This window comes from Watersipora subatra, chromosome 6, assembly GCF_963576615.1.
Source record: "Watersipora subatra chromosome 6, tzWatSuba1.1, whole genome shotgun sequence".
Lineage (NCBI taxonomy): Eukaryota > Metazoa > Bryozoa > Gymnolaemata > Cheilostomatida > Watersiporidae > Watersipora > Watersipora subatra.
Genome location: NC_088713.1, coordinates 8,762,084 through 8,834,172, shown reverse-complemented (window position 1 = coordinate 8,834,172; position 72,089 = coordinate 8,762,084). Strand labels below are relative to the sequence as shown.

The following is a 72,089-nucleotide window of genomic DNA, read 5'->3' as shown; positions in this document are numbered from 1 at the left end:
TCTGTGTACTGTGTTTATTTCTATGTACCGTGTTTATTTTTGTGTAATTCATATGGTACTGGTTGCAGTGCCTACTACAGCTTTATACTGATTGCATTAGTTTTGTTGGTCATGTGAGTTTCCACAAGCATTTTTCTTCATGCATGGGCATGCATTTTCTTCTGGTATGGCTTCATATATAATACAAGCTGAAGTGTTAAGCGTGAAACCAAGAAAGACTGGCAAGTGTATTAAGTATGTGAACAATTTATTCCATAGTATAGCCAGTTGGACAGTGCAGTGCATTGGATAAATGCTTGTCTGCAGAACCGGAGCTGGAGGACTAATTTGAAATCCTGTGCGCATCAGATTTTTCATTTCTAAAACTTTATAGCTACTATAACTGGACATGCGGACAGACGGAATACAGACAAATGCTGAGGTTTATGTACGTAAATATAGACTAGCCGAATGCTCGGCGTTGCACGGGTATTAAAAACAGTTTATAAACTGTGGCGGGTAATGTAGTTGCCTGCCACTTGTCATTAGCCTGGCACATTGCCAATGGCTAATTTGAATAAGCTAGTATTGCTAAACTTAGTAATAAGAGCTGTTAGAGCAAGCATAAAATGGTGTTGTGCCGTAACGCATAGCGGTATGCTATTTTCATCCACTTACTGACATATATCGGCCAATGAATTTTTCGATAATGCGTGGCCCGATGGTTTAGCATTTTGTCTGTGGAATGAGAGGTTCCGAGATAAACTCGTCTGCAATACGAGTTCTTCATTCCAAGATTTAATAGCTATAGCTGGACAGGCAGACATCCAAACAGATGACAAACTTTGAGATTGCTATATATAGATAATGAAAAACACATTGTTGACTTACAGATTCAAACATGGCGATTTTTAGGCTGGTTTACACTAGATCAGGGGCACTCAACAGGCGGCCCTGGGGCCGGATGCGGCCCTCAGCCTGATTTTATGCGGCCCCCCAGAGACTACCAATTTAAAATTTTTATACTGAATTTTCTGCCCGAGTTCAGGCCCTAACTTAGCAGAAATGTAGGCCAATTGTAACCACACTTTCTGACCATGTTAACAGCTATGCTATGACTCTTGGAAATCCCCTTCCCTTGCATCACTTTTTTTTCCTGTCTGATATTACTGCACATGTGGGTAAAATCCCCAGTTTTTAGGGAATTTCCCTAACTGACCTGCTAACTGTTAGTTTATAAATCGGTTCATTCATTTAAACACAAGCATGGCAAGGAAAAGGGGGATAGACAAAGAGGGCAGAGAATTTAATAACGATGGGAAATTAAGCTATTTTGTGAAACACCACTCTGTAAATCAGGCTGTCTGCGTAATTTGCAACCAAATTATAGCAGTTCTCAAAGAATATAATATTCGACGGCATTATACTACTCGCCATGCACAACAGTATGACCAGCGCAGTGGCCGAGAGAGAGCAGAGAAGTATGAAACACTGTCAAAAAATCTCGCATCACAGCAGCGCTTGTTCACCCGCTACACTGAAATCAGTGAAAAGGCTACAAAGTGTAGTTTGGTGATAGCTAACAAAATTGGCCAGAGGCAGCTGCCATTTCAACATGGAGAGTCCGCAAAAGAGATAAGTTTATCTCTATTTCATCAATATGCTGAATATTATCGGTTCTTGTTTGGGTACCATTTATATGTGTATTATATTTGCATGCATTTTATGTTTTATTTAAATTTTATCAGCATATTCAACAGCACATGAAAGTATTGCTATTGACTATTGTATTGTAAGTACTGTCAGCATTTGTGGAAGAGTTTTGCCCCGACAAGAAAGAAGCACTGGAGAGCTTCTCTTTATCAAGACACACAGTAATTAGAAGGATTGAAACATTGAGTAAGGACATTGAGCGCAAACTCAAAGAGGTTGCAAGCAATTTTATCTACTTTAGCATTGCGCTTGATGAGAGTACAGATAATTCAGACATAGCACAACTTGCCATCATGGTCAGAGGTATTGATGATCAGTTCAGCATCACAGAGGATTTTCTCACAATGAGCAGCCTTCACGGCACCACAACTGGTCAAGACATATTCGACAACCTGCTCAAAGAACTTAAAGATTTCAATCTACCACTTGAGAAGTTATCAGGGATATACACTGATGGTGCGCCGGCAATGACTGGAGAACACACAGGCTTAATTGGCTTGCTGTTGAAGTCCAGAGTGTGGAATGTCCCTCCTATCGTGAACCACTGCATCATTCACCAGGAAAATTTAGGAGCACAGCACATTAAGATGGGACATGTCATGGAATTGGTTGTATCCGCAGTAAACTACATAAGGGCTCGAGCTTTGAGCCACCGCCAGTTCAAAGAGATGCTGAAGGAGATTGAAGCAGAATTTCAAGACGTGACATATTATTGTAAAGTGAGATGGCTCAGTAGTGCAAAAACACTTTGTCGGTTTCTCAGTCTTTTAGATCCCATCGATACTTTCATGAGAGGCAAAAGACGTAACCATGAAGAATTCAGAAATGGGGCATGGATAAATGATCTTGCTTTCCTGGCAGACATTACGAAGCATATGGCGGATCTCAACCGCAAACTACAGGGAAAGCAGCAGCATGTATCATCTATGTGGAGCCATATAACAGCTTTCCGGTGTAAATTAAATCTGTGGGTCGGTCAACTTCAAAATGGAAACTGCACACATTTTAAGAGCCTGCTGGAGCGACAACAGAGTGTTGAAAATCATGTCAGTGCAGAGCCATATGCAAAGCTCCTGACTGGCCTTGCTGCTGAATTTGGCAGAAGGTTTGCTCAATTTGATGGCACTTGCATGCATATCAACATCTTTGAAGACCCATTCTCAGTCGACGCGGAAGAAGCACCTGCTCCTCTACAAATGGAACTGATTGATATTCAAGCTGATAAAAGGCTGAGCCAGCATCACAACAGCCATGAACTTGTAGAATTTTACCGTGATTTTCTTCCAAAACAAAAATTTCCAGGCCTATACAAACATGCTTTACTCATGGGCAGTTTGTTTGGCTCGACTTATCTATGCGAGCAGTTCTTCAGCCGTATGAAGCATACCAAAAATAAATACAGGACAACTATCACTGATGAACACTTGACCCAGCAACTAAGACTGGCTTCCTCAGCTACCCAGCCTGACATTGATAGAATAGTCAGAGAAAAGCAATGCCAAGTATCACACTGAAATATCTAATTACATGTTTTAGTGTTTGTAACTGTCCATGAAATGTTCAATTTATGTACCTGTACATGTATATCTCATTTACTTTAGTTGTACAATTTATTTTACTAACCTAAATAAAGTTGACTGTAAATAGCACTGTAAATCTTAATTAATCAGTTCACGGAACTCTGTGTACAAACAAGGAGTATAGCAACTTTGACCTAACTTATGTAGATGTAATCTCGGCCTCCTGCCTACAGATAATTTTTCATATTGGCCCTCACTATGAAAAGGTTGAGCACCCCTGCACTAGATCATCATGTCTCGGTGATTATGCCAAAATACTTCGATGATCGTCTGTGATAACAATGTCCACACTATTATAAACACACGTTGTTGTTTACTTCGCTTTTCTTTTTAATTTTTCTCAAATGAACCTTTTTAAACCAGGTTCTCGAATCAAATACTAGTCCGGCAGCTTTTATCACTAACAGAAATATATAAATAAAGCTATTCACGACAGCGAATTATTGCTAAGATGGTACACATTGTACAGGCTGATGTCGATACTCAGCAAACTGGTAGATAAGTTTGACAGCTGCAAACCTTTCTGACATATGCCCATTTCTTTGTCGGTGCCATCGGTTCACGGCACACATAGTCTATGATAAACACCAAAAGGACAACAATAATACAGTGTGAATTAGCCTTTAGATGCAAAAATGCTGGGTGTCGTAATAAGCAGGCATGTTGTAACAGAATTATGCTGGCATCTAGACCAGTAGCAATGTAAAATATGTAACATGCCTCCATATAGCATCAGTAAACCTCTTACAAACTCATATATTATATTGTATTAATACCGCTAGCCAAACATGTTGGTCTACTATAGTAACTTCTATATTTATCTGGCTCCAACTAGAGTTAGTACTTATGTGGGCACTTGACTTTTTAGCAGTAACAATATGTCCAAATCAAACAAACATAAACAAAACATCAATAAAACACATTGATACTAATCACCTAAACAAATTGAATTGATTTCATTCAATTCAATTCACTCAAAGAATCACCTAACCTAAAATTGAAATAAAATATCATTTTCTTTCCATTTTTCTTATTTTATAAATTTTTAATATTATTATTAGACAGGTTGAACAATAACTTGTTTCAGGTTTTCCGAAATTATGGTTTAAATTTTGTATATATAATCAAATGAGTTATACAGGTAAATAAATCGTATTTTTTAGACATATTTTTACTTTGTTGACAGTATGTGCGTAAGTCCAGTGCAATAAACAGTAGCTGATTTTGCAAGATTATCACTTTTCCTCCTTATTCTTGCTACTTTTTAGTACTTTTGTTGTTTTGCTGTAATTATTGCTATTATTTTTACTGGTACATTGGTAGCTCGGTGAACCCATGTAATAAATATGTGCAAAATTATTCTTAGATGTAAAAAGGTGATTGAGTGGTGCAGTTGGCATATGACTATCAAGCATTGATTCCTGTGCGGTGTAATCTTTGTCATAACCCTCCTAGCATCCTAGCATGTCTTTGAACAAACGAAGGAACACGACTCTTATTGTAGTAAATATTATCAACCCCATTACGACAATTGGTAATTTTTGACTGCCATTTTACTTACATCCCATATTTGTGTACAACATATATCCGTATATCGCCATCTATATTTGTGAGTAATTTCGATTGGTTGGTTTTTCCCAGAGTGCAATTTTATGGCAGGTAATTATTTCTTATTGATGTTCACCTATGTACAGCAGCAAAATTTTGCTATTTTGTTATGACTGAAAAATCATCAGAGCAAACTGATGATTTAAATTTATGATCATAAATTTAATAAAAACGCTCCAAGTCTTGTAAGACATAACACACAAAAATTACAAAAAGCCCAGTTGAAAATCAACATTTGGAGTCAACCGTTGCGTAGGTTGACCGTCTTGAGAAAAGTAAATGTTTAATATATCAAATACAAAAAAAACTGCTATACAAAAAATATATATAAAAACCGTGAAATATTACTGTTAAAAATACAAGAACTGTGTTGTCCTATGTATTCTTGTCGTGTACAATCCGTGAATGTGAGATAGGCCTAATAACGAAAGCGGAAGTTGTTTACGCCGTTGCCTAGAAGGTGCCATATCGACATAAATTTATTAACAACTCCGAAGAAACTGATGATACGGAATTTTATTGGCAGTTTGTGAGCGCGCCTACTAAATCGTTTGCCGGTGAATCACTCAAGGCACAAGCCAGCGATAACTCCACCATCCTTATCACGCACGCGATAAAATCGTCTAGTGTGTTTGGACCTTTAGGCTATGATACCCAAGCAATAAGCGATCGTTATGAAATTCATTACATTAGTTAAAATACTCACGTTTAAACCGTTGGAGGTCATTAACTTAACGAGCATTAACATAAACTTTCCCTGAAATAATTATCTATGTTGTATGGGCCTTTATTAAATCTACTTGCAGATGAACTTGCACAAGAAGATTTTAGTAGGTTTTATCAGAAAGTATTTGTATTTTCCTATCATTTGTGATTGTTTTTGATGTTTGAGGTGATTTGACTGCCAGGATGTTTCAAGATTAAAATTGACAAAACTTGATCACAGTTAAAACCCTCAGATTAAAGCAAAGTGCGATTATGATGTCTACAATTGCAGAGAGCGACAGAATAGAGATGAGGAATTCTTCAACTTGGACGCATTAACTGATATCAATGATAGCAACTAGTGACATCATTGTGCACATATTTTCCTTCTGAGTGTTTCAAACGCAATCAAATTTTGCCAATTTAATTTTAAAACATCCTGGCAGTCGGATCACCTCAAACATCAAAAAATATTGCAAATTATAAAAAAATATCAATACTTCCGAATTAACTCTGTTAAAACCTTGTGCGAGTTCATTTTTTAAAACTTTCTAAGAAACTGGCGAAAAATGTATTACCAATAAAATCTTTTTAAAATCTTAACAAAACAGTTGATTTTCTACCAACTTTCACTTACCTTCAAAACTCCAATCTGAGTTTGTGGTAGGAGTGTTTATCTCAGCAGTGTTTGTCCTATTTCTTATTCCGGTGGTTGTAGTTGTAGTCAGAGGTAAATTACTTGTTGGTGTTGTTGAATTGTGAATGCTTATTGGTCTCAAAGTAGTTGCCCAACGAATTTCGTGTAGTTTAGTATTCATATCCATTGTCATGGAGTTTTCTGCTGTTGTCACAAGTGTCGAAAATGTAGTTACTATATCTTTGGTCGGCTGAGCATTTGTCTTGCTAATATCAGAAGCTGCTGGTAAATATTGCATTGTAGACGTTTTTTCTGAAGAGAGGGAGGCGGAGGTATTCAGTTTGGGGGTCTCCTGGTAAGCGGGCCCATAGACCGAGAGTCTCCAAGTACCACCACAAATTTCAGAATTATTTCCTTTACATTCCTGACTACATTCAGATTCGTTACCAACTCCAAATTTTTGGTAGTTGTCTCCACAATAGCAATAAGTTCCTTCCAGCCCAGCATAATTAAAGCCTACAAAATTCTGTTGGGGATTAAGGTCATGTATGAACCTAAATTTTCGGATTAGAATTATATAATGGATTTAAACATTTCTGATCTAAAATATTAAATTTTGTATATAAAGTTAGCTTGGTCAAAAATAAAATGTGGCTTAAATTTTAAAACTAAATTTGTTTTAAAGTTTCACTTTGATATAGAATATTTGCATAAATAATCAGCTTGGTCAGATGACAAATAGTGCTTAAATTGTAAAACTAATTTTTTTCAATTTGATTTTAATATGGAATATTTGCATGCAAAATTATCTTGGTTACATATAAAACAGTACTCAAACTCTAAAACTTTTCTAATGTGGTTTCGAAAGTTTCAATAATCTACTATTTATAAAAGTAATTTGTGGATGCCTATAGTTATGAAGCAATATTCAAAATTTTTCAAAAACATTTTAAACATTCGATCATGATGCTTGTTGGCCATGGATATTTGTTAGCTCACCAGATCTGCGTGAAATTTTAATCGTTTAAAACTATTAATATTTAAGGCTTATCAAATTTAGAATACACAGCTGTTAAATTTTAAAACATTAAAAATAGTATATAGTCATTATCTCATCGCTTGATATATATTCATTTTATATATTTTATTCGTAATATATAACATTTTCAACAAAGTTGGGGTAACAATGTTCAAAAATATTTATACTTGTAATCCTATTGATTGAAAAATTAAAAACAGAGAACGCTCAAAAACTAGCTATCACTTTTTAATTCAATAGTATTCTTCATTTATTTAAATTATAATAAATAAAAGATGTATAAAGTGTCTTTAAAAATGCATAGTGATTTTATATTACTAAAAACAAGTTGAAAATTATTCATAACTCTGCAAAACACAATTGTGAAAACAAATAATGTAAAATGATATTTGTAGCTTTCACTTAAATTATGTAAAGAATAGCAATGTAAAGGAATAGTATGCTGACAGTCCTATGTACTGTGAAAAATCATCATACATAATGTAATAACTATGTACACAATTATTCCTAGATGTGGAAAGGTGGTTGAGAGGCTCAGTGGTAGCACGCTTGGCTTTAGATATGTACATAGATTTGATTCTCATGTGATGCAACCTTTTTGTCTCATTTGCTTCTATCCTGACTTCAGGTTGAATGTGACTCTTATTGTGTAAAGACTAGATGAATTCTCGGCGTTGACCAGGTAATAAAAAAGTTTTTGCACAAAAAACTTATTTTTATTTAACGTACATGTATACAACATTTACCTTTTAAAACTTCATAACACGAGAAAAGTGTTTTGTGCAGTTGCAATAAATTGAGAGAAAAAATAAGTCACCAGTAAAGGAATTTAAATGTAAATTAATTAGCAAGTAATGACTAAATATGATCTGTTTTGCTACGATTACAATGAAAAATGGTTTGATACTGATACAACTGAACTGAGAAAAAAAATTATGAATATGTTAAGCTAATACTAACAATGACTACGTAGAAGTGTGTATAAAAAAGGATACTGTTGCAGCTGACTCCATCAATCAAAATTTTGTGCAACTGTACTGATACAAGCGTAAAAATGAGATGACAGAATTAAATGTCTCATTGAAGCAGTGAAGCGCATAAGGGCACTTTGTTTGACCAAATGGAGAAAAAATTCCTACTAAGTCTCCTACGGCAATACCTAGTCAAAATAACGCAGCATACAACCATATAATATATGGTTGTGATAATTTGTGGTTGTCGTAATATAATATATTATTGCGTGAACACTTTTTAGTTTTTACAATTTTCGGTGATTGACCTTAGGATTTGTTGAGTTGGAAAGTAAATTTGACCAAGAAATTGAAGGCATGTAAATTAAAACAACAAATTTGAAAAAGACAAATTGAAAATAAATAACGAGTAAATGACTTTTAAAAAACTTTCAAAAGAAAATTAAACGCAAAAAGTAATATTAATTAATAATGAAGAGTACATACTTAAATTGTAACCTGCAATCACAGTTAGAAGAGAAAGTGTTGCTACAACTCTGTTATGCCAAACCGATGCAATGCAGGAAAACAGTGCCAAATCAATAGATTTTAGTTAAGGATAGGTATAAGATATATAAGGACAGTTTAGTGTAGTAGTTAGCACGCTTGTCCGCAGAACTGAAGGTTCTGAGTTCAAATCTAGTATGAATTGGACTTTTTTTCTAAAACTTTATAACTCTAATTGGACATACGACTGACAAATGGCAGACAGAAAACAGACAAACACTATATAAATAATTAAATTAGCATGTCAGTCCCCTCTTATATACTGACACTATTAATCCATGAGTAAAAATAAATTCCTACTGCTCAAGTTGGTCTTGAGACACATGCCTTGAAGTGTGGTGTCTTGCTGGTGGTTGGACGATACTGTGGTGCAGCACAGAGATATAAATCACATCAGATATTTCAGTTAGACTTTTTATCCGGAAACTTTTAAAATAAAAAAATTGTTTAGTTGGTGTTTCGCAGATCAGCTCAACTCTCTAAATTTTTTTAACTCTATGTTTTAATATTCTTTGATAAGTTTGACTCTAAATATATTTGATACAAAAATAAATCTCATTTTGTAGTTTAATCTTATTTAAACAAAATCATTAAACCTTGCTGATATATTCAATCTCACATTATATATTGTAAAAAATTTAAATAAATTAATGAACTTGTTAGCGAAATGATTTTTAATTATACTTTTTACTGCAGTATCAGCAGAAAAACTAATTATATAAAATAATATTTATTACTACCTGATACTTCTCTTTGGGAGTTGTATCTGGTGTTTTATAAAGATTAGGAGCGCAATTTATGTGTTCAAATAGTTTTAAATATTATATATATTATAAAAAGCAAAGAGAAAAGTCATAAAAAGTAAAGAAATAAAACATTAAAACATAGTCTCTAATAATAAATCTTACTTGTGTGTCTGTCTGTTAGTCTGCGTAAATGCTAAGAATTTCCACATTTTTTCAAGGTCAATAAATCAAAATTAGTGTCAGAACAAATCAAACCGTAATTGAGGTTAACTTTTATGAAACATGCTGAGTTTTTAGGTAAGATAAAGCGTGTGTTAATAAATAACATAATTGTAAAAATTTCAGAAACATTCGTGTGATTGTGAATCAATCATGCGGAGTTGTGCTACCACAAAACATTAGCATAAAAAACTGGTAGTTTTACAACCAGCTGTACAGGCTTGTAAGGTGATCTAGCTCATAAGCCTGATATGTAAATATAAGTCTGTCTGTTAGTCTGTATAAGGGATATGCATTTCCACATTTTTGGCTGATTATGTCTAAACTTCACACGCATATCCTTCGTGCTTTTTGGTCATCATAAACATTTGATTAACGTATTGTATATTATATGTTAATCAAATACAAAGAATTTTTGATTAAAACATCAAAGACCTACTTTTTCATAAGTTAAGAGCAATTGCCCAGACACATTCAAGGATTGTGGTCATAAAAGGCAGTTTAGCAAGTTGCGTTGAAAATTTACACGAGTGCTGCAGGTTATCTAATTGGAAAATCTAAAATGCATCTTTGCATGCATTATTGTCTTCAGTGAGCGCGCTCATGGATCTTTGTTGTAAAAACAATTTGTATTGAAATGAAAGAAATCTTTAAAATCGCTAAATGATATAAATAATAATTATTATGAGTATCATTATTTATTTGGTTATTATTAATAACTAAATTATTAATAATTATTAATTAATTAAAAAATTTTATTAATAAATTACTTAATTACTATTATTAATAATTAAATTATTAATAATAATTATAATTTATTATGTCTATTATAAATAATTTATGTATAAAAATTAAAAAATACTTGTAACCTACTTTTGCTAAATTTAAAATCGGTTCACAACTCAGATTTTAAAACTGGCTAAAGCTTGAATTTGACCAATAGCCAGAACAAAGATATGTGGGCTGTAGAAAGATGAGCTACCTTTCTGGTTACAAGTGTCCACACAACTCTTGACGGTGTTGCTTCCAGCCGGTCCTTGGCTCCATTCCAATGCGCGTTCATCCGTATCTTTCCAGCATCCAAGATAAATCCACTGCGTCACCACACCTACCGGTTTAATAGTCATAAAATATATATCAGCAACCAGTTATCTTTGGATTTTGGGCAAAGTTGAGCAGCTGCACCAATAAGAGAGCTCGAACCACTAAAGTAAGCATCCACAGTTTCACTCGGGCTATTTTAGGTTCCCAACACCAAGGTGTATGCAATCAGGGTATAAGTGAGAAATTGTATTAAATGTGTTACAATTATATTGCAGTTGTCTTGCAAATGTATTTCAAATCATTGCAATCGTATTTCAACTTTATTGCAATAGTATTGCAGTACAGTTTGTAATACAGTTAACACTGCCGGTATACAATTGAAATTCTAATACAGTAGGCGCTCCTACAACGCAAATAATCTGTTCTAGGAGACTATAAAGATTTTACGGTTATAAGAATGGTAAAATACATGTAAATTGCCTCATTTGTTCCAAGATTTTTTTAAACTCACTCTTTTGACCATACAAAGAGAAAAGTTTGACTTAACCTTTTTACTTTGCTGGCTGTACCATAACTGCAGTATTATTGGTTTGTATCGACCAACTTTTCTCCTTTTTCTGATCAATCTCACTGATTTTATAGACCATGATTAAGATAGTTTTACAATAATTATGTTAATGGAAAGCGTACACCATCGACATTTATTTACAACGATTTGTTTTTTTCTTCTAAACAGCAAAGTTTATTCAGCAAAGTAAAACTAATAACCAATATTTTATACATCTACAATAAAGCAAAACAACAAAATAATTTCACTACAAAAAAGCGATACTTTTTTGTCATCATTTTGTACCCAGGGGTCAAGGTTAGTATAAAAGATAACTTTTGACAATACTCCAACTCATAACATTCAGATTTGTGTACCGACACTGTAAGACCTACACCAATCGATCGCCTTTTGGTACTTATGAACAGTTGCCCAGCTACCTATTCTATGTTTTATTGGTACATCTGACAATCTATCACGATGAGCTAGAAGGTCATGGAAGTTGTACTTTATATACAGCTATAATAGATATAACGCTATACGCTGTTCTTTCTTTTGCAAGTGAAGTGAGATAGATTAACATTTAAATCAAATTTGAAAACTGGTCCAACTGCACACTTTACGTTATATGGAATTATTTACGTTGTACGAAGCAAAAACTTTACATAGATGTTTTACGTTATCTGAAATTTATATTACAGGAGGTATATGTTATAAGAGACTAATCTGTATTGCAATAATATGCAATTGCAATACTTTATATATAATATATATATATAGATTAGAGAAAACAACAAAACAGTGTAGTAGTCATAGCGCTTCACAATAAAGATGGCCGACTAACTGCACAGGAGCCTTCTTCAGCCAGTCCAATATAAGGTACATTGCCTAGCAAAAACTTACTACTTCCTGTTTAAAGATTAGGTTTGTGCATAAATTATTTACACCTCTGGTATTTTTAGACTATCTGATAGATTTGGAAGAGGCTCTGAGGATATGCAAAACCTACAATGATTTTGCATTAGGTGGCTATACCTTGAATAGGAGATGGTCTCACAAAGTCATCTTTGGCTATATTTGTTAGAATTGTTTTATAAAAACTTATCAGCAAAGTTTATCATAACATGCAGCCATTATAAATGTGTATACAGTATATATCATACTCTATATACCCTAGGACACTTATGTATTCGCCTCATCTAACTTTCGCATTTTCGCGGAGTCATCCTCTCGCGAAAATTTCATGCGCGAAACTAAACTATCATAACAAACGAGCGAAAACGCAAAATTAAATAGCTTTGTTCATTGATAGTCCAAGAAACAAATGGCAGCGAGCGATCAAATTGCATTTTTGATCTCGCCCACACCATTCTACCTGCGGTTCACAATTACAAACTAGTCCCAAATTGAATTTTTTTTTAACGGTTAATTGAACCTGAGAAATATAATTATGTTTGTTCCGCTGCATTTATTTTCACATCACTATTTTTTCGCACTCATCAGAACTGCGAAATTAAGTTGCAGCAAAATTTTACTCTGTATACTACTCACGAAACTAAATACTAGCAAAATATAAGTTTCTTAGGGTATATAAATCTTTGTGTTCATCTGTTTGTCTTTCCATTCATTTTTCCAGCTATACAGTCATACTTCAACTTAGAGCTTAATGCGTTCCGAGAATGAGCTCGTATGTCAATTTACTCGCATGTTGGTGCAATTTATTTATAAATAGAACAATTAAATATATATTTATTGGTTTCCAAACTCTGAAAAGTGCAAATAAAACACTCAAAACAAGATATTGTAGCAGAAAGAACATGTTGGTTATTTTCCTAACTTACCACTTGCTTTCAAAAAGCAACAAATAAAAATAATGCAAGGAAATGTGTTAAATTAAAATGTAAAAATACATACAATAGCGGCTAACGCTAGCATTTGCCAGAGAGAGATATATAAGTTATCCTTCATTACAACAGTTGACTGATAAATTTGGATTTTATCAAAGCCTTAAAAGACAAACTTGGAAGCAAATCTAAAAGCAAACTTTCATTTTTAACTTAACGTAATTAAAATTTCTTCGGCTTTCATAGTTGAAGTTTCTCGCTAGTTAGCTAATTTTTCCTTTGTTTCGCTTTCACGACTAGCTGGCCGTTTTAAGATAAACCTATCTAAGGACGTTTGCCTTTGTCGCCCTTTCCACATGTTGCGATTAGGACGAACCTTTGTGTCGTCACAAAGGTTTAATGCACGACCACTAGCCAACTTGTCCGAATATTTTTATAGTTTTGATAGATAGCAACGGCCTTTTCAAATAGCGTAGTTTCAGTTACACTGTCACCGGCCAATTGTTTATCTTTTATCCAATGTCTGAGCGGTCTCTCCATCAGCGGTGGCGAAGATCGCTGCGCCGTTTAGAAACTACGGTTAGTCCTTTTGCGAGCTAAATGACCTGAATACAATCCTTCTGTTTGATAATTGTGGATGTATTTTTGTCATAATTATTGCTGAGCTAGCTCAATCATGCATACACATTTCGCATATTTCTCAATAATTTTCCGTTTAATATCAATTGTTATAATTTGCTTTTTTTGCATTATTTTTCATTTTACTGGCAAACTTTCGGTCTACGCACAGTACTTTTAATTCACATAATTCTGCACTGAAAAGCACGCACAAAAACGTGGTACAAAAGTATAACCTGTCCAGGCGAAAAATACAGATTGATGCTGTTGTCATAAAACACCTCCGGCATACTTGGCAACTGACTCACGTGCTCGTATCTCAAAAATGGCTCGTATGTTAGTGCTAAAACTTGCTTAAAAGCTGGCTCGTATCTCAAGTTTCTCGTACGTTGGAACACTCGTAAGTTGAAGTATTACTGTAACAGCAAACTTTTATTAATTGGAAAACTGGATATGAACTCCAAACTTCTAGTCTTGTAAACGAGCATTTATCTAATCCACTATACTGTTATACGCTATATATACTATAGAATCAATTGTGCACATACTTGCTATGGCTGCCAAACTTTCATGGCTTCACGCTTAACATTTCAGCTTGCGGAATTTTGAAGAAAAACTCTTAAACTATTGCAAGACTATTGCAATCAGTATAGAGCTGTAGTAAGCACTGCAGCCATTACAGTATGAACTACACAGAAATAAACAGAGTATACCAAAATAAACATACACCTTAATTTAGAAGCTAAAATGATACACATTGTATATGTTGGTTAAAAGTAAATTTTCTGTGCAAAACATTCTTATTACCCGTGCATAGCCGGGCATTCCCTTAGTAGTTTTATATTTAACAGATAAGTAGTCAGACCTGCTGCTAACAGCACTCTACGCTCTACAAAGTGTAGAGTATTATAAATAACTCGAGAGTTAGAAGAGGTTAGTGGAACTTATCCTATTCTAGGTTGATGATTTATCAAGAGTTCAAAACAAATGTTCTGTGTTGTGCTTCTTCATTTTCTTATGTCGAACTAAATTTCTAGGAGCAAATGCTTGTGCTCAGCCAATTTTTAAGCTTAAGTGGTTAACATTACAAAGGAAAGTTCTGAACCGTTTTTACATTTGTGTATTTGTTAGCGTATTTCGAGCAAAAAACATTTAATTGATATAACAAAACCTTTCATCAAAGCTTGGCAAAGTTTTACAGCTGAGGCATAATAATTGTTGAAAACAGAATTTTTTTGCATTTTCAAAAGAAACAAAATCTAATAGATATAACACTTGATTGATTAATTTAACATTGATTGATTGATTTTATAGCATTGTTTTAATGTATTATAGTATTTTAAATAGCTACAGTATAATGTTAGCTCGTATAAAATACTATACTATATATGTAGCTATAGTAATGCATTGATCATTTTATTGCTATAAAGCTTGGACACAAGCTTTATAGCTCGGCCAAACTATAAAGCTTAGCAAAGCTTATAGCTGAGACATCATAAATGCTGAAAACAGAATTCTACTGCTAAATAATATAATGTTATTGCATAGCGATCATTCAACTTCTACATACAAAGCACAAACGTTTTTAAAATTAACTTGAAATTATGAAGTTCTTCAAACATTCAGATTAATAAACAAATGTGTCTGTACCTGATGTGAGTAAAAACACCCCAACCAGAATCCTTAGCATTGTAGTCGATGGCAACACAATGGAAGTGTCAACAGCTCTTCGTGTGTCATTATGATTAGCCTGTTATAGTGAGCCATAGGCTCTCTATTCAACCAATCAACGCTCACTTTTTAGCAATTATCAACATTGCCTTTCTTGGTGCACGAGTCACAAATAGCCTTTGTTCCCTAACAAATTTATTTCTAAACAGTGGAAGAGAGGTTTGGATACATATAAATTGTTTTAATGCAAAATATAATGTTTATTATAATACGAGCCATGACCAACAGTTCACCTGCCTAGAGCTTTAGGAAAAAATTGCCAATACCTCGAATATGCCGTTTTGCAAACAGGCACACAATCAGGTTCCAAATAGAAGAATATCTGTACGTATAGCTATTACACAGAATGATCTTGCAAGGGTCTGCCAGCATACTATTATAATTTTTACAATAATAAGAGAAGTGACCATCTATCTAAAGCCATGCTAAGAGTGTTAAGAAAAAAGATTGCCCTGCATGGGAATTGAACTCAGTGTCAAGCCAGCACATTGCTGCTAAACCCTTTGGTTACCATGCCAATCTATGGAAAACTTATGTTTGTACTGACTACTCATGGCGATCTCTCACATTGCACGAGGCTGGCAAGTGTACTAATATAAGATAATATGATATAATTTGTTATATTGTGCTATAATAAAATATAATGTGATAAACCAAAATACAGACGGTTCCCAACCTACGAACGAGTTACATTCCGAACAATTGTTTGTAAGGTGAATTTGTTCGTAAGTTCTTCAGTGCTATATTTTGTATTATAATTTATGTTTTAGGCCTATATAAGTATATTGAAGGTTTATATAAGTATGTTTAAGGCTTGTATAAGTAACCTGTATTGGTTTGTACTGAAAAAAAATTTAATAAAATGAAGATAATACTTTGGTGGACGCCAAGCCATGACACTGCATTCTTATTTATTGTATGTCTTGTCCTTTTTATTATATTGTTGTTTTAATCATTATGCTATCACTTATCGTTGTTGTCTTATTTTTTGTATATGTTGTCCTTTTATTATATCGTTGTTTCACTTGTTATGCTATTGTTATATCTGATATCCCGTCATAACACTATCACTTATCGTCACTTATATTGTTGCCATACCAAAGCACGAGCGGTCCTATTTATTCACCTTTTTAGCCGGTGTTCTTACCGTATGCCGTTAGCTGGAACGGTTGATATTATTGTATATAAAGGAGTGCGCTCACTTAGTTGAGCAGAGCAGATAGCCGTACGCTCCTCGGCTAGTGAAATTTCTTTCGCTAATAAAAAGCTGAATGAAACCACACGCACTCTCTTCTCTTTATTTAGTAGTCTAGATCGTGCCAAGTAAAGGCCGGCAAATCCCTTTACAATACATACAGTAAAAATAAAAAATTTCTTTGCGCACCGGAGATAAGTTCACGCACTTATGCACGGCGACGAACTTGGCAGAGAAAGGTGGATGCTGGGTGGTGTTTCTGAGTAGTGCCTACGCGCAGACCTGTTCATATGTACCGTTGTTTGTAACGCGAATGTTCGTAAGTAAGGAACTGTCTGTATAGCATAATAAAAACCACTACAATTTAACTTAATATAATATTATAAAATACAATATAGTGTCATATGGTATAAAATGATTTAACATAATATGGTATGATAAATATAATACAGTATACTATAGCATAAATTAATTATAAGACAATACCATATAATATAATAAAAAACATAATACTCAGATTTATGTTAAGCGTGAGGATTATTTTAAAAAGTACTAAAAGGAATATGCAATAGTAACATACTAATTAAAATAATCTTATCATTAATATAAAGGATATTAGCAGCAGCAATATTGTTATTTTTAGTATTTACGCAATAATAGTTAAATATTATAATAGTAATAATATAATAATAGTAATAATAATATTGTAATAATATAATATAATAGTAAAAATTACTATTCTCAATAATGGTTATTTATTTTTAGTTTACATGCTTGAGATGAAAAGGTTACCACTATGAGCAAGCAGCCTGATAATATTTAAAATCATTTTATTTATTAATTTAAATGGAAATAATCAAAAAAGAATTAATAAATCTGACTACATGATTAATAAAACTTAAACTAGAGGAGACTATAACGCTGTAGAGATGGTTCTAACTCTCATAAGGCATTCATAATGATTCAGCTCATAAAATGTGTTACAGTTAAGATAAGATATTGATACTCTACCATGATAATTCCCTTGAGGGAGCATTCCTGAAGTTCTACCAGTACATGTTTCTCTACCAGCATCCTTCCTACTGATTACATAACAGATTACCATCTGTAATGATGCCCTCTCTGAATCATCAATGTATTGGAACTTTGGCTAGACAATCTCATAGGCCAACTTACACTTTAAAGTTAGACAGAGGGCTGGAAAATTTTAGAAGATGGTAACTTATAATAATCAACCTTAAAAACCTCGTTATTATGATAATATGGTGAAATAGGTGATAATATTAATAAAAATTAAAATAGGTAAAATGACGTTTTCTTTATATTAGGGAAAATAGCTAATTCGTTGGCATCGCAATGAGCTGTCAAATATGCATTATATTTTTTTGTATATTGCAAAAAGGTTGCTTAGTGTAGTGTGTTTTCACATTTCCTATGAGTATGTTGGAAGGGAAGTCATACAGAATATAAAAAATACGTATCAAAGAGTGGGACATGCGATACACAATTGCTTAGATCTATGCATATTGATAAACATATTGATACACCACTTTTAATATTTACTCTATTGATTGTGCATTTTATAAAACAATCTAAGGTGTACCAGGAATGTCAGGTACTGACAAACTTCCACATTTGAAGTTTATTTTGTTGGTATGCTCAAACAATCCTATGTTAGAGCAAATACATTTTTAATAAATTTTAATATTTGTAATATTTTAATATACTCTTTAATGCATTTGATTGGTCCAACTTGAAATATACCAGTAAGCTTTTAGAAAACACTATGATTACTTAAAACATTAAAACAAAAAGAGTATACACACTTATGTGCTTATTAAATGTAAAAATTATCATTTATGCAAAATAGAAATTAATAACGAAAGGTTAAAAAGAATTTTATGATGTTACTTTGTAGTTGTTACATACAGTTGCTACTGTATATTAGAAACGTACTAACAGAAATGGAGGATTGGAAGTCAGTAGATTCAGTATTAGATACAGTGCAACTTACTCTAACTAAAAAGGCTTCTTACAAAATTAAAATAGCATTAACAAAAAGATATCATTTAAGAATAAAACCAATATTGAGTTAGCAAATTAATTCTAAAAACAATGTAACAGCAACAAAGAATAGAAATAAGTTGTATCATTTAAAAAAGTAATTAACTTTCTTACCGAACACATTTTTGCTAAAGTGCAGTAGTGTTTCACGTATCTTGCGTTTTTATGTTAATAAAACCTTGTTAATTCTCATGATTATAACATATTAAATATGTGATTAAATATTGAATATTAAATATATGGTAGATTTCTTATATAAACAACAGTTTACTTTAGTCATATGTTTTTCTAATATCATGTTCTACAGCCTTGAATTACAATAATATAATATAATTTAGGCCTACATAATATTATAAATATTTTGTTTTAATTTTAATATAATTTATATAATATTATAATATAATATTATAATATAATATTATAATATAATATAATAATAATTTTATTAAATATAATATAATTTTTCTAATACTATACACAGTTGAATTATAATTTTACCGACGCTCACCTCAAAGTCAAAAGTATTGCTTCAAAACCTAAAAGATGGAATGTTGCAATCATTCTGTATGCAGTGCTATACTGTTTGTCATGTGTGCTGGAGTCTACCATGTTCTTAGTCTATTATGATTATACTGAGAATGATGCTAACTCTTGTTGACAGAGTGGTACTTCTTATTGTTAGGGGTTATGTTCTCTCAACTGGCTGTACAAAGCATGCGCTTAATTGTGGTTGGTTGACTGGTCTCTATACGCCCTTAGTACAAGTATACGTCCCTATACATCCCAAGTACATAATTTTGTCAATTGTACTTTTTATAGGGTCAGATTAGAGGTTTCAGGTTATCATTGTCGTGTTTTTGTGAATTTTCAAATCATTTAAAACTGAAACATTAAGTCAGATTTGTGTATTTTACTGATTGGTATCTAATTATTTAGCTTTTCTAACTTTCAACAAACACAGTTTATTGCCATCCCCTAATGGCCATATGCTTCCAGCTATTTCTAATTAGCCTAGTAAAACAGAACTCAGCTTTGATAAAAATTGAATGAACTATCACCCAACTCACTATTACTAAATTTCCATGCTTTGAAGAGATTCAGAGTATCTGCTACTCCAATCATAGAAACGGTAACATCTGAACAGATTTAATGCAATCTCACTTTGCAAAGTTTGTACGCAGGCATTAGCAGTGAGACTACTATTCAGTGTCACAGAAGCGCTCTCTGCGGATAGATTCAAATTGATAATACTCAGTAAAGCTCTTCTCAGTTGAGGTTAAAAAAATTCAGCTGATTTCATCACACTACCTCCCGAGTGTAGTCTAATTACTAATAGCAATGATAGATTGCTCATATCACAATGAAGAGGTGGTTAGCTTTTCATTGTATTACCCACATTATATTATTATATTATTCATTAAGTAACTGACTTATTGATTGTACAAATTTCCACTACACAGGTGCCAATCTCTTTTCAGGCGTCACTCTTCTAGCATGAAAAAGTTTTATTTACTAAAAACAATTGTCATTTATGCGACCTTTGAAGTAATAATTGGTAATTGTGGGATATTATGTAAATATCTGAGGCTTCCTAGGGATTAGCTGGTAACAAGGGCCTGGCTTTTATAGAGAGCCAGGGCTTTGAAAAGCTAGCTTTTGAAAAGCTTTCTGTGAAAAGCTGCTTTTCACAGAAAAGCCGAGGGACTAACAGGTCTCGCTATATAATCAGGCATTAAACAGATGCTTGGCAGAAGGCTCAGTGGAAAGCAAGTGAGCTGATCATCTGTATTACCATGCTTCTACTGACAAGCTGTTTGCGCTGTGGAGGTCGGACCTGTGAGTCCATCGGGTAGCAGTGAGGCTGCTGATTGGTTTGCTTACGGGTTGGCAGTAAGGACTGCCATGAGATTGGTGACAGCATTCTGCTGTGGTTGTGTATTGCCGTGGTGGTGAAGACTGGTGGTAGAGGGGAGGTCGGTGTCATCGTAGCAGCTTGGTGTTGCACAGCAATACCCTCGTTATATTGCTAACAGTGATAATGGCAAATAAGAAACTTTGTTGCTGTTGCATAATATAGAAATAATAATATTATTAATATCAAAGAAAATTATGATTAGGTATCCTGGCTGAGTTAGTGCAACAAGTGTAAAAAGCATGAATGGAAAAATGACCGTGACCTATCTTAAGTTCTGTTTTAAGGAGAACATTGCTAGTCTTGAAAAATCGAAAGCGCAACTCCGAATTGTTGAAACAGCAGGGTGGAAAATTTTTGGCAGAGGTAAGTTTCAAAATCATTCAAAACATGGATACCCTGTGTATATAAGCAGCTGTCATGCCTTGTTTCAAAAAGAGAGAAAAAGGAGCAACAAGGGAAAGGATCCTAGTGAGAAATTGAAGAACTAGTGAACGGTTAAGTGAAGAGCTACACTGTCGCCAGGAACATTAATTACAACATCTGGCAGCTTTTTCATGTATATATATATATATGTATATATATATATTTAAATAGTTGAAGTCTACAACCTGAGGGTTGCACGAGCAAAAAACTGCTATTAGCTGAAGAAAAGTAAACTATTTAATTTTTTAATTACAGATATATATATATCTTTAAAATTCTAGCATTTACAAATGTAACTGTTTGAGTTTTTATTATTTGTAAGCTCCTTTCAGCATTACACTTGATTGTATTGAATTGTATTTAACTGTTCTGTCTTGTCATGCTTATAGAGCTTGTGTAAATAAAGAGACATACTCATCACCCGTCACCTCACTAATATCGATTACAGTTGTGTATGAGAGCTATTACTCATTTGGTATAAGACAACTTGTATGCAGAACCCACTTGCAGGTGGCTAGTCAGCGCTGATTTTAACAACAAGCTCTTCGAACTCAAGTGAGGTTAGCTTCTGCATAACTATTTTGTAACTTTTCTTTAGATTTTGTTACCTACTATTTTAATCAACTAGTTTGGATCTCTGTTAGCCTCAGAACCATACATCAATATGTGTAAGGAAATGCTTAAAGCACTATTTAACAAATGGAATTGCAAAATGTAACTGAAATCAGACGATCTGTTTGGTGCTTAGTACAAAAAATTTTATAAGAGAAACAAAGCTGCTAAATGTACTTAAAAGTAAAACTGGCCAATTAAAAGAAAATCTGTTTCTTCAAAATAAAAACTAATCTTTTAAAAAATAAACCTGTTTTTTTGAAGTAAAAATAGTAGTTTGAAAGTGAAACTGGTCACTTGAAAGTGACATCGGTCGCTTGAAAAAGAAACTGGTCCCTTGAAGGTGAAACCAGCCACTTCAAAGTGAAACCAGTCGCTTGAAGGTAAAGCCAGTTACTTGAAAGTGAAATTTATCGCTTAAAAGCAAAACTTGATTGCTTAAAAATAAATCTAAATTGAAATGTTTTAAAACAATTTTATCACAATTCTAATAGCTAAATGTTTGTCTTCTTTAAAAAACTGCTTTTTCTATTTGACATTTGAACTTAGTTGAAGATACTTAGCAACAAGCTTAAAAGGTAAAAGTTAGAGAATAGTTAATATGTTTAAATTAAACCAAACAAAAACTTTTAAACTAAAAAGCATAACATACACAAACATACACACGTGCACACATATACACGCACATGAGCGTACACACACTCACACATTGTTAACTGTATTTTATGACTGCCTACTCAATACTATTCAGTGACTGTATTTGCTTTCTAGTAATGAATAAATTATGAGACTAAAGGGCTAAAATAATCAGTCTCGTGTGAAACAACTATATAAATGAATAGCCTAATAACCAGGCGCTTTGTGTCTCAATACAACAGTAAAGATAAGCTACTCTTTCCAACACTTAATAGTTTTTTGTTTTTGGTTATTTTATTATTATTTCTTTTGGCTTTAAATGTGGAAGAGAGTTATTTCATTATCTAATAATTAGCCAATCACAACGCAGGCTGTTGAATCTTACAAGAATGTGCAACTTATATAGGCTGCTCCCGCACTTCATTGATGACATGCATTGCAGGTGCTCTCAGTTGCTGTACATCATTTATTATCTTAATAGTTTAGCACCCATAATTTATAAAAAATATACATGTATTTTAGAGAGCAACTGTTTAAATTTATATACAGTATTTACAAAATTATATAAATAAAATTGATGAAAAAATTCTCTCCAAATAGTTAATAGAACGCAAGATAGATTGGAATTGAACGCATTTGAACACTAAGTCTTTGGTCTGCACAATGAAGCTTGCTGGTTTTTATCCTGTTTTCAGCTTGAGAAATAATATTAATGGAACTAAAATAATTTTAAAAAGTTTTAAAACATAAATAATAGCATTTAATGGCATCTTAACCTTTTCGCCGATGACGTTTTCTTCTACGATATCGACGTATAGACTGATATAGACGCCTCTGTTCATATACATGACTTAAGTCCCGCTGACAGACAACTCCAGACAGGTTGAACAAGTCACTCAGTGTTTGTAACACTCCACTGTTTGCCATATTCTGTTGGTACTTGCAGTTGTTTGTTATGGTGGATGAGATATCATCAGCTTTACTATTGACCTCTTCGCTGTCGGCATCGCTCAAATAGCTGTCTATTGATCTAAAAAAATGTGGAGGTCACAGTAACAAACTTGGTAATAGATTAGAAGAAATTAAGTATGTCGGAATTCACTACAGATGTGATGTCATAATATAAGTTTATACATATAAATTTCAAACTCCATCATTCGGTGTGTCTAGCTATAGCCATTAAAATCTTGGAATGAAAGATTCGCTTCATGATGGATTTGATCTTGGAACCTCCTGTTCACTAGGCGATAACCTAACCAATTAAGTTACACGAGATGCAATAAATTCAATAGATGATATGATATAAGATACATTTAAGATGAAAAGTTGCAATGTTATGATTTAAAGTTGCTTGTAGTAAAGTATAACAAAAAATTAATGTAAAAATATAATGTAGTATAACATGGTACAAAAAACCATGCATTAATATAATATTATATTATATCATATTACATAATGAAATATTATATAATACTAGTACGCTAGTCATCCCGTATGTTGTGAAAAATCGTTAGATGTAATAACTATGTTCACAATTATTTTTGGACATTAAACGATGTTCGGTTGGTGAAGAAGGTAATCTGAAAATCTATAATAAGCTAAGAAGCTAAACATCTGAGTTTGATTCCTTTTGATGCAATGTTTTGCTTAACACTCCTAGAATAGCTTTGGACAGACAGACAGACAAACAGTGTTTTTGATATAGTAAAGAGTATATCAGATGACTCAGCACAACCTAATGTAAAATGGTATATAGTGTAATATAATACAATGAAATACGGCTCTAATACACTACAGTATTTTACAATAAATGCATAACGCAAGTTAATATAATATAATATAATATGGGGCAGTATGGCAACAATTATACTATATGCTATAACATGACACGATGTAAAATAATGAAATATGATAAAATATATTATAATACAGTTTAATGAAATATAGTATAGTAATATATATAATAAGCATGGTATAATATGACATAATACAGTACAGTATAATGTTTTATAAGGTAATATAACATTATGTAACATGACATATATCACAATATAATATAGTCTTTTGCTATGTAATACAATACTTCAGTATACTAAATTGTAATATAAGGCAATATAATACACCATAGTAAACTAAATTTCATACGGATGGATTTAGTACTTTATACGTAGTGTTATAGTCATATAATATGTAGCAGACAAAACTTTTCATAATGAAAATTTGATGAAATAATTCGATAGTAATATTGCATCGTAGTAGATCATTTTACACGCTTTGCCTTATAATATGTTTTGATTCTTTGTCATAGTTGCACATAAGAATACATTAATATCGTATAATTTATGGTGGTATATAATTAGTGATTGTCTCATACCAAAACCTTTGAAATCTTTACTTTAAATGCTATTAAAACTAAAGTACATTTACATACCTATACAATACCCACATCTTTAATACATAACATCTATAATATAATATATTAACATAGTTATAATATAATGTATATTTTAAATTATATAACATATTTATATTTGTAGCAGCTTTATAGCATAACTAGAATTAGGCCTGGTGTTAAAATTCTTTCATTTTGAACAAAAATTTGAAAACTGTCTTTAATATGCATTCTAAAGTTTCTAATCAGATGAGTGTTTAAAAGGCTGGTTTTCAGAAGCCAGACAGTTTTGAAACCAAATGCCTTGACAATCTGGCAAAAAGTATAAAGCATATAAATGGGAAGCTTGGACAAAATCGGCCAAAAATGTGGACACACAGATTAACAGACAGACATAATGGTAAAGTGAGATCTATTAATGAAAATGTAATACATTAAAATAGGGCAATGAACACGCTACTCACATGTCTGTGTGACAGAACAAGGTATCCAGATGACAGACTCCAACAGTATCGGCATATCTTTCATATAAATCATCGATGTTCACTACCGATGCCTCATGATCTGTAATTCAAACAGAGTTGTTACATTCCTTTCTCGTTAGCACCTCAACTTGATATTTTTAGCAACATTTTATTTAAAAAAAATTTTGCATTTTTTTGTTGCATTCATTCTCACTTAACACGGAATAGACAGCATTCAGTTCAACCTTATTGTGTTTTTTTAACTGGTTTTGGAAAAAGATATTTTTTCCGTGTATCAAACCTTATTTTGTTTAGTTTTCAAAACAGCCAAACTAAGTGTGTTTTTGGTCAAAATAATACTTTCATTTTTTTATCGCTTTTTAGCAGAACCAGTTATTATGTTTTCTCAAAAACAAGAGTCCTCTTTTCGTACATAAATATGTCGAAAGCTCTAGTTTTGCTTTATGAAGGCTCACAAAACTAATCTAGACAATAAAGCAGCAAGTAGTTAGATAGATACCTAAATATAAGGAAGAGACTCCATTGTTTCCTTCTTGTAAATGGAGTTGCCTTCCCATTAGTATGTACGTAGCTCCAGCCCTGAAAAGTTCACAGCTTGGCTTTGCTTTGTAATAAGTCCGAAGCCATGGTCCTTGAAAAAAGCAAAATAAATTTAAGATTGTTGTGCATAAGAACTTATACTACTGATTAGATTCATTGTTACAAATAATAATAACCTAACATTTTAATGACATAGTTTTATGGCTAACATCATTGAACAATACAAAGGCACTAATAAGGATGCATTTTGATTATAAACGTTTACCCTCAAAGGCAGCAATATAAAAAGAGCATAACTATCGCTAAACAATCTGTTTGTTTACCTTTAAGAATATTTATAAATCTACATATATATGCTACTTCAGTGATATGTGACTGACACAATAATTGCACCATTGATGATCCTATTGAGCAAACTCAATTCAATGATTTTAGAATATTCCAAATGTGTTTGTTATAAAATAGGTGTTTGGCTATCATAGCCTTAAAACATTAAAATAGTGTAAAAATCTTGATCAATGACTTTTAATGGTTCTTCACAACACATGACCATATCTAATGTTAACCCACCTTAACTAGTCCAACAAGATGCAAACTATTGTAACAAATTAAAGATTAACTTTCACAAATTTTCAGTTAATTTTATCAAAAAATATCAACATTTTTTTATCATTTGTGATTTTTCGTAATTTTTTAGATGATTTGACTGCCAGGATGTTTCAAAATTAAAATTTACCAAGCTTAACCGTGGTGAAAACTCTCAGAAGAAAAATATGTTGTGTGCAGAATAGCGTTACTATTTGCTATCATTAATTTCGGCTGTTGCATTCAAGTTGCAGTATTACGCGTCTCTATTCTATTGGTCTCTATGCAATTATATATCTCATAATCCCACTTTCACTTGATCTGAGCGTTTTAACTGTGATCCAGTTTTGTCAATTTTAATCATCAACATCCTGACAGTCGGATCAAGTCAAACAACAAAAAAGGTGCCCAAGAATAGAAAAATACCAACTAAATACCAACTAAATACCAGTTTATGGCTGCAACAGTAATAGCAGGTTTTCATAGCTAAAAGCTTTCTGCAGACGGAGAAATAAAAACATTCCTTACCTGGTCGTGAAGAAGAGTTGCTGGAATCGAGGATGGTAACAAGTTGGGAATAAATCCCGTCTTGTTGGAGAGTGCTGTGACCTTCAGCTCTCACCCGTAACACATATCTTGAAGAAAGGTACGTCCTTGTGAGGTGCTGCATTGTTTTACGCATAGATTGATGTTTCGCTTGATGACATGATCTACAAAGTATTAAAGTTACTTTTTCAACCCTCTTGTTACTTTTATGGTTGTTACTATTATTATCATGATCACTGTGTTTCTTATTACTGTTATTATTTATTAAAACTATCCTTATTTTTAGCATCATAATTCTTATTATTATCATCCTTGTTATTACCATAATAATTATCAATCTTTTTCTCTGTGGCTAGTATTTTTATCCTTCAATATACCATTTTTTGCAGCCAAATCATCTCATATGCTCTATTGAGTACACCTCCACCGAGTTATTTTATCACATATGTTATGCTGACACTGCCGAGCATTTTGGATAGTACTTCTTAATTATTATCATTTAAATAGTTTTTAAATTTTGATTTTGAAATTTTCACTTTTTTTAATTTTAAAGAATTAATTAAACTCAATTTAATGTAATTTTTTTTGTATTTTACTTTATTTTTAATTGAATTACTTTAATTTCTACTTTAGTTCAGTTTAATTTAAATTAATTTAATACAATTAAATTTTTTGAACTCTGATTTAGTAGATGAACATTTACAAATAATGTACGGTAAATTGAAAAATGTTTTGTAAAATTCTATTTAATTAAATTACGCTAATCTAAATAAAAAGAGTTCAAAACATCCTTCTCATAGTTTTTTAAATGTGTGTCTGTTTTCTTTACATAATTTCTTTTACTGTCCCAGCACATAGCTCAATTTTTATGGCTTGACAATTAATAGAATACATATTTGTATGACACTACTAACGGAATACCCGGCGTTACAGGAGTATTAAAAATCAGCTTATAAACAGTGACAGGTAATGTAGTTGCCTGCCACTTTTCATGAGCCTGGCACCTTGTCAATGGCAAGTTTGAGCCAGCTAGTAATTCACACTTACTAATAAGAGCTGCGAGAGCAAGCTTTAATGGCGTTGTGTGGCAACATAATGTTATGCATATTTTAACCTAGATAATCACTTATATCACGCATGACTCCATCAATCTCAATCAAATTCAGCATGAAATGGATATTTCAGTCCTAGATTTTAATAGCTACAGCTAGACAAACCGAAACACAAGCACGCATATATATATATATATATATTTGAAAAATTATTACGAAGAAAGTAAACTTTTAGTATTTGCGCCACAAATTTGTTTCGTGCGAAGCACCCATCAGACGCGAATGTACTAAAAAAAATTTTTAATACAATCGCATCTGATGAGTCCTTCGCACAAAACAACTTTGTAGCACAAATACTAAAAGTTTACTCTCTTCCTAATAATTTTTCAAATATTTCATACTCCACTAATTATCTTTTAGGTTTTAGTGTAGAGTTCTCTTTTTATATGCTTTTGCACCTGCTTTTAGTTAATATATATATATATATATATATATATATACATATATATATGTATATATATATATATATTTATATGTATTTATGTATATATTTATATATATATTTATATATATTTATGTATATATACATACAAAACACACACAAACTTGGAGATTTATATATATATGGATGTACCTGTTGCATATCAGATCTTTTTGTTGATTGAACACTATTAAATAGACTCGACAGCTTTGTTAGAAAAAATTGGTCACTGGACTATTATGGGGCAGATTAGAGACTGCCTGAAAGGTGAAATACAAATTCTTCCATTTGCCGTTTTTAGAATTTAAAAAAATCTTTCTTTACAAGATAGCAGATATTTGTCAAAACTATTTTCAAATCATTTAAAATTTTCTCAACCCACCTCAGATTTTTTTCTGTACAGAGACATCCATGGTCAGAGCAGATGTGGTCGCTGTATGGGCTCTTGGTGTGGAGGTTGTAGAATTCTAGACAAAAATCTCCAGGTCGGTTGCCATTATGCATTCGCACACTTGCGCTGTTGTTAGCTTGAGTGTGCAGAACGTGGGAATTTGATATAGTAGATTCCAGAATAAGCTAAAAATGTTGAATGTTTTAAATTATTTAATAACAAGAAAGATCACAGCAAAGTTATCATCTCCTAGTTTGTGGATATTGGCTGATAGTTATTTTATTTGCTTTGTGCAAATTATAATATCTAAATGTTGGAGTTGTGACCCTTGGGACCTATTTTACAGCATCAAAAGTGTGTTAAATTTGAATTATGCAAAATGTACCAACAAGATAAAAAAAAATTTTCAAACTTCAATATATTAAGTCTGTAAAAAATTATTTTTTAGCAATGGCTAATTAAGTAAACATAAAATGGCACTTGATACAGACATTAAATTATTAAACTAGACCTACAAACCAGATATGAGAATCTAAACACAGATAAAACCTTAGCGAGTATTAATTCCAGAGTTGGCAGCAAGCCCGGTTTTGATGGTAAATTCTGTCATTAGCATTTCATTTTGTAATGAATTAGAGCAATTAGAATCAATTGTTAAGTCGGTGGAAGTTCTCAAATTCTATTCGAATGTCAGAAATCTCATAAATAGCCTTAAAAACATCGTTTTCTCTCTTGCCGGACTTAGAAGAGAAAAAGGCATATCTCGAGTATATATATTAGTACTCTGGTAGTTTAGTGTGACTTTAAAGATGGTCACGCGTGCCCATACAGCGCAGAGAATAAGTAGATGTACAATTATTCAGTAATACTTAAAGGTGGCCGATTGATGCAAGTGAGACAGTGTTGGGCTACCAAGCTAAATATCATGAGTTTGAGTCTCGTTGAAAGCATTGTTTTATCTTAACTTCGTACTCTGGTTTTAGACAAAAAGACGGACAAACTAGGCTTTTTTTCATAGTAAACATATATTTTTGTTTTACTTTATTTTAAACATACACACTTTTTCACAGCATAGACTTTGCGGTGTAGAAAAAAATTAAAAACTCTATTTAATTTGACAAATTGCATGAAATTAACCCTTTACATAAAATTACCGTAATAATTGACCCCAAGGTCGAAACCAGGTAAAAGCGATACAAAAGAAGAAGATTTAATCAATCATATTACAGTTACTGTATAGCCATTAAATTACAAATTTAAGTTGATTGTTTGCCTTTATGAAAGAACAAAGGTTGAGTCTAGGATGATCTTGGAACAGATTAGGGAATTTACATGTATTTTAGTGTTCGTATAACATAAAATCACCCTAACGTAAACGTTCTCAAAATAGATTCTTATAGGATAGGTGCATTTACTGTATATAGAAGATAACACAATTATTCATAAAAGTATTCACATGACAAATGGTAACAATATTAGTAGAGCAAGCAGTGGTGCCACCACAAAAATAACTTACTATAAAGCAGCACCAGTTCTCTTCTATAGTATTCTCTATCATTATAATGTTTCCTCCATCATATGATTGCATTTGTAGTTTGCATCTGTCTTCATCTGATGTCTTCACTGGGTGATCAGCAGTTCTGTATCCTGAGAAGCTCTCTACGTCTATGTAGTAAGAGCCATGAGCTGACTTCTGAAGAATCCTAGCCATAGACATAGAGATTAAGTCAGAAATTTTTGTTCAAAGATTTAGTAGCGTAAATTTGGTTTAAAGAGAAGAAAATGATACATTTGACAAAGGTTTTATGGAAATAATATATGGAATGTAAATAAATTTTGCAAACAATTAGCTGTTTATTTTATTATCAATTTGAAGTGTTCAAACAAAAAGATTTTTTACTTGGCGCAAACAAAATTGCTAAAAATAGTTGTTTTACTAAGGATTTTAGTGGAAAATGTTTGACATAAAACAATGTTTCTGTCATAATTTTTGTTTATTACAGTTGTCATAAAAGTAGTTAAAACAGGCAACAGGAAATGACCTCAGTGTTTTCTTAAGAAAGCTTAAGAAATGTTTAATCCAAGCAAGGAATAAATCATGATATGAGGAACTTGTCTACAGCAGAATACTCTTAACTAATAAAAATGTCTGTTTAGAATTTTACAAATTATTGTACTTTTAAACCAGCAACTGCTAAAAAATAGAAAAATTATGCAATTAGGTTAGTAAATTGCTTAAAAACAAACTAACACAACATTTTTGTAAATTTTATCAGAAGTATCGATACTTTTCTATTATTTGCAATTGTTTTTTATTTTTAAAGTGAACTGAATGCCAGGTTGTTTGTAGAATATAATTGACAAAACTTGATCACAATTAAAACGCATAGAATAAAAATATGCGGACAATGATGTCACTAGTCGCTATCGTTAATATGAGCTATTGTATCCAAGTTGCAGCGTAAAGTGTCTCTTTATAACTCTTTTGGTCTCTTTATAACTGTAGACGTCATAATCACACTTTTGTTTGATCTGAGTGCTTTAACCATGACCAAGTTTTCTCGATTTTAATCTTTAAGCATTCTAGCTGTCAGATTACCTCAAACATGAAAAACAATTGCAAATGATGGACAAATACCGATATTTTCTGATAAAATCTACTAAAATGTTGTCTGAGTTCATTTTTAAGTATTCCGCTGTAGGCAGATCAATTATGTCCTAATCTCCTTCAATTGTTTTGTTTTTATTAAACATATTATGAGTGTACTGAGGTGGTTTCCCATTGACTGCCTCAATTAATTTTTTGCATGAGTAATAAACAAAACCTATCAAATAAACATTGATTTATGCTTAAAATCTTTTGTCATATGATCTGTTGAAACATAATTTTTTAATAATTGCGTTTTCATGAACTAAAAAAAATTTTTGTGAACACTTAATATCAATAATAAAATGTACAGCTGTACACATTGTACACAGTCTACATGCATATACTATTTACATAAAAATAATTTTTTCTTTTACCCACTTATTAATTTAAAAAATTGTTGAACCCTGAAGTTTAATTCTAAGCTTTTTATAGAGTGTTTTTTGCTTGATTGAGCAGTTTAAATCAGCGTCATTTGGTTTCTTTTACCAGTTACCATAGCTGTAAAACCCAGGCACTAACCTATAGCATATCTGTAAGGAATGTCTAGGCACACGAGACACCGAATGAGTCCCCATTGATCTTTTCCATCTGTACAAGAAACTGGAGTCATCAAAGGGATTATCTTCTTGTTCAGCAAGGGTTTTCTCCTCGTAGAGTGAGTGGTCGACCGTCAATGTAAACCTTTATGAACATATTAGTACTTGAATATTTTATGTCTTCTTTTCATAATGCTCAACGAAATGATGCAATCATTTGCTTGCATTGAGCCAATAGAAAAAATGTTTACAGTCTGAGCTTAGTTTGTAGTCTTTTTATTGCATATATTATGCTTGGCAGTCCCACGCACTGTGAGAGATAGTCATGATAATTAGTATCTACTTAGCCACCAAGGAAGGTAAAGGAGTAGAGTAGTGGTTAGAGAATTGGACGGTGAATCAGTTTACCTGAGTTCAATTCTTGAGTGAGGCAACTTTTTTTAACAATGCTGCTAGCGTTTTTTGGACAGGCAGACACTGCTTTTACTATAGTAAACATTTCTTCCTCGCAATGACCAGCGGTGTCAGATGCATTAAAGCTACGGAGGTTTCACTAATTATGGATTAGTTGTTTTCTAATGATTATCTGTTGAGTAATAACTCTACTGACAGTTGTTATTTTAGTTTTAGCAGTAATAATAATGCCGTAAGCTATGATAAGGTTGACAACTTGTTCAACTCGAAACATGCTCAAGTTCTTACATGTGGTAGAAAGAGAAGGGTCCAAAAAGACAAAAAAAGAAGCCAAAAAAGCGAACGAGCTCTTTCTACAACACATCAGCAGTCTTTTCTTTTTTTAAAAAGATCTTATGCTGATCAGTTTGGTGCCAGAGTCTTTGTCATAGACCTCATGATTCAAAATTTATGACAATTTATACACGCCATCAACAGATGTTCGACTTTACGGATCATTCAATTAGCAAAAGATTTAAAGTGTAAAACTGCTGAAGCCCTTTTCCTGAACCACTTTTTTAAAAAAACTCTCTATGCTTAAACCTTCAGACACAACTAAGAATAGTAAAGTCAGCAGTTCATACCCCTTGCATCTTTGGGTGTTATCATCTTTGTTGTATCTCATTTTAACCTGCAGGTTTGCGTAGTCACTGGAAGGCAAGTCTGGGGTAGACATATTAGGAATTTCAGTTGTCGAAGGAAGAGGAGACTCAACAACATCAGACAACTCCTTTGTAACCTGAATATTAAGTCATTTACAGTTTGTTAATTCAAAGCAGGCTAAGTAATATACAAACAATGTCAATCTCCTACCAGATGCCTAGACTTTGTTTTAGTCTAATAGGTTTCTGCTAGAGCCATATTGTGGGAGTTTTGGGATGTACATCAAGAAGTTTTTGCAAAGTTGCTTAATAAAAATACTAATTATTTAATTAATTCAGGTCACATAAGTTACTAGTTCAAACTCTGGCAAGTTGCAGTAAAAAAAAACATAATTTTTCTTGCTTGTAGTAATATTATGGTGCCTCTTCAATAAACAAAACTTATCACTGTTAGTCCCAAAGAAGGCTAAGAAATTTACAAAAAAAATTCCATTTTGTGTTAATAAAGGCAAATCGTACTCAAAATCAACCAATTTGTATAGTTAGACAACTCCAACCAAATAGAAGTATCACACATTTTAGTTTGTTACCACTAGCAAACCGATTTATGAATTAAAAAACTTGAAATGATATTATGAATTGATTTGCAGCGGTAAGTGTTAGTTTCAGCAGCTCTTTATTTCAATATTATATTGTTTTATTTAATGCAATCAGTTCTAAAGATGATTTAGTGTAGTCAAGTCTCCTACCTTCAGTAATATGATTTCCTCTCCAATTTTAATCTCATCTACCCAGAGTTCGACACTAATAGAAAAGTTCCCACGACGCAAAGAGGTTGCGGTAAATGATGCCACTGCATGCTGATTAGTTGGCCCCAGAGTGACATTGGCGTGCGGATAAGAGTTGATCATAAGATTTTTAAAACAGAGAGCTTCTTCTACTGAAACTATCACTCGAATATGTGCCTGAAAAACATATATGTGTGATTTACATAGATGACACTTGTCAAATGTAAAAATATTAACTGTTTAACACTGAAATAGAACGAGAAGTTTTTTTAATTGACGGATGTGCTCAATTAATGTTTTCTTTACCTACACCATAGTTGTTTAGTTGGAAAGACAGACTGCACAACACTGTAATAGGAAACAGACTTGGTATCTAATAGATGCTTAATACAGTTTGTGGTAGAATTGAACGGAGAGTGGTTGACATTCAATTATAGAAACATTTAAGTTGTTACCAAAATGAGTCAGTCAAGTTTTAAAAACTATTCACCACTTGCTCAAATTTTTGACTTCAGCATCAACCTGTCAAGGCAAACAATCTAATTCAAATGTAATTATATTCTAAATTGCAACTGCGGTGATCAGTCAAAAAGTTGTTTAAATTGTTATCCGAGAGCTCATACCGCTAGGGTTTGTTATCTAAGTCCTACTTGCTACTGATAAATTGCTAATATTCATAACAGCATTATACACATATAGTATGTTTCTATTATATATACTATACATATTATATATTTATTATATATATTATTATAATGTATATATCATAATATTGTATTTATTATACATATTGTTTATACTCTTATAGTTGCACAGTTTATACACCAAAGATATGAGCAAAAATCAACTTTTAAGTTCTATTGTTGTCGCAATAACATTAAAGGGAATTTGATCTGTCACAATTATTACAATTAATACTTTATGATGGTCTTCTTACACAAGCATATAAAAACTGGAAAGGATTAATTTACTCACATTTATCTGCTTGTTGAGATTCTCTGAAATTACAGAAACGTGTAGTTGGAATTGTTCACCCTCGAGAAGGTTGGAAGGAGGTGCTTTGATTGCTAAAGAGGCTGTACAGGTAGAAGTTAAACTGATGGGTTCTAGTAATTCTAAGCCATATATTTCAGAGGCAGAGAATCCTTCTACCATCCACTCACTTATTCCCAACGCTGGAAGTGTTAACCTGTAGTGACGCTCAGAGCACCTGGAATATGTAGGGAATTCTATTAGCATGGTAACATTCCATGGTAACCCACTGGAATCTTTTTAGTGACAGTTTTAAGGCAAACCTTGGAAACTTATTTTTATTTGACATTCTTACTTTACCTGTGGTATTTAGAATAATATGGCTTTTGATCGCAGGTGGGTCATTTTTTATATAGGTTTTTGACAGACTACACTTATGATTTATAAAGGTTTTGAAACCAGAAAAAATTTTAAAATTATTTGCCATCTATGCAAATTCTTGTCTTCAGCATTAAAACCATCTAGACTTTCCAATCAAATGTAATTATACTCCAGATTCCATTTGTGATGGAAGCTTACCCTTGTGGTTTATGGCGATTTACTAAAAAGAATCTGGAGTTGAACAAATTTTTACAAACTATTTGTTACTTACTTAGATTTTTGAGTCATTTTTAAAACAGTAAAAGAACTCTTTCTATTCAAATGCAATTATGTTTCAAATTCCATTTGGTATTTCAATTAAATACCAACTGGTGGTCGAGTAGTATTTGGAAATTGTCAGTGGTGGGCAATCAAAAAGTTGTTTCGATTGCAGTAATGGAGCTCATACCATTAGGTTTTGTCATGAAGTTTTATACACACAATCTACTGATTAAGTGTACTTGCTGGAACTCACTGTTGAAGGAGGTAAGATCCAAAAGACTTTAACCTTGCTATGCAATCATCTTGTAACGATCGTCTTTTTCTGCTTGTATGAAACCAATTTTCCGGCAGCCCTAATGCTCTGTAAGCCGCATTATTAGGCAACCAATTTCTACTTGGTAGTGCTGCCGTAGATGGTAAAGAAGTTGTAGTATGAGTAATTGGAAGTCTAGTTGTGGATATCAACTGATTGTGAGATTCGCGTTGTGTTTGATGTCCTTCGTGCCTGCGTTTATGTGTGACACTATCTGTAAGGACGGAGGCAGGGATAGGCGTCGTGTTGTTTTTTTGACTCGAAGGATTGTTTGAGCTTGAAGGCATTAACCAGTGAGTTAATGTTTGTACTTGCAAAGGGCTGGTACAGGTATATGAGTAGTTACGTGCCTGTGATAATTTTATTGTGGAAAGCTGATCCACATCATTTTTTCTCTACAATAAATTGACATTAAGATAGATTAAAGTTGCAAATGAAAGCATAGTTCCAAAACGTCAAAACTGAAAAAAACTAGCAAACTGTGAACTATAAAAATCATAAACTGGGTCAGCTGTAAAACTGTAAATACTGCATGGTTCTGATTTAGTTCATCTAGGCACTATTTGATGTACTTTTGAGTTTGAATTCTCAGGCATACTCCTGAAGGTGCAAAGGGAAAAAATATCCATAATTGACTTTTAGCAAATAACAGGTGGCACTTGAGGCCAATTTGTATTCAAAAAGTTCTAGTTGTTTCCTGCATGCATTTTTATCGATTAGGCTAGGCATGATTTATTGATTTTTTATTGATTATTGATTGGTAATTATTCTATCAATTGAAAGACTCTAAATACATCCATTAACAGAGTTTCTAGCGCTCAACAAATAAGCTTGTAATATTATTGTAGACTGAAAACATTAAGTGACAGCAAATAAATTAGACAACATTTCAATAATGCTTCTCACATAACCTTTGCCAAAAATTTCTTTAATACTTGATTTTTTATGTTATGCATCCAAATTGTTGTAAATGTGAGAGGTAAATGATTTGAATATAAATGTTGCAGACATAGCCTTTGCGTGTAGAAGAATCAAAAGCAGCCTTGAACTTTAGTACAATAACGCATTCTGTAAAGAGTATAGAAAACTAATTCAACATACATGTAATTATAACACCCAATAAATTGTTGTATTTCATTAGTTAAGATTTCACTTATGATCAGTAGGTTGGCGGTTTGAACCACACAAAACCTATTAGTGGTGATGGGATAGGTATTCAACCACAACTGCTTTTTTTCAAATCTCACAAGCTGCTAGTCATTATAAATCCTATTCTAAAAGAAAGACCATATGAGGTAGTGACCTCTAGAGAGAAAAGCCAAATGAAAAAAGAAAAAAATAAATAAAAAAGAACAAAATTAAAAAACGAAAAAACAAGAAAATAAAAGGAGAAGAAGAGAAAGGTCAGCAGAAATTTATGTGCTTATGGTTTGTTTTATTCTACTGAAAGTCTTTTAAAATAGCTTGCTCTTTCCAATACTGAGAAACTCACATCTGTTGAATCATTCAAGAAGTTTGCTTCCGCAGGTAACCTTTTCTATTTTACATACAGATGCTTTTTGTATAATACAAATCTATATGGTCAATCAGCAGTTCTAAAACATGCTAATTCGAAATAAGTAAATTTTCCTACCATCATCAATGAGCTGTGCTTTCTGAAAATGCTTGCATCTGTAGCAAAGACGGTAAATTCTTTTCTATTATTAGAGGAGGAGGCAAACTGGTCTCTACCAATTCTTATGTTGGCAAATTCTAAAGGTTTGAAGATCTGCTCATCTGTCACCAACTGCAAATAAAATTGAAAACTTTTCTGATTGTCTAACCATAAATAGGTTGCTCGTTGTGCCATTGAGAAATATACAACACGGTTTTTGTTGAATTTACAACTTTTTAGTATTCAGAGAAATTTTTACTTCATGTTCAATTATTTTAATTTTTATGTAGTATTTTCTTTCCCTTATTTTAATGACTTGGTTAAATAAAAAGTTTAATTAGTCAAATCAACAAAATAAATTAAAAAGTAAGTTATAAATTGTGTCCAAGTTTTTAAACAACAGCAAGTGTAGGTGTGTAGAGAGAAATTATATAGACTTCGGTTCAATATGGAAAAATTTCACCAAGTTGTCTAAAGCAGCCGATATTTTTTTACCTGATAAGATGATGGTCTGTCAATGACATAAGTGACAGATGTTGCAGGTGTAGCAGGAGTAGAACTATTTCTAGCTAACCATGCCACTGCATGCATAGTTACACAGGGGTACATATTTGCAGTGACCTCTAGAGTTATCTGATGAGTCAACACAGGAAGTAGGCTTATGAGAGTTCCTTGACATTGCTCAACCTGTAATTAAGTCAAACTCTATTTTAGTGAGCAGAGTTATATTTTGAGTTACGAGGTCAAACTGTTAATGATTACAAAACTATGTCATTGAAACTAGGTTTGTATTTCTACTTGTGTTGGGCTTCAGCAGATTCTGGTAATCAAATAATTGTCTTTAGAATATTCCTCTATGTTAATTTTAATTTTACTCAGATGTTGCAATTACAATATTTGATTTTTTACACCCATTTGAAAGATAATTACTCATCTACCTTCGATATCAAACTCCATATACGAAATGCAAGTATAATTAGTTTAATTAACTAGGTCAGAGTTTTTATAAATTACAATATAATTAACTATGATTATAATTAATTTTAATGATAATAGTTGTAGTTAATTAAAATTAAAATTAATTTTGAAAAATATTGTGATTATAATTAATTATAATTAAACCATAGTTTGTCTTTGCTCTAGTAACAAAAACAAAATATACTTAACCATATAGAAATAAGTTTAACACCTTTCTGTTATCACAATACTGTCAGGGATGATCTTTTATATTTACCTACCACGAGGGTCTGGTTGATCAAGTTCAGGGAAACATCTACTCTGATACGATCTCCAACTCTGTATCGGTGTCTATCGCTGTTTAAGAAACTAGTTACTTGCTGCCTTTTTCTTATGACTTTAGTAACATGATGCACACGTCTGCAGTCAGCCACCTACAACAGCACGTATTGTAGTGTTGAGTTCTCAGAAAGCCGGTGTGAGTCACTATGAAAAATAAACTTACAGACAGTAAGATTTTTTGTAGATTTTATAAGAATATATCGGTATCTTTTTATCATCTGTGATTGTTTTTTATGTTTGAGGTGATCTGATTATCACGATGTTTCAAGACAAAAATCAACCAAACTTGATCTCGATTAAAATGCTTGAAAAAAAGATATGTGCAAGATGACATCACTAGTTGCTGCAGTTTATATCGGATATTGACTTTAAGTTGCAGCGTTGTGCGCCTATATTCAACTCATCACATATTTACTTAAGCTAAACCCTTTAATCGCGATCAAGTTTTATTGATTTAAATCTTAAAACATTTTAGCCATAAAATCTCCAAATTATAAATTTAAATTGCAAATGATAGAAAAATACTGATAATTTTTGATAAAGTTTACTAAAGATTTTATAAGTTCATTTTTGCATTAAATTGGTTGTTAGTTTGTCAGTCATGCCGAATAGTATTCTAAAGCAAAGAGATCATGGCATGAGGCAGAAAACTCCTACAGTGTAACTACAAAGCTCAACTGGTTATTCACCTGAGTCAAAAAACCACTGCTGATTAGAAACCTTATTTTTATGTTAACCATAATTATCTTTGTAAAAGTTCGGTCAAAGGTTTAGCTGAAGCAATACTTCAGGTAAACATTGCCCAATGATTATAAGCAAACCAATTCCTGGATCATAAAAAACAACATACTATGTTTTAAAATGGATTTAAAATTGGGTCTCAAATAAAACTGATTTCGAATAAAAAGAATGCCAATGGAAATTTTAATCTATTCAATGAGTTCTACTGATTTCAATGAATTAATTATACATAAATTTTTGATCATTTATCAATTCTGAAACAAAATTATTTGAAAAAGAAACAATTCTGAAACAAATTTATCTATTAACCTCTATCAAAAGGTCTTCAGCAAGCCGGTTAGGAATTGGCCAGTTTACAATGACTTCTCCAGGGTTGTCTGACCAGTACTCTCTACTGTGGATAAAATCTTCTGGAGAGGTAGTGGCAGATATCCTTAAAAACACACATGTCTCTATGGCAGGTCTTCCATCATCCTCACTGACTAAAATCTAAAATTAATATATCTGATCAAGACTGTTTCTGATATGATAAAATATTAGTAATAATATAATATATGATATAATAAAATACTAGATAATTGCATGAATCTATATTATGTATATGTATACACCCAGGTTGACAAGCATGTCTTGACAAACCAGTTAGATATCATTGCAATAGACAAGGTAAACAAGAGGGCTACTGTAATAAATACAGCAGTGCCTAATGAATACAACATATCAAGCAAAGAAAAAGTGGAAAGATATCTTATACACAGAGAAAAGATTGAGAAGTGTTGGGGCATGCAAGAACAACTTCAATTCCGCTGGTCATTGGAGCGCTGGATGTTCTGTATATTTCGATTCTGGTGTGTTAATGTCAGCGCCAAAAGGTTGTGTCAGGCAATTCTATTATGCATGTTATTATTATTTATTGTTATTTAAGCGTTATTATTATTAAATATTAAGGCAGATAAGATATTAAAAATTACGAAATAAAAATATTGAAAATTATTAAAATTAAGAAAAATTACAGATATAAGTTCACATGTAAAAAGCTTACATATAAAGTATGATTATGTATGGTTCGTGAATCATGTCACAGTTTGCCATTTTGAGGATAGAAATATTCCTCGCTAAGAAAGTTTAGTCTAACCTAGGGGGGGTTCAGGGGGGTTCAGTAATAAGAAAGATAACAAACAATGCGACTAATTCTACACTTCTGTTTGCTGTATTAGGTAAGTCTGTGTTATGTTAGGTGCGCTCCTTTTTGACACATCAAAAAGCATGTAAGTGTTTTAAGTTTGTAAAAGGCTATTGAAATCCTCACCGGTAGTCTGAGAGAATCTCCTGCGATATACTCTAGTGGAAAGTTATTCAAAGAGATATGTAGATTTTCTGGAAACACCTTCAGTTGAAAAGTGCGTTCTTCAATCAAGCCTGTCTTGTATTCTAAAAGCAAATTTAATATTTAAAATTTTCATTCACAACATGCACAAAATAAAAAACCAAAACGATGAAATTGAAAAGAACAATAAAAATTGATAACCTTACCAACAACTGTAACATTCATGCTCAGCTGACTCGAAGTATCATTGGCCAGGTCTAAATCAATTGTTGGAGCGAAAAGGCTTCTGCCACCTTCTATATCTGTCTAAGTAATATGAAATGGAAACTATAAATAGGAACAGATAGCTCCACAAAAAAATCATGCTTGCTCAACAAAAACCATTTTAAACACCACAAAATTCAGCAAAAAAGAAGCTATTGAATTTAATTTTTTTCATCAAATAAGACAACACCGAAAGATTCATCATAAAAATCAGTGATGAAGGCTTAACGTACACAATAGCTTGGTTAATTGAGTTGCAAAGACCAGTTGGCAGCTGACAGTTGACAGCCAGTGAGCAGGATGTGGCTCGGGTGAATAAAAAATCGCTACAATTTAAAAGAAAAAAAGACAGCCCAGGACACACAGACTTCTCTAGCCTCGACAACAGGTGCTGCTTTAAGACTGTCCTGAATAGGTTAGCATTTTTGCTAAAAAGTTATCTATAAAAATAAATGGTAGCAGTAGGCAGCTGGTTAAAAGTTATCAATATCCCGACTAGAAAAAAACATTGATGAGGAGTTATCTACTCTACAAGCACATATAAAAAATAATAAAAGACTACCTAATAGAGAGTTGCCTACTCTACATTCACATACTATTTAGTTTTTCAAGTATTGTATTTATTTCACATAAATTGCATCGCTTAATTCATGCAGTAAAAAGCAATTTATCAAAAGTCATTAGATGAATAACGATTTTGAAAAAATATTTCAATTTATAAATATGTTAGAAACCATAATTTTGGTAATGTAATTTGTTTGATATTCAGTAAAACAACATGGTTGTAAGATTTTTGTGAACAGAAATTTTTGCAAATAATTTGCTGTTACGATAGTTGTCTAACCTTTGTTGCTACTTTTAAAAAACTTTCCACAAATTTCACAATCTCTTCTTTAAAATCTTTCTAGTCCGTTTTTACAAAGGACAACTGTAATATAAACAGGTGGCTACAGATAGTCATTTTAGTGACTACATATGCAAGGAACTCATGCTAATATTTCCTCTAAAATGCTTTATGTAAAATCACTATTGTTCATTCTTTTCCATGCTGGCTTTAAAGCTATTTTTTAATCGATTTCTATTTTATAAGTAATGGAAGTAGCAAAGCATCACATGATCACAAGGATCAAGCTTTGGTAAGACAGTCAGCAGGTCAGTGGTTCAAATCTTGCTAGAGGATATCATAAAGACTGTGTTGGCATAAGTTGTTCCTGTGCTCCAGATACACTTGCGTGTTGCAAGAATGAAAGGTGGACAGCTCCACAAAAACCTTTGATTGGCAAAAAGCATCTGCCTTTTTATCTACTAATAATTAATAATTAGTTGAACATTACACTATAAACAATTTTCTTTTATAGTGTGAAGTTGAATATTAAAGAAAATTAGTATTTCAATTTACATTATAAACAGTAAATTACAATAACAATAAATTTACACTAAAAACAATACTGAATATAAATTTTAATATTAAAAAATAATATTATAAAATGTTGTAAAATTAATATTATTTAATATTACAAAAAATTTATTTTTTATTTTACCTGAGACTGCAAAATATCTCCAGAGAAGTCCTGCTGGTATTTGATATGAGCTTTTCCTTTGAAGTTGGTGAAGCCAGGTCTCCTAGAAGACAAAAAAATTTTTTATGTCATTAAACTTTGTTGCGGTTGATGTTTTTTTGTTAGGAACAAAAGCTAATAAAATGCGTAAATTGCATTACTAGACTTACCTAACAGTAAGGACCACAGACATCATGCTAGTGCTTCTACTATATCCATTTGAATTCACTTCCATATACAGATGTCTGTGATGTACGCCTGTTTTAAAGATTACAATGTGGTGGTGACAACATGAAAATATTAACAGAAAGGTTTAGTTACAGATTTCAATGTTTGTACAAAAAATTAAAGCAGGAGAGGTATTTTTAACACTTTCGATAAAATTCCTCAACATGTTAACCGTTTTGCTACGCAAAGCATTTGTAGGAGCTAGCGCTTATCATTAATTCTGCCAGAAAGCCGATATAACCACTCACCTGAGTACCTATACAAAACATTGATCTCGGATTACAGAGTTAACAGTTAGAGAGATTACAGAGCCAAAGTTTTGCCATAAGACATTTAAGATATTGAGTTATCATTTTGCCCAAAAGAAACAAACCAGTCAGTTTTTTTCGCAGGCTTCACATCATAATATAGCAGTTTCCAAATTTGTTTACTTTCAGTTTAAGATGGATGAGAAGAAAAATTGTAAGCAGTGATCTAAACACATCTTTGCTAGTGAGACTATTTAACATTCGGACTCAGATTAGACTCTGATCAGAAAATGGGGGTCTGTGGTTTGATCAAACTGCAAAAACAATAGCGATTTCCTTCTGCCGCCTTTTTTTTCTTCATTAAACTAAAAAAATATTATATATATCAATTATTAAATACTATATATTTAAACATTTAAATGCCAAATATTTAATCATTTTATCTGTAAATATTTAATACTTTAATAACAAATACTAAATATTTAGGTCAATTAAATTATGACAGAAAAGCTTTATGAACGAAAGCTTTTTGACAGAAACTTCAGTGTTTACAGCAAATCTAGTGAAACTTTTTCAGCATGAAGAAATTATTTCAAAACAAACAAAAGATTCCGTTGTGGTAGAGTTAACATAGATTAAATCAATTTTGGTTTTAAAACTATAATGTTTAAAATTAGCGTTAATAGTGTTCATAATATTAATTCTACAGCCTTTAAGGTTTCCACTCAAACTAAGTTAATGAGAACTAACACCACACTTCACAAGCTATGAAGTTTTGTTAATTTTTAAATCTCTAAATTCGTGTGAAACTTTATTTAATGTTTTATTAATACTACTTTGCTTTTTGCTCATTACTAACTCATGGGAGTTATCTTTACTTGCTTGTACGCCTAATTTTTTATCAAAAAATCTTTATTGAATTTTGTCAACATTATGATCAAGAGTTTGAATTTCTTCTGGTGCAAAGATCGGTATCAACTTTTTCTTTTAGAAAATGACACTTTTATAATTTTAAAACAGTCTATGGCACTTTTAGCAAAAAATAAGCAGCAAAACTCAATGCATTTAAGTTTCATTTATTAATTCATTTAAAATTTTATTCAACTTTTTAAGAATTCATTCCTCCTGTTTAAAGTTTTATGGTCCATAAAACTTTAAAAATAAAAAAGTGAGAAAAAATAAAATCTCAAACTCTAAACCCAACACCAAAAATTTTCTTTTGAAGTTGTACTTACACAAAATTTTAGTATATTTCTACTACAAGCACATTTTAACAAAGAAAATGGTAATCTTTTAGTATTCATTTTATATTTAATACTAAGACTTCAATGCTTCAGATTGAAAATTTTTGGCAAGCTTTAGGCTAGGTCAGAAGATCTTATTGAGTAAACTTAGTAAAGCCTAGAGTTGTCATCTGACGAGATGACAACTCCTGAAACAAACATTAACTTCATCCATTTAACAGTGAGAGCGACTTACCAGATTCAGTTACTTTGATGCTCATTTCTGCTGCCACTACACCCTGTAAAAATATAATATTTTTTTTGTAACATTATGTTAACAATTTACAGTTAACATTCAATTTGAAATCTAGCTTTTAAATGTTCATTTAGGTTTTTGTAGTATGTACAAATAAGTGCACTGTCAATAGTCCTTTATATACATTGTTATCTTATTTTATGTGGGAGTAATGTTTTGAATATTGAGTTTGGTATCTGCATAACTTGCTGCAAGCAAATGTTAGATGCTTTTAAAACTAATCCTGCACAAACGTTGGCTGGACATGTCTAAGCCCTGTCACACAAAAAAACCTTAATGACTGGAGGCATGTTCAAGTGCTGAAACTATTCAAAATTAAATACCTTAACCTGAGTTGAGCTCAGCCTGTTGTTTGCAGGTCAGGTACTCTAGTCTGCAAGAGCATTGTTTATATAGCACAATAAAATGTTTTGTCATTATATGCTTGATTCTATCTTTGTAGTAATTTTCACCAAAAGGCAGTGTCCCTGGATTATAGCAGCATTAGATTGTCTCTGAGCTTCTTACAGAAACTTTAAAAAGTTTATTGAGTTTACTGCTGCATTAGGAGAAGAAAATCCTAAATGATTAAAAAGTTGACATCGAAACAATTGAAGCTCTGGCTCAAAACGTTGCCAAAATTCAATAAAGCAGTTTGAGGAAAAAAAATCAAACGTAAATGCAAGTAAAGATAATTCCCAAGGGTTAGCATGGATCTCCACACCAAACCAATTGGATTTTCTGCTCGGAACTCTGACAAAATGTGGTAAATACAGCCTGATGAGAAGATTAAATGTATAATCAAGTGAAGACAATTCCTACAAATTGATACCGATTTTTGCACCAGAAGAAATCGGAACTCTTGATCAAAGTGTTGAAAAAAATCAAGAAAAGCTTTTTGATGAAAAAATTAGATGTACAAGCAAATAAGGATAACTCCTAAAAGTTTATATAAATCACTACTCTTAAAGAATTGGAGCTCATGCATGAAGCATTGAAAAGATTTAACAAAAATCTTTTGATAAAAAAATGTTGAACACACAATGGATATGAATTGCAATAACTTTTTCAAATGTTTATCACAAACAGATTTATCATGGGCTTACATCAAGTTATGATGCGTTTTGTGAACATCTGGTAATAAGTTATAATGCTTATGGTAATAGGAAACCAAAAGATTAAACTACTGTATGTATTTTATGTTCAGAGGAGATTACGAAACAATCAGAATGCATAATGAACATGTTTTCACACGTGTTGTCATAGTTTGGAATGCACAGACAAAGTATACTACAGAATAGTAATAGTATCTTATCTCTGAAGATCAGTGAGTGAAAACCAGTGGCACGTGTTTGACAGACAGAAGATACCAACCAACTGACTTCATCACAATCTATCACTTTTCAGTCAAAACATCGGTGCTGTAAATGCTGCCACATTTTGTAGTTACTTTCAGGAACAATGAGAGAAAACATGAATAACTATAAATTTAATCGCTTGCTTTATAAATATGGAACTGAAATAATATGGTGCCTTTTGATGTTTGATATGATAAACATAAACCTTAACTAAGCCCAAATTATAAAAACAACTTTTTTTATGAATCCAACAAGAGCTGCTGTGGTCTAGTGGTCTAGATAACCAAACCTACAACAGGGGGGTAAGAGTTCTATTCCCAATAAAGGTTAATAAAAATTTGCTAAGGTAGTAAATTGAATTCGTAAATTAGTAAAACAAGTAGTAGAACACTATAATTTGTGAACCATGAAGCACAGCCATGGTCTAGTGGGCTCGAGTGAAGAACTGCAACCGGAAGGTAGGAGTTCAGCTCCCAAAAAATGGTTGCTGTTTTTGACTGGAATTGATCATAATATATTAATTATATTAACAAAAACTTGACCTCAGTAACTAGGGTAAGGAGAGCAACCAGGAGCAGAAATAGAATGAGATTTAACAACTTCCAACGTCTGGTGAAATGAAATCTGTTGAGCGACTATGAAGGAATCAAATTTTGTTGAAAGTAAGCTTGAACTAGAGTATGAAATATTTAGCCCTCAGCTCCCTGTAATTATGAATAATCAAATCTCATTTTACAAGCAAGTTCTTTCTATGAAAAACTTCCATAAATAGAACAAACCATTATGTCTGTAAATGAGTTACCTAAAAATGCAGTCGCTGTTTAAATAAATCATATTACTTGAATAAATAAATACAGTACAAACTGTTTAGCTTACTGTTACATTCAGATCAAACTAACTTAAATAAAAGAGGGTGTATCATGTTTCATCTTAATGAAGTACAATGCCCTGTAATGGTTTTTTCTATATAACAAAACATCCAAGTTGTGCCGACCAGTTATGCAAGCTGCTGAGAAGGAACTACATGTAGAAGAACAATAACTGATACACCATTTGCTGAACAAAGCAGCACTTCTCAAATATCAAACAATATTTCCAATAGGTAAACTTTGAGATCACATACTCTAAGTATGATCTATATAAATCCCAATGTTTTTCATACGTCTGTTTAGCTATAGCAATGAAAACCTTACAATGAAATTCTGTAGCGCACAAGATTTGATCTCAGAACCTTTTTTTCACTAGGCGAAAAGCTAATCCATTAGGCTACACAAGATGCAATGGATTCATTGAGCTATATAAGTCACTATTTGGATTAAAATAGACATATCAACTCTGCGACGCAATGTCACTAAAGCTTGCTCTCACGGCTCTTATAAGTAATTTTAGCAATACGGATACTAGCTTACTTGAATTATCCAATGGCGACTACATTACATGCCACTTTTTATAAGCTGTTTTTGGTACCTGTGCAACACTGGGCATTCACCTAGTAACATGTATTTTGGTAATTTGTTTCAATTCATTGTCATTTCCTTTACCAGAAACTTGTATACCTGAATCTCTACCCAAATCCACTATTAGATATGTTATCAATTTCCTAAAATACTGCATTACGATTTGCGAATAATTTACGAATGATACCACTTTGTTTTGTACCATCTACATTTTTGTTTAAAACAGTGGTTGTTCTTCCACTGTCAGATCTGTTAACTTATTTCACTAACACTGTTAAATTCAAAATGCTGAATGATTTAACTCCTTCATATATCACTGATATGTTTCAACTCTCAAGTACCAGATATCTATGGGGTGTGATTTCATTTTGTACTTTCTAAAAGACAACTCAAAAAGGTGTTGCTAAATTTTTTAGAATTTTGTCAAAAAAGATGTACACCTAAATTTATTAGTTTCAAGTTTTCGATGTATAAAAATTGTTTTGCCATTATAACATCATATGGCAATATCATGCCTTTTCTCTATTTCTGGCACCATATTCAAGCATTTTAATGAACAACTTTTTTTAATGAGCAACAATTTTTAACAACTATAAAAACGATTATGAACTTTGAAATAATTGTATATGTACACTATATAAAATACATTTATGTAGATATAAGCCTGTGTTATAGCAGGAACATGCTAATATATCACCTGTCACCTAAAGAGTTTGCTAGCACAAGTATCACTTTCAAGAAAGTATTGGTAGGTAGAGTTTAACTAGAGTAGGTGTACGATCCATGCTGTGCTTACCAGTTTAGTGAAGTACGCTTGAACCGTGTAGTCACCTCTTTCTGTGATAGGAAACTGTGCTTGACCCAAACCCAGGCTATCTGTGAACAGTTCTTGTCTGTGTACCAATACTGCATCGCTGTTCTATAAAGATACAAATATTCTAATAATGTTTCTCATTTGTTAGAAACGTCGAAGCCAAAGGCGTTCCTCATGAAAGCATGTTTTGTCTATCAAAAACTTTTTTACTAGACAGTTTTTCCAACCTGTTTTTGTTTGAAATTTATATTAAATTAACTTGTTGGCAATAGTTTCATTTCAAACAGAAATCTTTTTTAAATACTGCCATGCAACTGTCATGAAACAAAAAACGACGACAGTTAGCTACTAAAATCAAATAAATGGTTTGATATATTATAGTGTTTAAAATACTCTTCTCTGCTAAAAGATGGGATATTAGGTGGAAGATTTTTAAAAGAACTAGTGATGATATTTTCAAAATAATGGTTAGCGGTTGTATGCAATTAGTCTATTTCATGTTAGTTGAAATGAGTTGAAAACTTTTAAACTTCCTGTAAAAAATGAGGAAACAAACCATGAAAGCTGTTGAAATAAGGGTTTATCTTTGTCAAAAAGACTGGTTTAAAGTACATTATATTATGTTTTTATTGGAGGTACTGGGAAAGCATATCAACCTAAACCTAATATGATACACGGTACATGATAAACTTTTTATATCTAAATGTTTATATTCAAACCTATGAGCAGCCTTTGTAACTTAAACTCTTTCATTAAGCAAGAGTGTATCATCAGATACGATTCCTGCTTAGAACAGATGGTCAGCAGACTACCAGATTTTTGGAAGGATTCCAACTAAGAATGAGCCTTGAATCATGGACACATCCTTCATAATTATACAACTTTATGGTAAGGAGTCTCACAGCCTGTCGGTATGCTAATTCAAATGTGTGTTTTGTAGCAGCTATAAATAGGTTATGATAATCAAATTACATAGATTAAAGGTGAGCTTACACAATGTTGTTGTAGATTTTGTCAGAAAGTAACGGTATTGTTTTAGCATTTGTGGTTGTTTTTGATCTTTGAAGTGATTTAATTTTCAGGATGTTTTGAGATTAAAATTGACCAAACTTGATCATGATAAAAATGCTCTAAAAAGTATGAACAAAATGACTCACTGTTTGTTACTGTTTCAGTATTTGATATCGGCTATTGCACTGAAGCAGCAGCGTTACGCGGCTGTATTCTGTCGGTATTTATGCAACTAAAGACGTCATAATCCCACTTTCTCTTGATCTGAGCTTTTTAACCCTGATGAACTTTTATCAATTTCCATCTTGAAACACTTTGGCAATCACATAACCTCAAACATCAAAAGCAATCGCAAATGATAAAACATTCCTGATATTCTCAGATAAGTTATCTAAAGATTTTGTGAAAGTCCATCTTTAATTTTATTAAAGATTAAAATTAAAATTAAATTGTGTTATTTTAAATTGTTGATCAATAAGAAAAAAATTAAAATATGGATAGTTTGTGTATAAAACTTGGGCAATGACATAGCCATAACAGAAGTTATATAGGTATTTGAAAAAAAATCCAACACTGGCAAAGCCAGACTGCGTAATTCAAAGGACTAGTAAGAAAAAACTATTAGCAGCCAAACCCCAGAGAAGTAAGTAAGAAAACCCATTGCTTATCTACAAATAAAAACATAAGTTTGGCAGTTTGCTCTGAAAACCACCATCCAATCCAAAATCACTATCCGTCATCCACTATAATAAGACCTGTTCATCTATCTGCAGCCACGCTGACAGTGTTAAGAAAATAATTTCATCCCATGGGTGTTGAACTCAGATACTCCATATCCCATGGGAATGGAGCTCAATTACCCAGCTTCGCAGCGAAGCATACTAGCAACTGCATCACTAGACAACCTTGCATCATCATGGAATAATTGTGCACGCGCTGTTTATACAGAAAGACCTCTCACTGCATGCGTGACCACCATCATACCGGTATTTACTATAATGAGTGCCGCGTTCCTCTGTCTGTTCGAAGCCAATCTTGGATGTTAAGAAAAGATATTGCATTGCATGGGATTCGAACTCTGAAATCTGCAACACTAATATGCGTAATTTTGCACATAATTAGTAACTTGATGGTCTCTCATGGTGCACCAGACTTCAAGGGAAGTAGATGTTATAATTTCAAATATCAAATCACTGAAAAATATCTTTAGTCACAAGAAAATTCTTATCCATTTTAAAATCGCTATCAATTTTAGTCATGCATATTTGGTTACATGCAATCTCTGTGAATCAACAAATCTCATTGAGGTAAAACATACATAACAAATATTGTCGTTGCGTGGTTGAATCAGAGGTAATCTTCAGTGGTAGAGCAGCTGACCGGATACAAAAATTAATGGATTCTTATGTCTATAAGTAACACCTGAATCACCTTCATAGAAAGCATCAGAGTGATGCAATTGTCCAGCTGTTAGGCAGCCGTCTCGATTGAATCATGAGGCACATTGCTCTGACAGTTTGATGTTTGTTGCTAAGAGAATTGCTGTAGCAAAACCGAACAGGTTATTCATCCAAATTATATTTGCGTAAGTCTTTTTGAAATATAAGCCAGAACAGGTAAAAGCAAGCTTTTACTATTATTATATATTATATTATTTTATTAACAACAAGTATGATATTATTTTTACTAGATGTTGGAAGGTTTGGTGCATATAAGATTATATAAGTATTTTTAACTGAAACAAAAACACAAAAAAACTACAGCTAATTAAGTTTTACTTCGCTGTTAATAGTTAACATGGTAATATACAACAGTTAACAATACAATAGTTAACAATATAATAGTTAACAATACAATAGTTAACAATATAATAGTTAATATCAATAGTCCATTTTAGGGCTCAGACATGCTCAAGCTAGTTATTGCGAAGTACCAGTGGAGATAGATCAAGCAACATATTTCTTAACTGCATTAATTTTTCAATGATGACAGGAGTAACATCATATTTTACTTTGGTTGCTACTTCAGACAGTAAATAGAACAGACTCCAAGCTTTCAAAAAAATAAATACCGTGAGACGACTAATATGGGCTTTTTCATAAAAATGCTTTAAAAAAATAACCCATTTTGGAGATGATCTGATTGTCAAGATGTTCCAGATTAAAATTGATAAAACTTCATCACAATTAAAAAGCTCAGATTAAGAGAAAGTGCGATTATGACAACTAAAGTTACAAAAACACCAACAGAATACAGACTCGTAACGCTGAAACTTGAAATCAATAGCCGATATAAAATATTGCCATGATAACAACTAGTGAGTCATTCTGCACGCATTTTTAGAACGTTTTAATCATAATCAAGTTTTGTTGATTTTAGCCTTGAAACATCCTGGCAGTCAAATCACTCGAACATCAAAAACAATCGCAAATGCTTTAAAGAATAACAATACTTTTTGATAAAATCTACAAAAATGTTGTGTAAATTTATTAAATTTACTTAATTAACAAAATGAAGTTGAATTTGATAATCAATAATTCAGTTAATAATAAAGGAATAATGAGTTACTCAAAGATACTTGTCAAGGTTTTATATCACTCATGGCTAGTTTCTCTGAAAAAATATTTTATAGTTTCAAATGGTTCAGACTTGTAGGCAGATGTGAGGATAGTTGGTAACCTATGAAATATATATTTCCAACATATTAATGTTTAATAAACGATTTTGCCCATTCATCTAGAACTGGATTTACGAAACAAACTGCGCAAATGAATAAAAATCCTACATTTTAACAAAATAGAATCGACGAAGACAAACGTTGTTAGATTGGCATCAAGTAGTAAGACTAAATTGTCTGTATGTAGGTCAGAGTTAAAAAGGGCAAAGAGAAGATCAACTAGACAGCCTAGAGTTAAGGGTGAGAGTTACACAGACCGAGGGAGAGATAAGAGTTTTTGCTAGTAGCTAGTAAAGTAACTGCAAGTTGGAACCCAAAGTTTATGTTGTTCATATTCCTATTTAGAAAGCATTCATTTTCCAAAAGCCATCATCTAAATGCCCTGAATGCTGAAAAGCTAAATGTGTTTTTTAATACTTGCTGTTTAAAATACTCTAATTGTACCTCCAATCTACTTGACCATCCATAACATTTCTACTTCCTCACAAGAGTAAGTGACACTTCCTACACCTTATACCAGACACCAACACCTTTCCATTTTTTTCCGGTTTGTGTTTTTGGTCTCATGGTCTAGTTTGCTCTAAACAGCCTTGACCTGCGTCAATAATGTTAATCTATCTATTACCACTTTTTATCTGACTAAAAATGCTTGGTGTGTTTGAATACACTTACATGCGAGTTTTATCATTTGCGGTACATGGTATAGTTGACTGCTCTGTAATTACACGCTCCGCAGTAATGCTCAGTTCACACGCAGATGAGACATATAACTTAGGGCGAGGCAAAACATTAGTCTCATCTGGGTAGTCACACATCATCAAAACTTCTTTAGCTGTTTTTTTCAACTCATCAAATCACCACAAACCATATTCTATGAGAGCCTGCATAAACTATTTTCATCCAACAATCGACCAATAGTATTAGTTTAGCTTCGTTCAAAAAGAACGTAGCTATCATTTCAAAGCTCTTCTTTAACAATTTTATTAAATGTTACCTGATTGCGACAAGTTTTTAATACATCCATTGTTTTTTACTCAAACAACTCTGGTTGTAAAGCTTTGTCATACACATCTGCATTAAATTTGTCTACAGTTTATTTGTCTAAAATTGTTTTTGTCTTTGTCTTGTAGATTTGTGCTAAGTACTATGATAGAAATCAATTATTCTTATGCCTAAAAAAATTCTTTTAATAGACATCAGAACAGACTGCTGCTGTTCAAACTGACAAACACGGCAACTACTCAGTAGTGCACAGCGCCCATCTAATTATGGTACAACAAAATAATTGTAAATTCAACTTTTAACAACATTAAAGGCAATTTTTACAACTTTTAGGCAATCTTTACTACAATAATAGTCAAGGTTTGTCCGTCCTTTTTGTCCAAAATGATGATCAAAAGTTAAAAAAAGATTGTGCCATGTAGGATTCAAACTTCTGAGCCTCCGCTTACAAACTGAAAATTTTTACACATAGCTAATCAACTATCCACCTTTCAGCACATCAGGATATTTGTAAGCATTTTTCCTCTTTTTGATCTATTGGCAAACCTAACGGTCTCTCATATCACATGAGACTCACAGTCTATTACTGTCCAGAAGCTAAACATGTTTTCTAACTTGGAAAAAAGATTTTTCAAAATAATATATAGTTGAAAATCGTAATAAAGACGAAAATTGTCAGAAATCTTTTTTTAGATTTTTTTCAGTCAAATTTAACTTCTAAGTTTTTAAATATTTTATAAGTTATTCTAAAAAAACAAGAGCATTTAAAATAGCATTCACTGAAGCGTATGCAATTTCACCGTCACTGGTCATTAACCAAGTTATTTAGTTCTCTGCCTGTAGTGACGTCACCATGGCTACACTATTTTATGCCAAAACATTCTCAATGAAAATACTAACGGCGTCATAGCTGATGAAGCAATGACACATCTTCAAATCGTGTGAACATTGTCAACATATGTTCTAAGAAAACGCAACCAACATCAACAGGTGTGAAAATTTGTGTTTAGCAGTAGCTTCTATAGAGAAAGTTACTAAAAACTCAAATGCTATCGATTAGGTCGTCTTACCTTGACTTCTACTTGAATTTCCTGTGATGGGAGAGGACGAGATGTAGAAGTCGAGCTGTGCAACCAGACATTAACTGCAAGATATACATGTACATGTAGTTCAAGTATGTATCCATATGTTTTATCTTGCAAGTACTTGCATGTTCGTATCGCTGAAACATTCTGAAGTGTAAGCTTTCTAAACACACACAGAGCTAGCATGTACTTTCTCAACATTTTAATTTTTTTGATTTTTGATTTATTTTCATCAACAATAGTAATTAAACAAAAGAAAAAAGCTGGAGGAGTGATGAAGCCCATAATTTAATATTTTAATTTAATAATAATTTTTATAAGTAATTAGGTTTTATTCACTTGTTAAAAAATGTAATTTAAGTTTTTGTTAGTTACAGAGTTGCGTAGAAATTAAACTGTTAATGTTTAGTGTAACGAATATATCAAATATTGTTTGATTAATTTGAACTGAGGTGTGACACAAAAGTTTATACAGCACTAACTTTGTCACGTTTTCTCATAAACATCGTGTAAATTTACAGCAATGAAATAATATAACTATGAAAAAAGGAACATGTGACATGCTAATGCAACCACTTGTAACCATATTTAGCAAAATAAAGTATGTATGTGACTCATACATGCACCGAACACTAGTTTTTTGTCTAGACAATAAATTTCAACTTTATGACTATGGCAGGAAAATCTAGCCTACATTATTAAAGAATGTTATGCTAAAACCAGATGGAATGTTGAAAAGCTGTTAATTACACATTTTAATTATTGTCTCATAATGTTTCATATATGCAGACGCGGAAAAATATTTTTTAATTTTACGGTTTTTATTGTAGTGCGGCTAAATATAAGAATTTACATGTTTTAAAATATAAAATAATATTAATATTAAAATATATGTAAATTGATAAAAAAGCGCAATAATATTAAATCTTATGATTTTTGAACTAATGCAATAACAATGTTCATTATGATAGACAGTAGCAAGCATTAAAATGAACTTTATGAAAAATCGAAATTATATTAAATTAAAAGACTCCTATAACTATATAATTTATAAAAATAATTTTATAGCATCTTATCAGTAACCCTGGCGAAGCGCAATGTTTCTTTCTATTTTTGATCAAATAGCCTGCAGATGAGGGTATAAAAGGCTAGCTCTCAGAGTACAGGGCATTTCGAAAACAACAAATTTTGCGACTCAGTGAAAGACATGAAGAGTGTGTGCGTGAAATTTGGACGCAATCAGCCAAAACCTGTTAAAATGTAAAACATATATGCAGACTAACAGACAGACACACACAACAACAAAGTGAGGCATATTATTATGAATATTACGTTAATAAAAATATACTTCAATTGTCTAAGACAACAGAAATCAATGCAGCAATAATGCCGTACTTTAATCCTTTATTTTCAAGTAGTTTGTTAACGTATAAATATAACATACATGGTATATATATATGTAATATAAATACATGATAAATATAACATACATGATATATATAATATAAATACATGTTAAATATAACATAAAAACTGCGCGTTACTCCTTGACCTTGACCAGCCTTACTGCTTTTATGCAAACAAGCTGAACAGCTTTAAATAGTTTCAACAACAAATCTGTGTTAAATTAAAGTTGTCTGCTCGATGAATTTTGTGTAAAACATGTAAACCCTATTATTGTCCCCACCTTTTCCAATTTCCATGCTTATGGAGTATAATGACTGTCATAGAAGATTTGTGGTATCTTTAAATCTGGCGCCTGCTTTAAGCTGGCATGCAGATTTCTGTTTCAACTTCACTAGTTTCTCTATTTTTTGCCATTTTATTGCTAATACGTTATTTATCTACCAAGTTAAAAATAATATTACTAGACTTAAATAAATAATAATCATATTATATATTTTATTTATTTTATATATTTAGAATATAAACATATATAAATATTTATGAATATCTTGGTATATAATTATATGTTCCATATTTGTTTGATATATATATACATATATTAGAAATATATATACATAAATATATATATAAATATATATATTTATATATTTATAAATATACATAAATATTGTTTGCATTTATACATATTTTATTTCATATATATTTTATTATTTATATATATATATATTTATATATATTATATTATAAATATATATATTTTGTATATTTAGAATATAAACACATCTATATATAAATATATTTGCATAAATTTATATATATTATAAATATATATAAAAATATAGATTTATATATAAATATATATAAATATTTGTTATTTAAATGTATTACATTTTATATTAAATAATATATAAAGTTTACCAAGATGTAATTAATACGAAATGATTCAATACAGCATAGCGTTTTCATTTTGACTCATTTCTTTAGTTGAAAATAACCAAATATTTACTTTTATATTAAAAGGTTGTTTTAAAACATTGTTTTTGAGGACTTTCCTTAACTTGGTAAAAGCTAGTGTTAAATTAGAAATCAAAAGATGTAACATTTAAATTTTTGTACAATGACTTATTGGCGACAATAGCAAGCTCAAAAGGCTATATTTTGTTTGATTAAAAACATTTTATAAATATTTTTTGCAAATATGAATTATTTATTTTACAGAAAGGTTTTCGTGTATATATGTAATAGTCTTGCCAAAACTTTCACTTCATTCCTGAAGTATAATCTGAAGCTTCGTTAAACCAACTGTAGCATGCATCAAAATTACGTAGCAAATGTGTTGCACGCATCTGAACAGAAAATAAATCACATGATCTACCAATAAGGTTCCTAATATAATACCTGTACAGATTTTAAGAAATAAACTCCAGTACTCTAAACAGTGAATTACTTTTAAGAAGTTTAAAAGGCCAACTCAAAGATCATCGTTTTATTAATTTAAAAACCATTTATTGAATACTTTCCAGACAAAGCTTGTTTAAATATCTTTGAAAGTGAGCTGTAGGCAAGCGGGTCAAGCTCAGCAGAGTAAATTAGAAAACTTCTGTGAAAGTGTTAATAAATAACATGGACAAAATATAATTAAAGACAAATTAGTTTTAGAAAAATGTTTTTGCATCCTTTACAAACAAACCGAGAAGTTAATGAAAGTCTGTCAAATAAATTTTTAACATATACTTTATAATGTTAGAGATTACCTGAACTGTTAACAAAATATATTTCTTGGCTGTTCCACATCAGTAGATGAGGTGCTTTGGTGGACATTAGTTTTTCGTGTAGGAGGACGGTTCCGGCGAAAAGATATAATCTGACTGATGGACCATAGGCTATGTGAAATGAAGGCGGTAAAGTGAAGTTCAGGTAATTGTCTGTATCTACAATACAAAAATAATTAAACTTTGTTAGCAATGTAATAAACAATAATTGAAAAATTAAAAACGCTAAAAAAGTTAAATGTTGTAAAGTATTCAAATGCAATGAGCTGCACTTTTAAGATTGTTAGAAATCTTAGAACAAAACTTGAAATTTTTACGGTTAAATTTTTGGTCAACAAATGCTAAAGGTTTGTTTAAAAATCTAGCTTGAAAACTTGCTGGTATAATATAATACAATATGGTATACTATAATATGAGATCATATAATATACAATATGATGTTACATTTTATAATAAACTATATATAGTAGAGATAATTAACTATATATAATATAATTATATATTATTATATTATATATAATAATATATAATATAATTATATATTATTATATTATATATAATAATATATAATATAATTATATATTATTATATTATATATAATAATATATAATATAATTATATATTATTATATTATATATAATAATATATAATATAATTATATATTATTATATTATATATAATAATATATAATATAATTATATATTATTATATTATATATGATAATATATATTATAATTATATATTATTATATTATATATTATTATACATAATATAATAACATATTATTATATTATATATAACATAATAATATATAATATAACTATATATACATGTAATATATTAGTGATACTGATAGGAACAATAATAAATAAGAGTTCAAGAAGTTCTTCCAAATATTAGAATTCTAGAAACAATGACCATTGTATTTAGCAGAAATTAATAGACGCATAGATGTCTATCATCTCCAACATTGAATATAAAAATCTATACAGTCAACGAGTTTTGTTAAAGACAGCTAGCAAATTTGGCTGTGATTGAAAATGAATTAGTAATATTAACGACAGTAATAGGAATCCTAATAATATTATAATACTACTAGTAGCGATGGTATCTATTTGATTGAAATTGAAATCAAACAGAATCATCTCTACTAGCGTATTATTGCTGTAATAAAATAATTCTTTTAACAATAATAGTAATACAGGCTGGAGCTTCTTTACTTCATTTCTTGTTAAGTTTCTGGATCAATAAAAATACAGCTTAGGCTATACCTTAGATGATATACATACTAGTAATCATAGGTAGATTATCATGTTATAGCTTAGATGATATACATACTAGTAATCATAGGTGGAGTATCATGTTATACCTTACATGATATACATATTAGTAATCATAGGTAGAGTATCATGTTATAGCTTAGATGATATACATACTAGTAATTATAGGTAGATTATCATGTTATAACTTAGATGATATACATACCAATAATCATAGGTAGAGTATCATGTTATACCTTACATGATATACATACTAGTAAACATAGGTAGAGTATCATGTGATAGCTTAGATGATATACATACTAGTAATCATAGGTAGACTACATTATCATCTACCTACTAATTACATTAGTAGGTAGATTATCATATTATAACTTAGATGATATACATACTAGTAATCATAGGTAGAGTAACATGTTATACCTTAGATGATGTACATACTAGTAATCATAGGTAGAGTAACATGTTATACCTTACATGATATACATACTAGTAAACATAGGTAGAGTATCATGTGATAGCTTAGATGATATACATACTAGTAATCATACGTAGAGTAACATGTTATAACTTAGATGATGTACATACTAGTAATCATAGGTAGTGTATCACACTATAGCTTAGATGATATACATACTAGTAATCATAGGTAGAGTATCATGTTATACCTTAGATGATATACATATTAGTAATTATAGGTAGAGTATCATATTACAGCTCAGATGATATACATACCAGTAATCATAGGTAGAGCATTGTAGTATACCTTACATTGCTTAATATCCTAGCAGCTAACAGCAGGTGAGCCTGCTAAATATCATACAGATACCTGCAAAGCATCAGTTTACCATAGAGTATGCCAAAATAAGTTCTAAAAATAATATACTTTAGGATATTTACTAAATAGGTTGGGTGGTGTTTGTTAGAGATACCATCATAATATTCAATGACCTCATCTTAAAGTGTCACTTGGTGCAAGCTCCTCCGCTTCAAAATTCTAGGTCATGTGAAGGAAGCTTAAAGAAACCTTTTGCGGTATGCGCTTTGGTGTACAGGGAGTAAATCCATAAAAATAATACAAATATTTTTTTCTTTATCGCTTCAATATAAAAATAAATAAAGACTAATGTTGTTAGGCTTGAGTTATTCTAAGGCTAATGTTGGTATTGAGTTACTCTAAGGCTAATGTTGGTAGGCTTGAGATACACTAAGGCTAATGTTGGCAGGCTTGAGTTACTCTAAGGCTAATGTTGTTAGGCTTGAGTTACTCTAAGGCTAATGTTGGTAGGCTTGAGATACTCTAAGGCCAATGTTGGTAGGCTTGAGTTACTCTAAGGCTAATGTCGTTAGCTTGAGTTACTCTAAGGGTAATGTTGTTAGCTTGAGTTACTCTAAGGCTAATGTTGTTAGCTTGAGTTACTCTAAGGCTAATGTTGGTAGGCTTGAGATACTCTAAGGCTAATGTCGTTAGTTTGAGTTACTCTAAGGCTAAGGTTGTTAGCTTGAGTTACTCTAAGGCTAATGTTGTTAGCTTGAGTTACTCTAAGGCTAATGTTGTTAGCTTGAGTTACTCTAAGGCTAATGTCGTTAGTTTGAGTTACTCTAAGGCTAATGTTGTTAGCTTGAGTTACTCTAAGGCTAATGTTGGTAGGCTTGAGTTACTCTAAGGCTAATGTCATTAGCTTGAGTTACTCTAAGGCTAATGTTGTTAGCTTGAGATACTCTAAGGCTAATGTTGTTAGTTTGAGTTACTCTAAGGCTAATGTTGTTAGCTTGAGTTACTCTAAGGCTAATGTTGTTAGCTTGAGTTACTCTAAGGCTAATGTTGTTAGCTTGAGTTACTCTAAGGCTAATGTTGTTAGCTTGAGTTACTCTAAGGCTAATGTTGTTAGCTTGAGTTACTCTAAGGCTAATGTTGTTAGCTTGAGTTACTCTAAGGCTAATGTTGTTAGCTTGAGTTACTCTAAGGCTAATGTTGTTAGTCTTGAGTTACTCTAAGGGTAATGTTGTTAGTTTGAGTTACTCTAAGGCTAATGTCGTTAGTTTGAGTTACTCTAAGGCTAATGTTGTTAGCTTGAGTTACCCTAAGGCTAGTGTTGTTAGCTTGAGTTACTCTAAGGCTAATGTTGTTAGCTTGAGATACTCTAAGGCTAATGTTGTTAGTTTGAGTTACTCTAAGGCTAATGTCGTTAGTTTGAGTTACTCTAAGGCTAATGTTGTTAGCTTGAGTTACTTTAAGGCTAATGTTGTTAGCTTGAGTTACTCTAAGGCTAATGTTGGTGTTGAGTTATTCAAATGAAGCTCTTTGTTATTTCAAGTAACAACGTCACTGCTTCTATTGATGCCACCACTATTAAAAGTAACTATGATCAATATTATTATTACAATTATTTCACTGCTGAACATAATACTAATAATAGTATATATATTATTATTACTATTAATATAATTATTATTATTACTAGTAATATAATTATTGAGAGATCCTGCAACTAAGGTTTTGGCGATAAATTGGTAGTCTGTTTTGTGCTAGAATAGCTAATGTGGAAGACCTAAAACCTTTCTGAGGAAGGCTTTAGCTATGCCACACTAATAGTTCTAGCTCGAGACAGACACCATGCACCAGCTGAACATTGGCTGTAAAAATGTAAAATAACAATATTTAGTAGCTGGCATTGTCATTAACAATACTAATGCAAATATTATTACTATAAATATTATAGTTTTTATGATCATCTTTAGTAATTAATATCAAAACTGTTATCAACTTTATTACTAATATTATTATTATCATGACTGTTATTCTAGTCTAATAAACCTGAAAGCTGACTTAGCTGGAATTTGGCTGAATTTTGGCCCCTCACAGAGAGGCTTAAATTTGTAGCATCTTGTAGATTATAATATTATTATTATTACTAATATGATTATTAAAATTACTACTGTTATTATCAATAACATTATTACTATTATTTTCATTATTATCATTAATATTATTATTATTACTACTATTATTATTATCATCATTATTGTTATTATTATAACTATTATTATCACTATCGTTATTATTATCATTAATATTATTATTATTACTACTATTATTATCATTATTATTATTATTACTAATATCCTCATTTTTGTTATTATTATAACTATTATTATCATTATTATTATTATTGTTAATATTATTATAGCATAGGATATCAATGTCTTTTTATCATTTTCAGTATGATCTTTATTGAAGTCATAATTATAAACCGAGTGGCAAATAATATTTGTTCATTTGTACTCAACTGAAAGTTACACGTACATTTCAGGTCAATGACATTTTAATTAACCAACTTTTAGTAATGAATCAAAGCACGAAGAGATCATTATCTTTGATAATAAGTGAAAATCAAATTTCTTTCTGATATATTTTTAGCTTCGTTGCCGAGGTTACCTGAAGGAACGTTGATGAAAACTCTATTGAACAAGGTTACACAAAGACTCCCTTCCGTGCTCACTTTCAGTGTCACTCTTGTCTCTGGCTGATTTAAACGGAGAACCAGACGAGTCTCAGCACCGATATGGATAGTGCTAGGGGAGATAACTTGAGCTGTCGTTGCTCGGCATCCTGTCATTCTGAAATTAGTTACATTGTGTTAAGTGAATGGTAATTACTGGTCATCATTATCTATTACTGGTAATGATGACCAGTAATAGGTCATCATAATGGTAACAATGCATAGGTACATATGTAAACATCATAATTGATATATAATATAATATACCGTAATAAAACATAATATTATATATTTAATATAATAAAATGTAACTTTTATTATGGTAAAGGCCGTGTCTGTTTGTCCATCTGCACGAAGCTACGCCTAACACATTAGAAAAAAAATGTAGCATAGGAGAATCGAACACAAGCCCTCAGGTTAACAGCCAGGCGCACTACCAACTGCACCACTCCACCACTTTTCTGCAGAGCAGAATAATTGTGCACATAGCTATTGTGCGCAAGACGGTCAGCGCACTAGTATACTATAATATGGTATATCGTGATATAATATGTATTATATAGCATAATAAAACATAATATAATACAATGTGACATAACACAGTATAATATTTTTGCATATAATAATTAAAATTTCACAAACCATACCATATTATAGCAAAAAAAATTTGAAGTTAAGCAAATCAAAATAAAACCTGTAAAAGATGTAATTGGTCATTAGTTATTTTTGTCTGAAAAGGTATTTTCATGCGTAGGATGTGTCAATGTAGGATTAGGGGGCGACTAAATACTTTCATGCTCAGCTAAGCAAAAACTAGCTCAATATTTTTTTAGCTTTTAGGTAGCACAATAAATAGTTATTCACAGCAAAAATATGTTGTTTTTATTAAAGTTGATGCATTACGTTATTAATTTTATTTTTGGCAGATTCTAATCAAATACAAATCATAATATTTAATGTGAAAAATGAATGATTCAGTAGCAAAAATATGGTGAGTCAAGCCTTATGAAAATTCTATAATGCTGGTATGCTGGTACTCCCGTACGCTGTGAGAAATCACCGGGTGTAATAAGAATTTGCACAATTAATCTGCAATGCAGCAAGATGGTTGAAGGGTTCAGATAGTGGTACTGTGCCTGGCAGTTAAACTGCATGTATGAGTACAAATACCATAAAAAAAACATGAAATCTTTTTCCCAATGTCCAATGATGGCTTTGGACACATGAACAAACAGACAGACACAATTCGTGTTATAGTTCATGTGAGTTTTTTTTACATATATTTCTTGTTTTGTTTGAGATAAATTTAACTAAAGAATATAGGTGAGGTGTACAGACTTGAACAAGTTTAAGATAAAATGCTATTTTTGACAGTAGCTTTTGACTTCAGCAACTGGTTGCAAACTCTCAACCTTTACACCTTCAATGATGACCATTTCCTTTCAAATTTTCTACAGAATTTCATTGACATACAAATTAATCATCGATGAAAAAGCTGAAACCATTGTCTACTGTTAAATCGTGGTAAAGTTGAAAGACTATCCAAGGCAATTATTTGAACTTTATGTTAAGTTTTTAAATAAACTTTATTACAATAGCATATTGGTTCTAACCTAGCATATATCAAAATACATTATATAAAAGTACTTCAGTGATTATTTTCACAAGCGCTTTAGCTTAGTTTTTGTAATGGTTATAAAATATTTTAAGACACCTGTTAGTGGTTGTCATTATAAATCCAGATGGATTTATTATATCGTCATGCTTGCTATATCCAGGTACTTCAGCAAAAACTCCTTAGCCAAATTTTTAGTTAAGGATCATGTGAAAAGCAGTATTACTTTTTCCAGAGAACTGCAGCATTCACCAACATCTTTAAAAAACATTTTAAATTTTTTTCAAGTTTTCAGCTTATTTTAAAACCCATTTATTAAATCGTTGCACTTTTCGAGCAGCATGGACATCAAGTTATCACTTCCTACAAAATATTTCTTCAATGCAGACATTAGTTTAAAATATATGAATTTGGAAATTCAAAAGAAATCTGTGTGGCTAAAAAAATTTAAATGTGAAAACCACAAACAAATTTCGTTTAGGATAGAAGATATAGGAGATATAATATAGGATATATTAAATGTGTTATAAAATATATGATATATGTAAAATATATACCATATGATGATAATATACGATATAAAATACACATGTATGTTATAAAATATAGATGTATGATATAAAATATACATGATATAATGTATATCATATGTAATATAGGATATAGGATATAGGATATATCAGATATAATATATAATATAGGATATAAGATATATTTTATGATATGGAATATATTATATAAGATATTTGACATGCAGCATACACTTGACAATATGCAATATGTGTTGCATCGTATATGATGTAAGATGTCTTATATATGGTATGTGATATACATGTATATCACATACATATATACATGTATATCACATACATATATACATGTATGTCTAAAGTATGATGCGTAGTATTTCATATGTAAGATGTCCTATGCAATATATGATCTCTAATATATGATTCATAATGAATAATATGTGGTATAATGATAAATGATATATGACACTTGATATATCATAATACATATACTCCTATACAGCATGCAATAGATGATGATCATATCATATATCAGACATCAAACGTAAAAGTTTGATGTCTGATATATGGTATGTGACATTTGATATATGTAGTATGTATGATACATGACACATGATGTATGATGTAGTATGTATGACACATGATGTATGATGTATGACATTTGATATAAAATTGCCTGATAAAAATTTGAAATAGATATAGGACTCATAATATTTGATGCAATATATGATATCTTAAGTATATATGTGACATATACCATAAAATTATGTTATATTATTTTATAATGTATTATATTATACTATATTATATTCAATAAATTTATGGCATATATGTACTTATGATTCATTTACAAAAAGTGAAAGCTCATTAATTCAACTGAACTATATCTTCAGCTGTTATTTAAAGAAAATATTTTCATATAAAGCTTGTATGCACAGCGAAATAGCTTTGGAGTGGAAAGGAAATTCTAAGGGCTTAAGTCTAGACTATTTACTGCTGAAGCCATCAAATTAACCGCATGAAGCATTTGAGCGAATTTGCTTGGTTAGTGTTTCGCTATTCATTTTTGAGTGACCTTTGTTTTGTGACTTAATCCCAAGATACAAGTGAGTCCAGTCACTGTGAGATACAATGCATGTCATGGGAAAAAGTGAAATGTTCTTCAAATGAGTGACCATCGTGTTTCTGCCCAAACAGGCAGAACAATAGTGGTCTGGTTTACGTTAAAATAGATATGTTATGTTTTCCGCTGCTGCTCATTATTGGAAAGGTTTTGTTATTGGCTGCATTTCGTTTTAACTTGAAATAGACTCAGCTATAGCTAATATAGCTAACATAGCTAATATAGCTAATATAATTAATACAGCTAATAGATCCAGCTTCTGGTAGCTAAAAAATAGTAAAATAAATAAATTGCTTGAATTATTACTAAAATAAATTAGAAAAGTAACAATGTCATATTATTATGACAGAAAAAATATTATGGTAAATCAATCAGCAACTCCTTCCACTTATAAAAAAGTAAATTAGTGCTATCTGCATTCCATATTTAAAATCTACTAATCAGTTATAAAATTAGAGGTGCGACTTAACATCTGGTAGCTGATGTGGTTTCAAGAATTCACTCTAACAGTGTCGTCACTTGGCTACAGATAAAACTGGTCATATTTTAAAATAAATTTAAATTTAAAATTTTTAAACTTGTAAATACTCTATGAATAGGAAAATGCAAAATTGGGGTAATATGAGACGTTAAGATTATAATTGAATACCAATCGTAATTTTTTTTTCAAATATGTCAGTTTGTGCCTCACGTATGTCAGTGGCAATCCATCAACAAAAGGTCTAATTTAAGATCTTTATAATATGCTAGTGCTCTGACAGGCTGGTGGGCTATGAGAGTTTGTCAGATGTATCAGTAAGTGCAGACAACAAGCATCTGTGCAATTATTTAAAAGTGGCCGGCGCAATTATTTAAAAAGGTCAATTGGCGCAGGTATTAGAGTGTTCGATTAGTGCACCAAAAGCCATGAGTTTGAAGTTCATACAAAGCAATTATTTAATTTTAACCTCTATCTCTGGCAACAAATGAGGTTGCCACGGATTACTACAATTAAGTTTTTACTATAATTAAATATTATTGTAGTGGAGTTCAATTGTTTACAGGCTGCAATAGTGCTCACTTTCTCACCAATGAATGCCAAAGATGTTTGAGTGGGTTTGTTTGTAAAGCATCTATAGTGCTACTACAGTGCCAATCAAATTTCGTAGAAAGCAGAATGTAGAAGAAAACTAAAAATTAAAAATACAGATAAAATAAAATGATTTCTAAATTTCTAGCAAATGTCTAGAATACTCTAAAGTTTTGCAAACATCGCTTTTTTGCAATAAGGCATACAAAAAGGCTATATTTTATTTCATCCTTTAAATGAGTTTATAATCATAGTTATTTTTTCCAGTTATGTCTCACAGTATCAACCGCCCTCTGGCATGCCTAATTACAACTTTCCCTTGACAGCAACTTGTAATAAAATCCTTTCATTAATAGTATCTACTTCAACCCTTCAAACAACCTTCAAACAACCTTCATATTCCCTTGCTTTCATTATAACTGTCGTGATCATTTACATCACGAACACAAATTCTTATACAACAGCGTGTAGTTATGATTTACATGTACTCTAGAGCACTTCCAGATGGTGATTGTCGTTTCGGTAACTGGCATATCGGTTACAAAAAGACCAACATTTCACTGCCATAGGCAAGAAGCTTAATGATATGAATGTCAAGCGTTTCTATTTACAGTCAGAGGAATGCTGACAACATGTGGCAAGAATTCTTGCTCGTAATTATGACATGTTATTTTGCAGAAAACTCTGCCAGCCAATGTAAATATGACACTGGATGTTATTTTCTTAGAAGGATTTGCTTATGCATGGCTGATTAACTACCTTGGATTGGGAAAGTAGCCTAGAATTAGTACAAAAGTGTCGAACATGACTTCTCGTTGTGGTCAGAACTGAAGCAATTGAAGCATCCTTTTGAGTTTTGGTTGAACAGCTGGTGTCTGATAGTGGTATATGCATAATCAATGGCTAATGACACCAGTGAAAGAATCAATGTTGCCATTGTATGTACATGTATGATACATTGTACATTGAGAGATTTCAATGTACAGATGATGCGGATTTGGGATTTTGGGCATGTTGAGTTGCTGTGCGATAAGTGTGAGATTAATGTGGGCACTTTGTTGAAAAAAAGATGAGGAATTCTATGCCAGAGATCAAGAGGTCATAGTAGTATACTGCTGTCTTGATTAGCAGCATGCTTTTGAAATATGAACGGAATATATATATATATATATATATATATATATACATATATATATATATTTAATTTGTGTATAATTTGTAATTTGTATAACTGTAATTTGTGTATTTGGGAGAAATACTTCATTTTATACAAACCTGAGCTTGCAAGCTTAAACTCAAGAAACGAGCTTGTGTCAAAGTGCAGACATTCAAATAAGCACTTAATTTGCAATGCTGTGACATGAACCAATTATATTGTTGTATTACCATATATGTAGCTGGCCTTTATCGTTAAGCTACTCGATGTGTTTTTACGTACAGTCATATGAGCTTCAAATCATTTTAATTTTACCTGATGAATGGTAGCAACCATGAAACTTTAAGTTGTAAAATGTTTTAAAAGTTTTCAGTTCTTAATATAGTTTATATATATATATATATATATATATATAAATATATATACATTTTATATATATATATATATAATTGAAGAGATCTTTTAAAATGGTAAAATCTGTAAAATTGAAGATTTTACAGATAGCACAGCATATGCTTCGAGCACTCTACAGCTCACGCTGGTACCAAAATTATATATATATGTATATATATTTATATATAACGGAACAAATATATAGCGGAACTGTAAAAAATGTTTAAAATTGAATAGCTGACAGTGAATTTTTGCCATGTCATCTCCATCTTTTCCAAGCACAAAACATTTGAAAAATCTGCTAGGAACAAAACTCACTTGACTTGCGGGTTAGTACCGTTTTTATCCAGCAGATGACACAAATTTGCGGACTAACCGCATCATGAAAACATGGTGAATTTACAAAATTGGAGAGCTGCACGTACCTATGCCTAGCTCATACAAGGTCAAATCTTCAAGGACGAAACCTTACTTATAACTAAAGGGTAATGCCTCAACATTTATGGCTAGTTTGTCTGCCTCACCGATTGAGCCAAGGAAAAGGCAAAGTATAGTTTGCTTTATTCAAAGCATCTTTACCTAACAACTGACGAAAAGCCTAGCTAGAGCTTTGTTCAACAGGAAGGAGGCAACAGCGTAGAAGTACCCAAACATATCTATCTTCTCTCTAACACTTTTATAAAACCTAACACGGTTTGATTGTCTCAAAACCTTACCAGACAGTTTGGTTTGGTTAAACAATTTTTATCTTTGTGGCAAACAAAGCATAAATGAGGAATGCTTTACTTTCACATGTTTGCTGGACTAAGTCTTTACGCCATAAGTTACTGTATAATTTGATGCACTTCCACATTTTTTGCATTCTGAAAGTGCACAATTACACATTTTCATATCGGGTTAACATAACTCCTAATGTTAATTCTCAAAACTCATACAAGCAATCTTTTGTCTATGTTATTTTAATATAATGGATGTTGTTTGCTTCGACGCATTGCTAAAAATTTGCCCTACTTTCATGCCTGAGCTGATAGCTCCTGTACATATATAGGGTTCCTTTTTGGATATTAACTCTGGCTTGTCAACATTTGGCTAGAAGGGTGGGATGTTGAAGAACAGTGTAAGGCATAAGAGTTCACGTGACAACAAAAATCAATTAATCAATGATTAATCAATCATTTTCAATGGCAGTTTAAGAGAATTTGGCTTGAACTGTTACAAAAAGTACAAAGTTAGTTTGTGTTTGTTAAATTTGAAAGTACTTTACCAAATTAGCATGCTTCCAATTTTGTATAGCTATATTGTTTTGGCAACATATATATCTATGTACATAAATCTCAAAGTCGGTCGTTCGGCGTGTCTAGCTATAACTATTAAAATATAGGAAAGAAACAGTTATTGGCTTCGTGCTGGATTTGAACTCAGAACCTCTTGATCACCAGTAAATAATCTTACAAACTAAGCTATGCAAGATGCGATGAACTCATTAGGCGATATGAGCCGTGACGTTGACTGAAATCCGCATTGCAGTCTACATTACGCAACATCACTAAAGCTTGCTCTCACAGCTTTTACTAGTAAGTATAGCAGTATGGATAGTAGCGTACTCAAAATAGCCATTGGCAATGTGCCAGGCAAATGGCAAGTGGCATGCAACTGCATTACCTGCCACTGTTTATAAGCTGTTTTGAATACCCGTGCAACTCGTGCAACTATGACATTATACATAATAATATGTACAAATAATATTGGTAAGAATAAAAAATTTGTTTCTCTTTTTTCTGAACTCTTCAGGTGACAGTTGATTTTGCCGCTAAATGATTCCAGCAAGGTTCTTATGAAATATTATTATTTTATGATATAAGTTACGTTATATAAGGTATAAAATAATTCAGAAAGCTTTTCTGAAGCTATAACCTAATGAGAGCAGATTTATATCTTGAAATAAGTTTTAGTCATTAATTAGCAGCTAAGTATTCTTTATATTACATATAATTATAATATACTTATAATATATTTTTATTATATATTATACTATATAATTAAATCTGCACATAGTGTATTGAGTGCTTTTGCTTTATTATTTTTTTCAAAACTAACGTTTCTAACAAGAATAAATAAAAAAATACATTTTTTTCTGTACTATTCCTTCCACATCTCAAAATCTTCTAATAACTTTTAAATAGCACAAAAACTAAATAATTACGTTTTTATATTTCATAATATACTTTATATATTTTAAATAATCATACATAGAAAAGTGACACAAAGACCTAGTAAAAAATTTTTAGAGAGTTTTAATAAACGGTTAAATAAAGGTTTGTTATTGTTACCTATTATTACTGTTATTATTTATTATTACCTATATTATATTATTGTTATCTTGAAAACATATTGCGGGTTTTTTCTAAGGTAGTGAAACATACTCTTCTCAGGAACCTTTATGTATTTACATTAAAAATCTTTGCTATAATAAGAGCTATGCTTGTTTGTCCATCTGTTTGTCCCTCTGTCTGAAGCCAAGCTCGGAGTGTTGAGAAAAAGTGCATCATTTAGGAATTGAACACCGATTTCCCAATTTGCAGCTAAACACACTATGAACTGCACCACTGGACCAATATGTATTATGGTGGAATAATTGCGCAGATGGGTAATTACACATGATAGTCTCTCACAGCTCTGATAGTACCGTCAGCGTATCTACATATTGTATAATATGGTGTATTATTATGGAATGTTATTTGATTATAATGAGAGCCTGCCTGTCTGTCTGTCCATCCAATCATTCGCCCGGAGCAAAAGGTTAGTAAAAAGATCGCTTTGTACAGGACCCCTACTAGCGCCTATCAGTGTAACAGACCGGCACTCAAACAGCACCACCAATCAATATCGTTATAGTATTTCCAAATCATTGCGCACATATTCTATGCTTTATTAGTACACCTGACTACCTTTCAAGGCACGCTAGACTACCAGAGTGCTAGTAATCATAACCAATAACAAATGAATACATCATACATAATTAATATATTATTATACAGCTACGGTATTATACCATGACATATGATATATTACTAGGGTACTAGTAATTATAATGTGTTAAATTTGATACTAATATTTGAAAACAAAATTTTGTCGAGTGACATCTCATTAGACATGCATCTGTAGACAATTATGTAAAAATCTTAATGAATAGCCAGTCACTTATATAATTGTGTCTTTATTCACTTTGTGAGTAAAATCACATGATTTTTGCTGACATCTATAAACAAGAAATCTGAAACTGATTGCAAAAGTCGCAACGAGCAGTGTACACAATTATTTATTGATATGTTGAAACGGTTTTAAAGAGTTCAAGATCATACTTATCAGTAATAAAGATTAAAATGACTGCTTGATTACCCATCAGAGATATTAAGCCACCTAGAACCTATTTTATGGCTAAGGGAAACGTTGCATAAGATAAAATCTGTCGTGTGTTTTCTCAGAAACTTATAAGCAGGTACTTTAAAGATCAAATGAGTCTAAACAGGATATAGCGAGACTTTAACTAGTTACGCTGAAAAAGTATTGCACTTCTTACAAGGCATTCTATTTAAAGAAATTATTTCAGAAAAGTTACAGATTACTAGCTGCACAGGTTTGTAGCAGAGATTGTTGTGATCATTTTTGATTTTTGATAAACAGACAACCAGCAGTTTAACCAGGGTTCAAACCGCAATGACGCCAATCTTTTTTGTTTAATCTTACAGATGAACTTTCACAAATTTTTTGTAGATTCTATCAAAAAGTGTCGGTGTGAAAAAGTAGGAGTATGTTTTTATCATTTGGAATTGTTTTTGATGTTTGAAGTGATCTGATTGCTGGGAAGTTTGTTGATTAAATTCGATAAAACTTGATCGCGCTTGAAACCCTATTTATAGCGATTATAAATAGCTATAAAACGCTAAAATTTCTATATTACCCTTCTATATAAAATTTTCTTATTGAGTAGCATATTTATATACTTGTTTTCATTTATTTTGTTTAATTTTAATTTATTACATGGAAACGGATACAGACAGATCAATCTTTACCAGTTTTAGATGGCCAATCTGACCATTTTTTATCAATTTTTAATAAAGAAGCCAACCAAATTTAACAACTGGACAGCGCTGAACCAAATATTCAGTATAAGAGTTTTTATTTTAAACTCAGCAACT

The 72,089-nt window shown here is 31.6% G+C and overlaps 2 protein-coding genes across 2 annotated transcripts; one reads left to right on the top strand and one right to left on the bottom strand.

Annotated features, from left to right (window-relative positions):
• The first annotated feature begins 1,245 nt into the window (after positions 1–1,245).
• On the top strand, positions 1,246–3,206 carry LOC137398014 (general transcription factor II-I repeat domain-containing protein 2A-like). The gene is made up of 2 exons (XM_068084112.1): positions 1,246–1,543; positions 1,786–3,206. The coding sequence occupies exons 1-2, from the start codon at positions 1,246–1,248 to the stop codon at positions 3,204–3,206; spliced, it is 1,719 nt and encodes a 572-aa protein (XP_067940213.1).
• A 19,626-nt stretch (positions 3,207–22,832) lies between these two features.
• On the bottom strand, positions 22,833–37,530 carry LOC137398677 (uncharacterized). Its single transcript, XM_068084861.1, has 12 exons — positions 37,434–37,530; positions 35,741–36,195; positions 34,849–35,083; positions 33,835–34,050; positions 33,068–33,222; positions 32,014–32,175; positions 30,361–30,547; positions 28,836–29,029; positions 26,903–27,084; positions 25,749–25,880; positions 25,229–25,328; positions 22,833–23,402 (listed from the first exon to the last, which is right to left on the bottom strand). Exons 1-12 carry the CDS (start codon positions 37,437–37,439, stop codon positions 23,144–23,146), a joined length of 2,283 nt encoding a protein of 760 aa, XP_067940962.1. The 5' UTR covers positions 37,440–37,530; the 3' UTR covers positions 22,833–23,143.
• Positions 37,531–72,089: the final 34,559 nt, after the last annotated feature.

What these genes read in the sequence shown, in the direction of transcription:
- LOC137398014 (XM_068084112.1), top strand. Translation starts at nt 1,246, where the DNA reads ATGGCAAGGAAAAGGGGGATAGACAAAGAGGGCAGAGAATTTAATAAC. An exon ending in CAGTGAAAAGGCTACAAAGT is followed by an intron (nt 1,544 to 1,785) that starts GTAGTTTGGTGA and finishes AAGTACTGTCAG; the next exon opens with CATTTGTGGAAGAGTTTTGC.
- LOC137398677 (XM_068084861.1), bottom strand. An exon ending in ATCTCAACAAGCAGATAAAT is followed by an intron (nt 34,051 to 34,848) that starts GTGAGTAAATTA and finishes TATGTTTTTCAG; the next exon opens with GCACATATTCGAGTGATAGT. An exon ending in AGGAAATCATATTACTGAAG is followed by an intron (nt 33,223 to 33,834) that starts GTAGGAGACTTG and finishes CTTAATATTCAG; the next exon opens with GTTACAAAGGAGTTGTCTGA.